General features: G+C 47.8%; 1 protein-coding gene across 12 annotated transcripts; it reads right to left on the minus strand.

Moving 5' to 3' along the window:
• Window positions 1-4,389: 4,389 nt before the first annotated feature.
• Window positions 4,390-55,697, minus strand: C8H10orf71 (chromosome 8 C10orf71 homolog). 12 transcript variants are annotated; one of them, XM_043476339.1, is made up of 5 exons: window positions 32,435-32,540; window positions 31,762-31,794; window positions 30,166-30,288; window positions 13,804-13,906; window positions 4,390-9,501 (listed from the first exon to the last, which is right to left on the minus strand). In XM_043476339.1, exon 5 carries the CDS (start codon window positions 9,354-9,356, stop codon window positions 5,052-5,054), a length of 4,305 nt encoding a protein of 1,434 aa, XP_043332274.1. In that variant the 5' UTR covers window positions 9,357-9,501; window positions 13,804-13,906; window positions 30,166-30,288; window positions 31,762-31,794; window positions 32,435-32,540; the 3' UTR covers window positions 4,390-5,051. The 12 variants fall into 12 exon arrangements, with proteins under 12 accessions (XP_043332274.1, XP_043332283.1, XP_043332282.1 ...); XM_043476348.1 differs by lacking the exon at window positions 30,166-30,288 and having other exon boundaries at window positions 32,435-32,564; XM_043476347.1 differs by lacking the exons at window positions 30,166-30,288; window positions 31,762-31,794 and adding an exon at window positions 17,942-18,042.
• Between the last annotated feature and the right edge of the window lie 15,781 nt (window positions 55,698-71,478).

The following is a 71,478-nucleotide window of genomic DNA, read 5'->3' on the forward strand; positions in this document are numbered from 1 at the left end:
TTACTTTACCAACAAAGATCCATCTAGTCAAGGCTATGGTTTTTCCAGTAGTCATGTATGGATGTGAGAGTTGGACTATAAAGAAAGCTGAGTGCAGAAGAATTGATGCTTTTGAACTGTGGTGTTGGAGAAGACTCTTGAGAGTCCCTTGGACTGCAAGGAGATCCAACCAGTCCATCCTAAAGGAGATCAGTCCTGGGTGTTCATTGGAAGGACTGATGTTGAAGCTGAAACTCCAATACTTTGGCCACCTGATGCGAAGAGCTGACTCATTTGAAAATACCCTGATGCTGGGAAAGATTGAAGGCGGGAGGAGAAGGGGACAACAGAGGATGAGATGGTTGGATGGCATCACTGTCACAATGGACATGATTCTAGGTGGACTCCGGGAGTTGGTGATGGACAGGGAGGTCTGGCGTGCTGTGGTTCATGGGGTCGCAAAGAGTCGGACACGACTGAGTGACTGAACTGAACTGAATGATTAGTGATATCAAACATTGGTCAAAAGGTTTTCAACCAAAAGGATCCATCCTCTGGGAAGTTAGCAACGTTGGCAGTGGAAGTGTGGTTAACATGTGTGGATCAGGACAGATGAGGAGACCTTTTGAAATCACACTTCCTTGTGCAGTGGGTCACCTTGCTGAATGGGGGGCTCTCAGATATATTCCTAACATAGATACATGACAGGATATCAGTGCAAGGAAAACCAGAGACGGGGCTTGACTGATGCCAGTGATATGGAAGGACCACATAAGACAATAGTGTCCAGTGAGAGGGTGTTTGTTATCTGGGTCAAAAGGCTTTCCAGGTGCATAGAGTTCAGATTTTTCCCTGAGCTCCCCTCATTTATATGCAATTATTTCACTCATTTGAAAGAATTCATATGAGTGAAAGAATCCTTTCATGTGGCCAACCTCTGCGTAGACTTTGGATTCATGACACTGGCATGCTGCAGCCCCACATATAATTTGGGGCCTCAGAAGCTGGCATTAGGTCCCTTTTGACTTCCGCATCCATCCCAGTCTTGGGAGAGGGGTCATCAGCTTCTACTGCACATCTCTAGTGGCAGAGAGCTTAGTTCTCCCCAAGCCACTCGAGCCAAATGTGGAGACAGCTGTCGTCATTAGAGACATCTTTCTCACAGTCACTGTGAATCAGCACCCCCACAACTCCCACCCAGACATGTAACTTTCTCTTCCTTCACCCATAGTTGTATTGAAAGACAAGAAGATATCAACTTGTTTCCCCTAAATCTTCTCCTTTCCAGGCCAAACAGGGGCTGCTAGCACTTGTCAACGTCTGACATGCAAACAAATCACTAGGGAAACTTTTGAAGATGCAGATGGAGATTCTGGATTTCTAACAAGTTCCCTGGTCATGTGGAGGCTCCTGGTCCAGGGACCACACTTAGAGACACATGACTGAGGGTTTGAGTGCCCAGCCCGAAGTGAGAGACCTGACCTTGTGAGTGGGCTCCTCACTCGGTGACTGCTGACTGTGGGAAGTTACTCCTCATCTCAGTGCTCTGCTTCCTTTTCACTCACATGAAGCTAGTGAAGGTGCTTCCGTAGGTTTGTGGTGAGGTCTGAGGCCAGGCTCCAGTCTCCTCTGTCGGGGGCTGGCATAGCCTGTGTGACAGACATTGTGAGCTCTTGGTCATTCTCCACTGAAGAGCCCTAGGACCTTCGATCATTCCCTCAAGCTGCTCTGCACTCTTATTCCTCCCCTGGAGAGACCTGGAAGAGCTGTCAGTCATAGTAAAGGGGCAGCGCACTAAACAGAAGATGCAGGCCTGGCCTTTACCTGCAGCTTCCATAAACACTATGCTCACCATTCTCTCCACTATTCTATTAAACATGATGGTAGAAATAGTGGGTTTTCTGGGTAACTCAGGTGAGTGAAACATCAACTCAGAAGCTGATGAACATATCAGTTCAGTTCAGTTGCTCAGTCGTGTCCTACTCTTTGTGACCCCATGGACTGCACCACAGCAGGCTTCCCTGTCCATCACCAACTCCTGGAGTTTACTCAAACTCATGTCCATCCAGTCAGCGATGCCACCCAACTATCTCAGGAAATGCTGGACATATTAGCATCCAACCATCTCATGATATGATGGACATATCAGCAAAGGTCTATTCTACCAGGCTACACTTGGTTTGATGCTCATGCTGATTAGAAATGCTAGTGAACAAATAGCTAAGCCAGTACATTTTGATGTGGCAAGACAGAAGTGTTAGTATTTAATACATGTCATCTTTGATAGATCAAAGATGGGGAACTTCTTGCTTCCTCATAAGCTGATGCACCACTTTGTACTTCCTGGCTCAGATCAGGTGTCATTCCCACAGAAGTCCCCTTTTCCCTCCAGGCTGAGCCAGATGCCCTCCAGACCACCATAGTAAATCCCTTATCATGTGGGCTTGCCTTTCTTCTCTGTCAGATTTGAATTCCCTGGGCACAGAGATCAGATCTCATTATCACGGTATCTTTGGTGCCCAGTGAATCACCTGGCACAGAGCAGGAACTCTGGAAATGTAAAGAGAGGGAGGAAAGAAAAGAAAAAAAAAAGGGTAGGAGGGAGGAATGGGGGGAGGAAGGAAGGAGGCATTAATAACTGCCCCCAACCCCAAACAGAAACAGAAAGAAATCTATTTGCAAATGAGTTGGTCTTCAGTGACTTCCGTCTCTGGAGGCATTATCTGCTTCTAAGGAACTTAGGTACTTTGCTGTGAGTGATGGAGGCCTTCCATCCAGCTGACTTGGCTGGGGGGCTAGATGTCCAAGGAAGGAATCCTCACTCTAGACTTGTGAATGGATGCTGCCTTCTGCCAGACACCCTTTCCTCTTTTACATCCACAGGGGCAGAGGACTGGGGAGCTGATCTTGATCTCCAAGTGTCTATCTTTATGTTTTTGGCTCCATCGGTAGCCCTGCTCACGTTGCTCCTCAGACAGAAGGTGGCTGGTGTCCAAACACGTGCTTGTGTTCAGTTGCTTCAGCTGTGTCCAACCCTTTTGACCCTACAGACTGTAGCCCACCAGCCTCCGCTGTGCATGGGATTCTTCAGGCAAGTATACTGGAGCAGGTTGCCATGCCCTCCTCTAGAGGATCTTCTCAACCCAGGGATCAAACCGGCATCTCCTACATCTCCTGCATGGCAGGTGGATTCTTAACCACTGAGCCACTGGGGAAGCCTGGTGCCCAAACTTGAACTCTCCTTATATAAAGTATATTTTTCCTTGTGGGGACATGGTTACTGTAACTATGGTTATTTTTTAACTGGGGGACTCTTGTTAGGTAATTCTTTTCCTGGGTCCTAAGAATTTTGAAATGAGATACTATCTTTCCTATTTAAGTAAGATGAAAACAGGTGAGAGGATGCTTGGTGATTTGTTGGCAGAGCCAAGATTACAACTTTGTTCTCTTCATTGGCATCCCAGTGAGTGACTTGTGGGAACCGGATTTCTCAGACAATGGCCTGCCTGAGTTCCTGGCTAACCAACCCGCTGACTCACCAGGTGTAGACAAGGCTCCTGGCATTGGGCTGGGGCCAGGGGCCTTGTGGAGCATTTTCACAGTGAAATTCAGGTGCAGTTGCACTTTTGTGGAAAACAAGCAGGTATATAAAACTCTGAATCCAAATCACAACCCAGAATATGTTTAAAGCCCCAGTTTCTGTGTGAGTCTGGGACACGGTGAGCTGGGGGCCTCCCCGTCTTCCCAGCCTAGAAATGGCATGTTTGCTAAAAGGTCCAGGGCAATGCAGTCTGTGTGGTCCCCTGGGATGTGAGCAGCGCAGTCCTGACAGCTGTCTCGACAGCTGCCCCTTCTAAACGAGGACGAAGGCACTCTAGCCCCCGTCTTTCCCACAGTGCAAAAATTAAGAAGCTTCCACGGAAGCCCCGGGTAGAGGCCCAAGAAGCTGGCCTGCTTCTTTCCCAACACGTTGTCCACAGTGGGCATCAGCTCACAGACCCTCACTGCTCTCAGCGGTGCAGAGGTGGTCACTGCACCCTGTTACCCTGAATTGATTCAGATTCTTTTCTCCACATCCCAGAGGGACTTGGGAGAAGTGTGATTTCCTTTTGAGCACACGGCACAGGTACCAGTGATTACATCGGGACTGTTAGGGCCTGACTTGGGTCCCAGTCATCCTTGATGACGGCTAGGGTCTCTCTCATCTTTGCTGCCCCAGTGCTAGTAGAGAGCCTGGCCCGAGAAGGCAGGGACACTGGGATTGTGGTGGATGAGTGCCAAGGCCACTCTGCTCCGAGTGGAGACCGTGGGTAGCCGCCCAATCGTGATGGCAGACCTGGAGGGTACGACTCTTTACTCACCAGCACAGACCCGTCACTGCCCACAGAAGATAAGAGTCCAGGGACGACACCTCGTCTGCAAACTTGTTTCACTTTTTACAAGGTGATCAGAAAATAGCCTTCAGAGGAAACTTTCATCAGTAAAGAAAACCCATTCTATTCAAATAAATATTTCTGCAAGGTTGCCTTGGGTTGCTCCTCAGCCGTTTACCCGCTAAGGTGAACCGGAAGGGCTGCTGGGTCTGAGCGAGGGTGGGGTGGCCCCTGTGTGACCTGACCTAGAAGGGGATGTGCTGGGCGGTATGCTTGCCAGCCAGGGCTCAGCGGGGCACAGCGTTTCTGGGGGCCTTAGTTGTGCTCAGGGTGTGAGCCGGCCCTTGAGGAGGAGTGGGTGGGATGCTGAGGGGAAGGCTTGTTAGGAATCAGGCTGGACACACATGGGTTCCAGGGTCAGGGGAGAAGGACAGGGAGGCAGGGAGGGAAGGAGTAAGGAAGAGGAGTGGGTCCGGGATCCAGGAGCTCTGAAGGGATTCTGCTTATGTGAGCAGAGCACTGCCCTCCCAGGGAGGCGAGCCCCTCAGGATCCTGGCTTCCTCACAAATTTTAGGGATCTCAAACGGCTGAATATGAGTTGATGTGTGTATGTGTGTGTGTGTGATTGTTCAGGGGGAGAGGGAAGTAGCTTTTCTGGGTTTGTTGTGGGGTCAGGGGCGGGTTTGCCCACTATGATTCTCAAGAAATGCCTTCTGTGGCAAAGTCCTCTAGGTCGTTGGTGGAGATGATGCCCAGGCTTGGAGCATCACCCCCCTCCTGCCCTGCACTCTGGGAAGGCCCCTCGGGGCGCTGGCCTGCAGAGGGCGGGGTGGGGTTGCCAGGAGCCTCAGAGGGCAGCTGCAGGACCACATCGTGGACGCTCTGGGGCCTGAGGCCGGCCGCCTCGGCGGTGTGAGGGCGCTGCCTTAGGAAGGTGGGGGCAGAGAGCTGAGAGGAGCAGCGCAGGGGCATCAGAGCCGTCACGGGCAGGGGCCGGAAGCCGGGGTACAGCACGTAGGGAGCAGCAAGGGCGTCCGGCGGGGTTGGCTCAGGGGAACCCCCCTCAGAGGATGGGATGGAGACCTTGACGTATTTGCCTGTCTCTGGGTCATAGAAGGTCTTGATTTTCACCTGGAGTGGCAGATCGAAGACAAAGTACTCTCCAGACTGGGGGTCTTGGAGGACCTTCTGGGTGGCAGGGTAAGGGGGCTGGGGTGTAAGGGACTGGGACCCCCCAGGCCTTCTCTGGACTGGCTCTGAAAAGGCGGACACCGAGTGGCGATGCAGGGGAGGGGGCAAGGAGCGGACCACAGGGAACCTGGGACGGGGCCTCTCTCTGGGGGACAGTGGCCTATGCTCTGAGTCCTCGGGGTTCAGCTTTTCTTCCCGGCGTTCTCCATGCTTTTCCTGTGGCTGGTCGATCTTTCTCCTCTTGCTTGCCAGCTTCTTCGCCCGCCGTAGGGCCTTCTCTGTTTTGGGTGGGACAGCAGGTGGCTTGCCAGCCGCCCTCTCCAGCTGAGCAGGAGGCTCTGGCTTCTCCAGGAGGCCAGCTGAGCTGGTGGCCACGTCCAGCAGAGAGCCTCTCGGAGAAAGCGTCCTGAGGTCTTCGGCTGACGGCTCCAGCTGGGGGTCAGAGCCAGGTTCCCATGCGAGGGCGTGTGTCAGGTCCTCCCTCCGGGCCACCCTGCCAGGGCTGGGGCTGACCCAGGGGCTGCTGCGGGGAGGCTCCCCTGGCAGCAGGCCAGGCTCACTAGGGACCTGGGAAGCATCATCCCAAATGCTGCTGGCAGCCGGGGAACATGCACTACTTTCCTCCAGCGAGCTGGCATTGGGGGAACCTGCCAGCTCACCGGTGACCCATCTTCTCCCTGGGGGCCCTGCTCTGGGGGCAGACAAAAAGTGACTGTTGAAGCCTTGCACCTGCTCTTCCCAAAAGGTTCCCAGCTGCTGTGGGGGTAGCTGGTCTTCTGGGTCATCTTCCGGCAAAGTGATGGTAGGGATGCACCTTGGAGCATCCAGCTTCACCGGGTCTGTTGAACCGCTCTTGCCATTGTTCACCATAACTTTCTGTGTGGCCTCTTGGGGTGGCTTCAGCCCCTGGCCCTCTCCTGTGAGCGGAGAAGATGGAACACACCACTTTGGGGCTGCCTGGGAGGTCTCCGACCTGGCAGCGCTGGGCTCCCACTCATGGCCCTCCAGCCCCTCACAGGCCATGCCCTTCACGTGTGTGTCCCGTGCACTGGTGGGTGTCAGCGTGCTGGGCATTTCCTGGCTCTCAGGAGCACAGGGACCAGCATCCCCGCCCCAGCCTGGCCTTGGCAGTTCTTCCTCTTTGTAGCCACTGCCCAGTGGGGACTCCGAGGACATGGACCTCAGGAGGGGCAGCATGATGGGTTTGATCACGGGGGTGGCCCTCAGGGTGTTGTCTTTAATTGCGAAGAGTATGTGCTTGTTTGAAGTGGAGGCTGGTGAAGGTGCAAGGCCTTTGGCATGTGAAAGAGCTTTATCTGACTTACTTCCCCCGGTCCCAGTGCCTCTGAAATTAGCTTCCTCCCTTGGCGCCTTCCTGGGGCTACCTCCCGGCAAACTTTCTTCTTCTGGCAAGGATTCCCGCTTGCTGTGCTCCTCCACGCATACGTTCCCGTTACTCATGACACCGTACTCTAGCTCATCTTCCTCCATCACTTTCTCCTGCTCATCCTTCCGACCATCACCTGCACTCATGTCGTTCCTGCTGTCTTCCTGCTGGGTCTCCGTGAACCACGTCTTCTGCTGATCCTCGAACGAGGCAAAGGACTGATCTGAAGAGCTGGTGCTGAATTTGGCCTTACTTTTAAGGCCTGGCATAAAATCAGACTGGCTGTCGCTATAAAACACATCTTCTTCCTCGGGAGAAAGGGGCCCTGGGGAGAATTTCGGGTTGAAGTTTGGATTCTGAAGTCCTGCCTCTCTCTCGGGTTCTGTCTCTTGAGAGATGGATCTCAAGAATCCATTCTCTAGGCCGGGGGTCTTTGGGGTCTCCATAGCCTTCCCTGCCTCGGGGTCTTCACTGCAAAGCTTCAGGGACAGATGTTTCCTGCGGCGGCGTTGCCTGGAGTCCGGACGCCAGCCAGGCCTGGCTTCACCCATCTCTGATTCTCCATTGGTATTGTCCTTCTCATAGTTGTTCCTGTTGGCAGCCTCGCCGTTTACACAGAAGGGGGCTTTGGTGATAGTTGATGGTGAGGTGGGAGTTAGGTAGTTGTCTGCAGAGGCTGTATCAGGGTCAGCTTTGGGGTCCTTCTGGGTACTGATGAGTGGCACAGAAGGGCCGTCATCTGGGGTCTCCTTAGAGAGCTCATCCGGAGGGCTTTCCTCGAGCCCGTTGGGAAGGAGTCCACCGTTGCTCAGGGATTCTTGCTTGTCTCTGATTTTCTCATCCAGGCCTTTCACGAGAGGCGAGGGACTGTACGTGCTTTTTACACGCTTCCGCACATCTTTGAGGTTAAACAGCAGGCTGGGGGCTTTGGATTTGTAGCTGTCTCGGGACTGACATTCACTGGGCTCCTTCTCTTGGTATCCATTTAGCTGTCCTGGGGGTGAAGGGGTTATCTCCGCTGGCTGGCTCTCAGATGACTCCAGGACCTGTTTGGTGGGTATGACGGGGGTCAGAAGCTTACTGATGTTGAAAGGAGGATCATAATGCTCGTGGGGCTCCACAGGCACGTCAAGACCATCCTGTTCTGGAAACTGCGCCTGGGGATTGTGCTTTGTATACAAGGCTGGGCCTCTCCAGTTGGTCTGTTTCTTCTCTTCTGAAGCATCTTGTAGACTGTCTTTCCCTCCCCTGCCAGACTTTGGTTTCCTCCAGGGGGCATGGGTCGGTTTCAATGGAGGAGGGTCAGGCTGTGAGCTGGAAGTTTTTTCTTCGATAGCAAATACCTGGGCTCCCAAATCCCTCGACACCCAGGTTCCAGATGTGGACAGTGTCCCGGCAGCCATCTTGTTCTCTTCCTGACCGCAGTTGGCCCGGACATGGCAGGGCGAGGTTTTGTGCTCAGGGGCCGGGGGCTCTCTTAACAAGGGCGTGTCCTCATAATGCTTGAGAGCCTTGCTTTCTGGGACAGCGTCAGCAGCATCCTTCCTCTCGGGTAGCCTTGGCTGGTGGGCATTCCATGACTCAAAAGCACTGTTCTCACTATGGAGAAAGGTCCCTTTGCGAGCCCACTCCTGGCCCCTTCCAGGCTCACCAGTGGCTGCCTTGTGGGCAGGAGAGGGGAACTTTGGCTCGAATGAATTGGCTGCATGTTCAGGTGTTGGGAGGAAGCTGCTGGGGCCGTGACTGGCCATTTCGGGGTTCTTGGGGGCTTCCTGCTCTCCGTGCTTCCGGCCAGGCTGGTGGCTGGTCTGATGGGTGTTGGAGACTTCGGCAGGCACCCTCCTGACGGTCAAAAAGGCAGAATCAAAACAGAAGTTGACGCCACTTTCTGGAAGAGGAGCAAATTTGGGGGGATTTTTGAGAGCTGGAGGCTTGCTGGCAGGAGGCCTGCTGTCGCAGCGTTGGCTCTCGGTCCTGTCGAAAGATTTGATCAGAGACGACACTTTGGAAATAGGCTTGTTGCTGCTCCTCAGGCCAGAAACTGGCACTTCCAGTCTCCTCTGGGCTGGTGTCAGCGGGGGGCTGCTTTTGGGGTACTTCTCCTCCCCTTGAACGTACTTGGGCAGCTGTTGGAATGTGGCTGCCCAGCCTGCATGCTCAGTACCTTGGGATGGCAACTGACTCCAGATGCCGCTTTTCCTGTGTGTGTGGCTCACCGTTCCCTGGTGAAAATTCCCGAACACCTGGCGGGTGATATCTGGGGACAGGGCCAGGTCGGAGTCATGGAAGGATGCGTCCTCTGAGATGCACAAGCTCCGGAACGCGCGGTCCGTGAGGCTGCTCACCTCCTTGTCTGCATCATCCAGCACACTGCCAATGCTTGAGGAGTCGCTGAAGCCATCCGTGCACTTCTTACTCCCCTGCATCGTCTGCCAGCCAGGAAGCCTGTCCCTGTCAGCCAGTGGGTGCCTCTGGGTAATGATTCCAGAAGGGTTGGATGCAACTCTCTTCCCACAAAACTAGAGCTTCCTGATGATCAGATGCAATTGCAAAGTGGGAATTTCTTTTTCTCTGTAAAGGGAAGAAGTGCAGGGTATGAATATGATACCCAACTTAGCGGCATCATATAAGATGACATGCTGCTGTGGATGGGCAAGGGTGCCTGTGATGGTTGATTTTACGTGTCAGCATGGCTGGACCACGGTGCCCAGGTTTTGGTCAAATGCCAGTAAAGCAGTTTATACTCCATAGTGTGAGTGGGCCTTGTCCACAAGGCTGAGAAACCCTGAGCAATAGGCAATCCTACTTCTAGTCTTTGGACTGGACTTGCAACATTATCTCCCACTTGGGTGTCCAGCATGTTGGCCTGCCTGAAGATATTAGACTTGCCAGCCCCATTGTGACATGAGCCAGTTCCTTACAATAATCTCCTTCTCCCTCCATGTACATATACATATATATATATAAACATGGGTGTGTGTATATATATATATACACACACACACTCACACACGGGTGTATATATATATAACAATAGGATATATCTCTGTGTGTGTGTATATGTGTGTGTATATTGATTCTGTTCCCCTGGAGAACCCTGACTAATACAGTGCCTCAAGTCCAGATGTGTCATTTTTCCAGAGAGAACTTCTCCGGCATTCCATGGGGGTGTTTTGTCCTCACTGTCTGTCACAATGCTTGGTTCATTTCCTTTGTGGTCCTGAGCACGATCTAAAATAAAATGTACTTCTTTCTTGACTAGCCTCTCCTTAGCCTATAAGAACCAGGTGCTCAGGAGCCACTAGACTGTCTGCTTGCTGACTGCCCTGGCCCCAGAGCCACCCCAAGAGGACACAGACCCTACAGCCTGCCTTGCCTGGGATCTTTCACTCTCTGACTTGCCCTTGGGTGTGGCCAGCGGGAGGTGCTGGTAGGAGCCTGGACTGAGGGGGACCCCGCATGCCAGGCGTTTCTGTCCCTCTGCTTGCTTCCTGCTCTGACTGTGGGTGGGGTCCGGGCAAGACTGCGGTCTTCTCTAACTACCGCCCCTGCCCTGGGCTCTGATTCTCCCTGCTGCCCTTACCCCGGCTGTCACTTCCTGAGTGACTCCACCTCCTGCGGTCTCCCCATTTCTGCCTACACTTCTGTTATAGCCCCTTCATTACATTCTTTTCTTCTTCCTTTTAAAATTGTGGTGACATACACAGGACACAAAATTTACTCTCTTCACCATTTTAAGTGTACGTCTCAATAGCATTAAGTGCATTCATACTGTTGTGCAGTCATCACCGCCATCCATCTCCAGAACTTTTTCATCTTGCAAAACTGAACTCTGTACCCACTGAATAATAACCCCCATTCTGTCCTCCCCAAGCCCCTAGAAACTACCATTCTTCTTTCTATATCTATGAATTTGACTACTCTAAGGTACCTCATTTGTGTGGAATCAGACAGTATTTATCTTTTCGTGACCAATTTATTCACTTAGCATCATGTCCTCAAGGTTCACCCATGCTGCAACACGTGTCATAATTTCCTTCCTTTTCAAGATAACGTTGCATTGTATGTATATGTCACATTTTTGTTTATCCATTCATCTGTCAGTCGACACTGAGGTCGCTCCCACTTTTTGGCTATTGTGAATAATGCTGCTATGAACATGGGTGTCTGAATATCTGTTCAAGATCCTGCTTTCAATTTTGGGGGGCACATACTCAGAGATGGAATTGATGGGTTGCATGGTCGTTCTAGTTTTAATTTTTTGAGGAGTCAGTATACTATTTTCCACATCAGCTGTGTCATTTTATACACCTGCCAACAGTGCACAAGAGTTCCAATTTCTGTTTTTGGTTTTTTTCCGATAGTTGTGGTTGTTGTTCAGCCACTCAGTTATGTCCCACTCTTTCCAACTCCATGGATACAGCACGTCAGGCTTCCCTGTCCTTCACTCTCTCCTGGAGTTTGCTCAAACTCATGTCCACTGAATCGATAATGTCGTTGATTTTTTTTACAGTAGCCATCATAACATGTGTGAGGTGGTTCATTGCATTCCCTTCTGAATTCTTTCTGAGGATGCTGTTTCCTGACTGGGAGCCTGATCACTACTAGTGGGTACATACCTCTGATGCCTAGAGCAGGCCTGGCCAGGGCTGGGGACGAGCATGTGAAAAGTTAGATAAAATAGAAGGTATAGACCCTAGACTGGGCTCAAGTGGGGGGCATTTGGGACAGTGAACTTCTAGCAGGGTGCTGTGAGCCTCAGCTGCCAGATGAAACACTCACACAGCCTTCCCATTCATGTTAGCAGAGGAAGCTGGAGAGGCGGCACACCCCTGCTAGCCTGGCTGGCCTGCACAGTAAGCACAGGGGCCTAAACTGGCCTGCTAGGGATGGAGAATGAAGATGCTCCACCAGGGTGGTAGGGCCACATGTCGGGAGTCCCAAATCCCATCCTGGCTCCTCCTAGAAGGTCACCTAAAGGTGTCCCACAATGGCCCGATGCCGCCATGCTAGCAGCACTGATCTAATCCCAGAGGCTGCCCTTCCTCAGAGTTTTCTGCTTCCTGTCTCTTGACCACAGCACTCTGGTAGGCTTCTGCTGATTTGTTGGCAGGTTGACTTCTTTTTATGAATGAAAGGGCTGAGTTGGGGCTGCCAAAGAAAGCAAAGGACCTCAAGTTCTAGTAAACTGGATGAGCTGATGAGGCACCACTGACTGGCCCTGGAAAAGACTGTCTTTATGTGCCTTGAAAATTGGTCCTCTTGCTCCCCAGAAAGAATAGTAAGTGCCATTTAGAAGGCACGTGAAAGGGGAGAGCAGCCACCTAGCCCCCGCACCTGGCCCACCTCACCCCATCCCCACCCCCTCTTCCCTCTTCTGCTTTGGCTCAAAAACCTGCAGAGGCTAATGCTCTTGATCTCAGACCCCCACACAACTAGTTCTGACCACAGGGGTGGAAGCACTCAGATGTCTGGGGAAATGATTGCCTTTCTGATCAAAGGAACAATCCCCATTGTCTCCACTCTCTTAGTGCCCCTTCTTCTTGCTTTATTGCACTCAAGAAGCCTGAAACTGTCTGTATTTGTTTGATCCCCTGGAGTAGGAAAGAGCAGCCCACTCCAGTATTCTTGACTGGAGGATTTCATGGACAGACGAGCCTGATAGGCTACAGTCCATGGGATTGCAGAGTGTTGGACAGCACTGAGCGACTGAGTGCACACACATACACACACGCACGCACACACACACACAATTCAACTTGTAACACTGAGGTGTTCACTTTGCAGCCCTGAGGGAGAAACAACGCTGACTCAAAGTCATTTGCTGAGGACCGCCTGGCGGACAGAAGAACATTCCTGAGTCTTGATGACCCTGCAGGGCTGTGAGCCTGGGCCAGAACCACCCCCTCTTCTGGAATCTGTGTTATTGGGGTAAGTTGGGGGGCCCTTCATGGCTTCAGCCACTGTAAGTCAAGTTTTCTGTATCTCGAGGTCTTAACGATAGAATCAGGGAGTCTTCTGGTATCCTGAATGCTGGGGTTTTGACCTCAACAATGACTGAACTCAGTAACACTGGGGTTTCTCTACTTCCACAATAACATGGAAATAGGATACTTGGGGATCTAAATTAGAATCTTAGAGTTAAGTATATACCCCCAGTCAATTAAATACCACCTACTACTAGCAGATATTTATTATTTTTTAAACACTCATCTTCCATCCCCTCCTTTGAGTAAGAACACTTGATACCTTTTGGGAAGTTTCCTCCCCTCTTGGCCTTCAGTCTTCATGGGGCTGAAAGTCAAGGAGCCTGCAGAGACCCCTCAGGGCCAAGGGCACATATGAGACCCAGAGAAACCTGTGGCATTGTTTCTCCTGGAGCGATGTGAGGATGAAGCCTCCCTGCCCATCTTTGTCAGTGGCAGCACCTTCTTTTTGTCCTTTCTCGGCTTGGAAGTTCAGCCTTCACCTTGAGTCTACAAGAGTTCCCATTTCCTTTTAATACATATCTGTTTCTGATTTATTTGTCTAGTTTCTGTTTCTGTTGCATGGACCAAAAAACCCAAACTGATCTAGGGTTTATGTCAGAATTCCAAACAGTTAACAAAAGCTGATCACTGGTATTTAGATTATTCAGAAAATAACCACATTCCTTCTGCCTCAGGAAGAAGAGAGACCTCCCTCTTGCTGGCTTCATTCAGATACATTCTTCCACTCTTACTTGACTGACTTGGATTCAATGGGATGATCATAAAGTTGGCTTCAGCTTCCCCACTCCCACCCCCTAATCTCCCAGATACTCGGTGGAACCTTCAGCAGAGTAACTCAAACTGAAGGGGTTTCCAGGGCCTGGCTCTTGAATTAGTTCCATACCTGTTACAGGAGTGGGGGCTGCAGGTGCCTGCCTTGTTGGGTTTTAGGATCTGTAGTTTTAAAACTTCTTTTCACGCTGACATTTGCTGACATTGCTGCCCATCTAGAGAGAAGAAGAAAAGTAATCATGTTAGAACCCCTCAGGCCAAAAAACCAAGCAGGCATTCAGTGCAAAAGATACCTTTAAATGTCAGCAATACAATTGGCTTTCAATTTTGTTTTAATTTCACATTTGAACTCAACAAAATTCCAAATATGGGCAAGGTAGTTTTATATCCCTTCCAATGTTCATGAATTTGTGTCTGGCCCAAGAAACCTTAAGAAACCTATTTCAAGCCTTTGGGATTTTTACTATGATTGGCTTAGTTGTGAAATCACTTTTTGCTAGTGATTTGCTTTGGGCCTTTGGCCCAAAGGCCCTTTTCCCGTGTGAAATAATAACTCAGGTTTTGCAGTAAAGAGAATTAGAGTGGTTGAACTTGAATCCACTCACAAGGAAGAAGTGTTCAATTTATTGTTGGCAGAAGCCTTGGGTATCTGTTTGGACAGCTAAAAGAACCCAAAAGCTGCCCAGGAGAATTTTAAGAGTATTCAGAATGAAGTGTGAACTAGTTAAAATAAATTCACTGTGCACACTATAAATGCAGACCACTGGGGCTTCCAGAAGACTGTCTTCATCTTGTAGCTCCTGGATATTAATCCAGTCCACAGTAGCTTATTAATAATATCAATAATCACAATAGCTCAAATTTGTAGACTGCATTTCTTTGGAGATGCCCAGAGGCACCTTGTGCTGCTCACTATTTGGCTAGCTGCCTCCCTGACACCCGAGGCTATCCTTTGCGTCCTGACCACGAGCTGGGTTCACCTTTTCCATGGCTCATGCCATATTGTCACACATCATAATCCAGGTGTAATAGGAACTGATGGTTGCTTCATTCACTCCTCAATTAGAAAATTCCACGAGTCCAGGAAGGGAGTCTTATTTGCCCTCATATACCAAACATACCATCACAGAAGCCGGATAAATGTTTGTGGCAACGCTCTGAATTGGGTGTCTTCAATTTGAATTTTAATGGAAGGCTAACAGACACAGAAAAGAAGCAAGAGAGAGAAGTTCTATTGAGCAGGACCCCTGGCCCTGGGTCTTAAGGTGACTTAGAAAGCTCAGATTTGTTTCATTAACGAGAGAGCACACTCCTCTGTCTGCAGTTTCCCCTGGGTACAACTTCGGGATGAGGGTGAAATCAGTGCCCGTCACATATGGACAAGACAGAGGTGCAGAAGGCCATGCTGCCATTTATGCTGTGGACATTTAGGGAGTCATCACTCTGTGCTGGGGGTCACAGACTCACTGTCATTGCTGCTGAAGCACGTTTTTCATAGGCCAGCACAAAACCATCCTGCTCCCTGCTTTCGATTGTTTGAAGGAAGCCAACCTCAATGGCTGAAGAGTCTGGCTCATAAGAGCATTTTTCAGGTGAAAGAGTGCAGTTTCCCTCAGGCAACACGAATGAGGCAAAATAGCATACTGTCAAGTCATGCTGTAAGCAAGGCCTTGGAATCTGCCTTGATGAATATATAGAAACAAGAATGAATATTTATTCATGGTGTGGTAAGTTCCTATTTATGTCTATGCCTTCAAAATCAATTCGTTCTTTTAAATGCTTCCTGACTCCTCACCCCCTATTATTCCCTTGACTCATTTACTCTGCCTTTAGTCTCCCCTCCCCCAGGGGATTGCTCAAGGGGGAACTTGTCTCCTCATCTGACTTAACTTCTAAGGTGCAATCAAGACTGTTGGCCACTGTCTTCCCAGAAAGCTCTCCCATCTTGATTTGGGAGATGTACACACTTTACACCTCAGCCTAATGGGTCATCCCTTATCTTCCTCTCTTGGACGGTTGGATTTCCTCTGCACCTGGTCCTGGGACCTCTTCTCCTCTCCCTTGATGGGCTCCCCAGGAGATTTTACCCACACTCGAGCTTCCATGCACTGATGGCATGTCCAGGCCAGGTCACCTGTTTTGTCCCAGCCTCTGTCTCCATCTGTCCCCTGAATAGCTCCACAAACTCACACATTTAATATGGAACCCATTACCTTTCCATAGGCCAGTTTTTCCTTTGAGGGTCCCAGAAATCTGACTCACTGTGACTGCTCCCTCTCCCTCTTCCATGCCTTCCCTAAACCAAGCCATTTCCAGGTCCCACAAGTCTCATCTTTGAAAGGTCTCTTACCCCCTGCACACTATTTCCATCTCCACGGTCACTGTGTGGCCCCAGCTGCTGTCATGTCTCTCTTGGGTGATGGCAGGAGCCCATTGTCATTCTCTGCACCATACCCAGAAGCAGCTTTTAAAGAACAAATCTGTTCATGTCAACCTCTTGTTTAGAATTGCCTAATAACTTCCCAGTTTGAAAGACTGAAAATCAATCTCCTTAAACAAGTCTCCCTCTCCATCCTTATCTTGGACTATTTTTCTCTTCATGCTTGGCTTTCCAGCCACCCTGGACTTTTACCAGCTTCTTCGATATGCCATGCTACCTCCTGCCTCAGGGTCTTTGCACAGGTTGTTCCCTCTGCTTAGAGTTCTTTGACTCTACCTTTCTCCTATTAACTGCTTAACTCCTATGTATACTTCAGAACCCAGTTCACAAGCCCCTTCAATAAGGCAGATTCCTCAGGCTAAGTTTCTCTGTTGTCTGCTTTCACACCACGCTATACCCCTTTCCTTTGAAGTACTTACTTTAATTGTAATTAAGTGTTTAACTGGATTACTGTGGAATGCTTGTCTTTCCTGCCAGGCTGGATGCCCCCCTGTGGCAGGGGCTCATGTCTCTCTGGCTCTCCAGGCCGTCTCCCCTTGTGGCATGGTGCATAGCACAAGAAATATCTGTTTACAAATTAGCAAATCCCTCGACTTCTGTCATGATATTATTCACACTATTGACTGGCTTAGTGGGACTTTATTGAAAGTGACGTATAATCCAGTAGTTCTAGAATTATCACAAATTTCAAATTAGTGAATTTGAACCCAGGTGACTTTAATTTTTCCTTTTGATTCCAAGCCCTAAAAGATATAAAATCTGCCTGTGGTGGGAGCTGGAAGCAGGCTGAGCAGATCATCCTCATGCTGGCCCACAGGCTGGCTGGCAGAAGGTGTTCACTCACACCATGGCATATACCAGTTAAGTTAGGGTTGAGTTTTAGGCTGAATATATGCTAGCATTTATATCAGGGAGAAATAAGTGACTTCACGACTTTGTCATTTTCCTGTTTGTCTCTCTAACGGCACTCAGGGCTCCATGTTGGGGAATGGTTTTGAATCTCTCTGGAGGGCTAGTGTCCAGAAAATAATTGCTGCATATGTTAACTGTGGTGTTGATTACAGACACATTGCAAATGGTCATTAGCTGAGGTGATACCTAAATTATGGGTGTCAGCAGGTGAAGTGTTGGCATCTGCTCTTATACAGACAACCCTGGAGCCTAGACAGACTTCTGAGAACTGCTCTCCCAACACTCCATCTGCAGATGCTGGACGCTGGGCAAGGGTCCTGCAAAGCACCAGAGTGCACAAGGGGAAATAGGGTCCCCAGCAGGAATGCATAGACAGGGTTTTCCAATTCAGCCTTCAGGGAAGGGCCAAAGGCTCTGGTGATACAACCATAGAGAAGACATGCATGGGGCAAACTGGGGCATGCATGCACTGCTGCTGTAGCCAGAGGCAGGGAGAATTATACTTGAAGAAGTGTTTTGTCTTCCTTTCATTATCAGGATCATCTTTTTGAATTAAAATATGTCAAGCAAGCCAGATCTGTGGGAGCATCCTCATGAATCAGCTTTTTCTCACCGTGAGCAATGACATAGCCTTTGCATGGTTGTTACTAAATTCTGACTCTTCCAAAACGTTTTCTCACATGATGCTTTTCCCCATATCATCCTGAACGATGAAGTTGAACTACTGTGGACTGGAATAAGTTATTTTGTGCAGGTATTTTTTTTTTCTCTTTTGTTCTTTCTTGAATGTCTCACATTCAAAGCTCTCTAGTTGGGGGAGCCAGCAGTTCCCTCACACCCGTTCCTGCTTGGCCTGCGGGGCCCTGGACTTACTTCCTTGGGGTGGGTCCTGGCTTACTTCCTTGGGGTGGTAGTCCCTCTGCCTGGAATGTGTCTCTCTGTCCCCAGTCACCAGTTCCTGACCACTTCCTCCTCTCTTCACTTATTCCTTATAGAATTCTAAAAAAAAAAAAAATTCCACTTTAGCTGCTATGAATCCATCTTCCCAACAAAGCTTTGAGCTCCTTGGGGGTGAGGTCTCCAGCTGGTTCATCTCTGACTGACAGGATGCCTATGGCACGGTGGCCATTCGTCAAGGCTTTCAGCTGCCGTTGCTGAGTACGCTTTTGGGCCACAAGGATGTGATGACAGAGGTTTGCGGCGAGTGTGCGGCCTGGGAAGGCAGAGACGAAAGCTTTGGTGCCTCATGTTCTCCTGGTCTCTCACGGGACTCCTGGCCAGCTGCCAGCCCAGGCCTGACAGGTCAGGCAGCCCCACCCTACACCCCACCAGGCTCTGAGGACAGGAAGTGCCCAGAGAAGGGGACCTGCTGGCGCCCCCTACAGACCCTGATCCAGTGTGGCGGGTCCATAGAACCCGAGCAGACTTGTGCCCCTGGGAGACCCCAGCTCCTTACTCCATGTGGCTGCACACTGTCAGTTCTGAGAGGAGATAACAGAACCTCGGGATACTCCGTGTTGCATCGTTGCTGAGTGACAGAGGTGGGCTTGGGACCCCAGCCTGGCTGGTCTTGGAGTCGAGACGCAGCAAGGTAGGTTGCAGTCAGTGGTCTGGCGTGGCTGGGTTGCCAGATTGAGCAAATTAAAAATACAGGACACTCAGAGAAATCTGAATTTCAGATCGAACAACGAACATATTTTAGTATAAGTATGTCCTATATTTGGGCCATTCTTTATATTAGTCAAATTTCTCTATAAAATTAATCATCCCATGTTTATCTTAAAAATAGGTACCCAGTGTTTATCTGAAATTCAGATTGCACTGGACGTCTTGTTTTTTCATCTGGCAACCTGAGGTCCTCACCAGCTTTTAGGACCCAAAGTGGATCACAGTCAGAGGAAGCCAGTCCTGTGAGTCAACCCTGGGATGACTCATAGCTGCGTGTTACTCCGCAGTTCAGGACACACTCTGGGATCCATTATCACGTTTGATTCTTGTGACCCTGATGGAGTGGGTTCAGCAGGTCTTTATTAGCACCATTTTCCAGGTAGAGAAAGAAAGGCGTGGAGAGGCACAGAGTGTTGCTCAGTGCCACCCAGCATGTAAAAAAGAGAACTGGGGTTGGGATTCAGCTCGGGTTCACCAGTTGACCACCCCACATTTTCTCCAGCATGAAGCCCTGACCCCTCTGATCACTGCGCTCAGGCACAGAAGGGTGTGTCCTGGCTCCTGGACTGGAGCTCAAGGGAGATTTGAGGCTCCATGGAGAAAAGGATGGTTTATCATTCTGTTCACCTCCTAAGAACTTCACAGCTCCATTTCTCATGACAACAACAGAAGCAGAAGTGACGATTCGGCCGGTTGGCACAGGGTCCCTCCTGTCTGGGGAGGCTCTGGTGGTTGCTCCTTGAGAGCTGGGAGGGATGCTCTCCGGCTGCTAGGCAGGCCCTTCCCTTCTCCTTGTGTTCCTCCCGTGTTTGCACAGGAAGCCGCAGGGGTTTGCTTGGCTGCTGGGTTTGACCACTTGCCTGTAGTGTGGTTTTTGAGCTTGAGCTCTTTGGGTGGATTTAATTACCTTAATTGAATGGTGTTTTCACTTTTCAGTAAAGGAGGAAGCAGGAAGCCAGTGGAAATGACAGGGGTTGGCTTTATCACACCCAGAAGGCCCTAACAGATAGGAATTGATTCTTCTCGATCTTCTTTCTGGGTGGTTTTTTGAGACACTGACTTGGGGTTGCCTTGAGGAGCAGTTTGGTATAGTGAACCATGACAGTTGACTTTTTCCAGCTTGTGAATGCACAGATGTTGTACACACAGCCTCCACCACTTCACACTGGGCAGGTGCCCTGCTGGTCATTCTTGGGGCAAGCTCTTGACCTCTCTGTGTATTTTCCAGCAGTCTTCCTGTTTCAGAGGAATGTCCTTGCCTATGTCCTAGGTTTTACATGGCAAAATCAACTTCCTCAGCTGGAAAGGAGTGTAGATATGTGTCAAGTGTCTACAGGGTGGCAGGCCCACTGCTCCCATCTTCCTGCCTTCTTTTATTCCTTATGGCCGGGAAACTGAGGCTCCCTGGGTAGCTTGTCCCATACAGATTGCTGGAGCTGGATCACACCTGCCTTTGGCTCCAGGGCCCTGCAGTCTGGCCTTTGGTGATTCCTCCCTAGCTAGTTCCCAATGCAATGATCGCTCTCTCCTTATAACTCCTTTCTACTTTTGGAAATCAGAAACTTCAAGATCATTTATATTCTAATAGAGAATTTATATTCTAATATAAATTATAGAAGAATTTATATTCTATAAAGAGTCTATTATATTCTAATAGACTCTCAGAAGCCACATTTGAAGCTTATTCCCACTTCCATTCACTCAGTACATGTTCACTCCTCTGGGTTCTAGTGCTGAAGATCCAGCCGAGGCAGGGCTGACCTGTGCCATCTCCTTGCAGAGCTGGGGTGAACCGAGGGATGGCGCTAGGTTGCACTTAGACGGCTTTAGACTGGTTTCCATTGGGCAGTGCCTCTTAACCATATAAAATGCACCTTTGATTTGCACACAGGTCATCGCACACCTGGTTTGACCATTTGGCTCCACTGGTGTGGCTCTTGGCACTCCAGGGTAGGGGGTTCTGCTTGCATCCTGGCCCAGCCTGGCTTAAATAAAACCCCAAACTAGGGGCTAGACTGGGAAAACCAAGGGTTCTCACATGAACCCTGAGGCTTCTGTGTGTTGGGAGAGGACAGGGCCAGCTTCATCCAACCCCAGGAACATGGTTGGTTGGCACTGGGGGCCCCAGCAGCAGTGCCTATTTGGCATGCATCTAAGTCCTTCCTGAATCCATCATGTGTACAGGGGGCCTCAAAGTCCTGCAGCATGTAGAAGTCCAGGGAATCCTATGGATGTAACTAAAGAAACCAGCTCGCCTGGGCTTGCCAGGTGCAAGGAGCTGGCTGTGACCACAGGTCACAGGCCACTGTGGGTGTTCTCCTGCCCTTGGGAGAGAGCTGGGGAGCAGAGATGCTTTCTTTCTGGGACTCAGCACAGCCTGACTCCCACTTCCGGCCACTGGTCCACTGTGTCTGGATGGGATGCTTCCTCAGGAGCCTCTGAGCATTGCCCAGACCTCGGGCCATGTCTGGAGTTGGAGGCACAAGGAAGATTGAGTCTGACCCAACCAGCGCTCCCCATGACAGGAGGGTGCCGGCACCTGGCATCACACACCCGGGGGCATTCAGTTGCAGGAGATAAGCAGAGAAGCAAGACACAGAGGCAGGGAGAGGAGGAGAAAGACGAAGAGATGGGCTGGGTTCCAGCAACCTGCTTTTCAGTTCTGTTTCTGTTTCCTGATTGCGTGACCAGGGCGGGCAGAGCAATGTTTTGCTCTCTGGGGCAAAAGCCCCAGTAACGCTGGCTGTTTCTGTAATCAGTAACGCTGGCTGATTTTCCATGGCTGATTTCTGCTATGACCTGGCGTCTGAGGCAGAGTTGGGGCGAGGCATGAACATGGGCTTGTGGAGCCTCTGAATCCTGCAGGCTCCCATCGGATTTTCAGTTGCTCTTATATCCTTGGGCAGGGCTCTCACTCCACAAAGGCTAACAGGAGCACTGTTTCTGATCATTACTAATGGCTGGCATTGCTGAGGATCACTCCTTAAAGCTCTTGGTGGCCAGATGGGTTGACTCAGTCAGTGCAGTCTTTGGACCCTCCCCTCCACCGGAAGGAGCTCAAGTCCAGCACTGGCTGGCTTCTTGGCATGGCTCCCCTGACAGCTCTCTGCAGACACTGGGGGACCAGCCTTGGTGGCCAGATGCTCCTTGGATGAGGGGTACTGGGCTCTCTTGTGAGCTCAGAGGTGCCCCAGTTTACCTTTATAGGAGTGACTATGCTGCCATCAAAGGTAAAAGTAGGGGCAGAAGAGACCTGAGCCTAAACAACTGCCCTTGTCTCCTTCGTGCCTTCCCAGAGAGGGGGATCAATGCCAGCCACATGCCACTGCCAGAGGGGGCCGTAGGGGAGTTGATGGTTCTGTGAAAGGCTAAGAAACGAGAAAGGGCCAAACTGGTAGAAATGGTTTTGATGCTGAGCCCAGTGACCCTTTGGCCTCCTTGTTAGATGCAACCCAAAGTCCAGGGGCCACACCACTGCCAGGCCAGGGCAGGGCAGCTGCTAGAAGGGGGCATACAGCTCTTCCAGAAATACAGGGGCCACTGAAATGCTGAGCCCACCTGGCATCTGGGCCAGATCCCAGTGCTACTCTGCATTTGCTGACTACCTTGGCTAACTTACAGGGAGTCTGTGAGCCTCAGGCTTCTTGTCTGTAAAATGGAGCTAATGATCTGTCCTGTGTATTAATAATAGGGCTTCTCAGCGTCTGTACCACTGACTTTGCCAAAGCTCCTGGGGCAAGATCACTGCCAGCTGAGAACTGCTTTACAGAAGAAAGGAGAAGAACATTAGTAAGGCCTTTGGAGCATCCTTTGTTAGTTCATTCATTCATTCCTTCCTTCCTTCCACCTTTCCCAGGAACATCCTGTCCTGTATTCTGGAAATGGTAGGAAGTGACATAAGATAGGAATAGACTAGGCTCTTCTGGGCAGCAGAAGGAGCTGGACACCAGGGCAAGGTCCTATTCCAAAGCAGTGCCATTTTGGGCAAGTCACTTCACCTCTACCTACACTTGTGAAACTAGGACAATAAAAAAACTTCAGTTCTGTGCCCCCCACCCTGGTCAGCGGGGTGCAGCCTCCTATGCCGGAGCAGGCTGAGGAAAGGAATGGTCATGAAAGTAGCCCCCGAGGCAGCCACTGCTTGAGAGTCTCCAGATGCTCAGAGCCACCAGACTCACCAGGTCCTGGTCGCCCCCAGCCCGGGGGCTACCTGCAGAGAAGAAGACCCACTGAGTCCTGTGAGCCCCAGCCGTCCTGTCCGTGAACTTTACCCACATGCAGGCTGCTGGGCAACAGGGAATGTGCGCACAGTCTTTCTCTGCATATGTTCCAGGAGCAGAGGTTTCCCACTCATTTTCCCCTCAACACACAGCAAGAAATACATACACGTTACAGCTTACAATCAGCTCAGAGACAAATAATTATACAAAACAAGGAAAATTCATGAAGCAAAACTTACTTTGCTTACATGGACCACTCTGCTTTTTTCATCCTATTCCATAGTAGTCTTTCATTTAAAAAAAAAAAAATCTACATGCAATGTGGTAAGTGATTTGAGGGCTCAATAATGAGTTATAGTCTGTAGTGTTTTTTTGTTTTTTTTTTCTTTTAAGCTGTCCTAGACCAGAATCTGATCATTCCTAATGAGGCTCTGTTTGGAGTTGCCCAGCTTATAGTGATGCTAGGTTCTCATTTGGATGGAGAAGTAGAGATTCAAGGCCCAAACGCAGTGACTGTTAGGGTCTGACCGGATTCATGCCGTTGGTGAGAGGAGAAGACCATCCGGGTGGTGGGTCCATGAGCCAGGCCTTGCCTTTCTGCTTTACTGCTGCCTCCCCAGTTCTGTACAGTACCTGAGTCTAACAGAGGGTCATTCATTTGTTAAGCAAATGAATGAATGAGTAAAAGAAATCCCCATATACAGAGCACCTGGCATGAGATAGGCACTTTGTATACTATATTATTGCTTACTACTTATTACGTAATTAGGAAGCAGTTCTGTGAGATGGAAATTACTGTTTTTTACAGAGGAAGACCTTGAAACCAGAGATGTTTAATACTTGGTGATGCAGAGCTTGAACCTGGGGCTGCTGGAGAGGGAGAGGATCTCTGCATCCTACATTTAAAGAGGCACCTCCAGGAGCTTCTGATGCAGGCTGATAAACTGTGCTTGGCACCACCCCACCCCACCCCTGGGCGCCCTGTAGTCCCCCACTCCTGGTTCTCACCCTCGGGGTTCCCTGGTGCTCATCTTAAGACCCACAGCCACCCTATCCCCTGTCTTCTATCCTGTGCACCCCTTTCCACCTGGGAGTCCAGCTTTGGCAGGCCACCCAGCAAGGCTTTCAGTACATGGACACCTGACTGTTTACTAAGTGCTGCGGAATCAGTTAGACTTTGGACAAGTCCCTCAATCTGAGCCTCAGCCTTGTTTTTGTAACCTGGGGCTGATGGGAAGGTATAGCCTGGTCCTTGAGGAAGCCTCTATGGACTATGAAGTGGGTGTTACAGGGGTAATTGTAACTCCACTCTGGAGAACCTTGTCCAGAGAGGAGGCTGCTTCAGAGACTTTCAGAGGAAGAGGCATGTGGGTTTGCTGGGATTGGGGTGTCCCTCAGGTAACTATCCTCTCTCCAGCCCCTGGGAAGAGAGCCAGGCCATATGAGAGGACACCCCTAGAAAGTAGCCCTGAGGGGAGTCCCAGGCTTGGGCAGAGGGAAGAAGTTCCAGGAAGAGCTCCTGGAACCACAAAGAGGACAGAGGGGCACAGGGCTCTCCTCACCATCTGCAGACTTCATTTCCCCATCTATAAATTGGTGCCACAGGCTGGGTGGCAATGGCAGAGAAGCAGAGCTGCAAGAGCCACCACAGCTTACCCGGCTCCTGCTAACTGCCATGAAATTCACATCTGTCATCTTTCTCAGGGGTCACAACCACTGGCCGAGTTAGATAGGACCTGTATCAAAGGATTCTGAGGTGAAGAAGCTGAGAATCAGAGAGGTTGAGCAACTTGCCCAAGATCACACAGCCAGGGAGTGGCAGAGCTGAGATTCAGACCCAAATCTCTGTGCCAAGCGGTTTTGCCCTCCTTGAGCAGCCAAGGTAGAGAAGGTTATGGGCTGGGTGTCTACCTCTGCCATGGTGTCCCCTCAGGTTAAGAAAGGGTGGAGGTCTTTCTTGTAGCACCTTCTCTTCCCATGCCCTCCTCTTCCCACCAGAGAGCATTTGCTTTACTAAAGCTAGAGAAGGCACCTGCTGGACATGGCCATCCCGTAGGAGCAGCCAGCAGGGTGCCCTCTTCCTGGTCCCTGAATTGTCAGGAAGATATGAGTATTGGGGCTGGGGGAGGGGTGTCCCATGGAGCCCTTGGGAATCTCTAACCCCTCCCCAACCCCATAGACACATCAGAGCCCCACTGTCCCTGGCCTTCTCCTCACTTCCTGCTGGAGGCTAGGACACAGAAGGGAAATGGCTGGTTGGTAAGTGACAGCTGTCTTTTCTCCAACCCATGTGGCAGCTGTGAGACCAGCTCATCCAGGGAAGGAAAGAGAACTTGTCTGCTTTGGGGACACAGTCATGGAACTGACAAGCATCCCTCCTTCTTCACATAATTCCTTTTGAAGTGCTCAGAGTGGTGAGACAAAGCATTTGCCATCCAGGCGATCCTTCTAAAACAATTGAACAGTGCTGTTTAGACCGACAGGATTATTTAAAACAATGACTTGAGTTGAAGTGGAAAACGTCAGTTTCTTGGAGTTCTCCTTGTTGAGATCAACAAGGAATCTTTTCTCTTTCTCATTCATGAGACACTGGTCCTCACTTCTCAGAAAGTCCTGGAGGGCTTGTTAAACAGAGTTCTGGGCCCACCACAGACATGCTTTCTCAGGATGTTGGGGCAGGGCTAGAGCATCCAGGGACACTTGGGATCACACTTGGAACACCGATGCCTAAGCCTTGAGCTATTGGAGGTTGGACCTCTTTCTGGGAGGTTGTACTGATGAGTCATATGCTCTTGGGCCACTTGGGGTGCCTGGGGGTCAATGACTGGTTTGGGTTGTGTCTGCCTGGCTCTAGGCCTGGCTCTGGGCAGGCTGTGCACATGCAGGGTATAGAGATGAATCAGAAATGCTTCCCTCTCCAAGGGACCATTGCCTGTGGGGGGAGAACAGGCAGAGATCAGTGCCAGCTGCAGGGTTCAGGATGTGGGAAGAGGGTGGTCTCTCCAGGCAGTGCTTGCTTGAAGGCAGCTTGGAAGGAGCTTTGCTGCCAGTCTGTGTGCAGGCACCCAGCTGGCTCCAGCCTCAGCACCCAGCAGAGGGGAGTGGAAAAATTAGAGTCAGACTATGTCCCATTTCCTAGCTCTGTGCAACCTGGGCAAGTTCCCTCCACCTCTCTGAGCCTCCCTTCATTCTCTGCAGCTGTCCTCACCTCTGTGGGCAATGGTGAAGGGTAGAGATGAAAAAGCGTCAAGGGCCCAGAAGAGACCTGCACAGAGTAATGATTCAGTAAATGGAAGCTTACACCACTAGAGACCTTGGGTTTTTTGAAACAGACCTCCCTCAGAAGGAATTAATATCTATCATTGTGGTGCAAACACCCGCCAACAGGATTGCAGGGTGAGCCCTGGCATGTAAAGACTCTAGTAGGTGCTCACTAAATGCCGCTTGCCACATTTCTAACCTTCCAGATGGGGGCGCTGGAAGGGCATGGACTGAGGCCAGACCTCCTAGGGGCATGGTTCTTGGCTGTACTGGTTGTGAGTGGCCCTAGGGAAATTACAAAACCTCTTTCTGCTTCAGTTTCTTCATCTGCAAAATGAGACTAAAGTAATACCTGCCTCCCAGTGTCCTTGTGAGGACCCAATGAATTCGTGTCTGTGAGGTGGTTGACACCTGGTAACTGTCAACGTCTCGTTACCATTCTCACCACATAATCTACTCCAATCCAGGGCTAGGGGCTCGAGGTCGCGAGGACAATGTCTTTCCCCAGCATGAAAGTGAGAGAGAAGCAAGCCAGTGACTGCCCAGAGCCCCCAAAGCTTGCCTGTCCTTGGAACCAGCTCACACCTTTGCCTTCTGACTGGTTCCTCTGCCTGAGCAAACTGCTCAATTCTCTCATCTGAATGCTTATCGGCTGACCGTTCAGAGCATCAGTGTTTGTATGGCGGTTGTTTCCCCTGAAAGCCATGCCTGTGTCTCCTAAGCCATCACTGGAACCAATCTGAGGAAACCTTGCATGCTAGATGAGTCAGGGAAAAAAAAAAAAAAACAGGCGATTTATGTAAGTATTTTGCATATAGAGTAACACAGCTAGATTCCTATGGTGAACTTGGTGGGACACTGTGGGCAAGAAGCAGCTATGAGCTCGTGGGTTTAGCAAGTGGGTCTGAGTTCCTACCCTTGATTGCTGGCAGTGCTGCATGTGACCAGGCCACCCCAGGCCAGGGCAAGCCCAGGGGAAGCTCTAACATGACCTTGCCATTGCAGGCAGGGCTCAGAGACATGAAACTGGCCACCAGACTGGTCAGAGAGTGGGGAAAGCACTGGTTGTTCAAGCGAAGCTCGGTTTCCCCTCTGCTCTTCCTTCGTCAAGCTTCAGGTAAAGGCTTTAAGATGGGACGTGGCTAAGATGAAATCCTTCTTTTAACTCAAACTTGAAGTCCTCAGCAGCTCAAGTCCACCTGGGAAGGGGCCACTCAGGGACAAAAGGGACCCACTAAGGCCAGGGGAACAGTGTCCAGGTGCAGAGGCCCAAAGGAACCAAGGATTCCTACCGACGCCAGGCGTAGGCATCTCCATGGGTTCAGAAGCCCTTCACTGTGCAGAGTCTTCTCTGGGCTAGAGCCTCCAGGTGTCGGGCAAGCTGAGAATGGAGGATACGGGGAAGGTTCTCTCCCCGCTTTCATGGGCTGTGGTCCAGAAGGGTTGCTTTCTCCTTCGATGAGAAAGAGAAGTCTGTCAAGTCCCGGGGAGAAAGACATTCGTGATCCATTGGCTCCTCTTGGAGTCACATTTGTGAACACTTTTGACAGCCGCACCTCGGAAGGGAATGCACTTCGCACCAAGCCTTCTTCAGCCCTGGGAACCGAGGGCAGCCAAGAGCCCACTCTGTCTCAGCCTTGACATTGCTGTCACGCATTACTCACTCATGCAGCCCCCTTCAGGAAATGTTCCAGAATGATAGGCATGACCTACATTGGAGGTGACACATCTCAGCAGTGCTCCACACATTTCATTTTGGGGCCTTGATCTGTGCGTTTATGAGCCTTGTCCTCTCCTTCCCCATACCCCCAGCTCATATCCTGCAATCCCTGGGATCAAGTAGAAACTAAGAGGTGTTTTGGGTTTTCCCAACTGACGAAATGAGACATGAGATTGCATTATAGGGCTACAGATTGGCTGGGTCTGGTGAAATGTGATTTAAACACAGACGGAGATAAAACCAAGACCACTGCAGCCTGTTGGGAAATGTCAGCACTTGTGTCTTCATAAGGCGGTCTTCTCTGAAAGCCCTTTTCATCTCTCCAGTAACCCCAGGCGGATGGAGCGAAGGCCTGAAAGCCAAGGAGGAAGATGGCCCAGGCCTGGCTCCGTTGGCTGGCAGGTTTCAATTACTGAGATTTCTGGCATAGGCTGGAGGAATAGGGCTATTTCCAGACGTGGGGCTTCCCCTTTCTGTAAGGGTCTCCTGGGCTTCCTTAGGGTCAGGAGCAAAAAGCAAAAAGTACCAAGTCACTTGTTGGAGTCTCAGGGACAAGACATCGGGGTGGACACACTCTTCATCTCGGACCTTGGGGCCACCTGGCCTTCCCTCGTCTCCTCTGCACACCTTTGTCTCCTGGGTTCCCAGGGGATCCAAGTTCCTATACTTTTAGGACCCAGCATTCCATCAGCCCCTGTCCTCCCAGCAGGCTATGGTTACTCCCATCCCAGTGAGCTTCTGGTCACCAGCGAGCAGGCACAATTGTTCCCCTCTCAAAGACCAAGGGGCAGATGCAGGCTGGACTTGGGTCACCCAGAGATGTCTATTTATAAACCATCCCGATAAGCACAATCTGCCCTGCTCAACCTAGTCCTTATTCCACAGCAAAGCTAATTCTCCCAGGGCAAGCTGAACATTTCCTGTACCAGCTAGACTGGAAGGACGAGCCCAGTGGAGGGGCAAGGAGCTGCAGAGCTAGCCATTGTTTCTGAAGGGTCCAGCTCACAGGCCCTGTTAGAATGTTCACTGCTCTTTGTATGCGAACGAAAACAACCCGTCTTAAGGAGTGGTACAACAGGGGTCAGCAAACACTTTCTGTAAAGGGCTGCATAGTACATGTTTAGTTTTTTCTGGCCACACAGCCTGGGGCAGTTGTGAGAATCAGCCAAAGACATTATGTAAATGAACGAGTATGGCTGCGTGCCAATAAAACTTTATTTATAAAACCAGGTGCCCAGCCCACAGCCTTGGTTCACCAACCACTGTAGTAAAGGGAACACAAATACTGGAAAATTAGACCTCATTTAATACAAATATTTGTTAATCTACTCTCCCAGACTCCTATATTTTGGGTTTTAAAAAATATTACTTTAAATATTTGTTATAATTGGGCTAGATATGTTGAAAGAAATGATTCATAATTCAGTCTTTTAAAAAATAGCCTTTATTTTCTAGAGCAGTTTTAGGTTCTCAGCAAAACTGAGCAACTAAGTGAAAAGTACAGAGATTTCTCAAATAGTCCCTCCCTCACCCCCCATGCATAGCCCTCTGCATTATCAATATATCCATGGGGGGTGTTAAAAATCCTTCTTAATAACTTCTTAAGGTCTATTTAACTTTACAGTATTGCTCTTCTTAAGGATCAATTCTCCCTGAGGGAAAAAAAGATACCATGATAGATTCAGGCAGGCCCACCTGTGTGAGTCTGGCTGGAGACCCCTGGGTGTGGAAGAACACACAGTCTGGGGGCCTTTCCCTGTTGAAGCCACACATGCTCTCAGGGTCCATGGGCCAAGATGTCCTGATGACCAATTGTCCTCTTTGTTACAACTGGTAGGATCCTGCCTGACCCAGCAGTGGGGGACACAAGAGAGCCAGTCTCCCACCCTAGAACCTTTAAGGTTGCACCCATTTGACAACATAGCGCCCTGGACACACCCAAGACTTGTGCCCACTCAGCCATGTGGGAGCAACGTGTCCTGACAGATGCACGGAAGGACAAAGTCACACCCGTCTATACCACATCCTCTGTTTCCTCATGGTCCACACGGCACTTCCTTCCCACGGCACACCCAGCACACGGAGGAACTCAGCCCCGACATGCCCCTGGCCACTCACAGCGCCCTGCACAGCGCCCTGAGACAGGGCGGGCAACCTCCCAGCCCCGCCGGCCCAGAGCGCACATCCTTGCGGCCCGTGGGAGCTTGTGCCTCCCAGCCTCTGCGAGGGAACCAGACCGGCATCTGACCCTACCTTCCGCTCTCCGCAAGTCCCAGCTGCTTGTTCTCCAGGCCTCCCAGGAACCGGACAGGACCCTGACTCTTCCAGCAGCCTGGCTTTGCCCAGCAGCCAAAATTTCTTCCCTTGTCAGCCAAACTGCCCAGAGATAGAGGGGAATGGATGCAAGACCCAGACCTCTTAATGTTCACAAACCTGCCCACCTGAGGAAAATCAGTGACCAGAAGCTGGCCAGACACTGGAAGTTGGGGAAGCGTACCTAAATAGAGACCCAGCCGGGGGAAACCAAATGGTGTTCTTGGTGGGGAAGAGGCAAACAGTCCCCACTGCAACACCCGCGTGGTGTCAAGTAACAGTCAGATTAAACAAACAGCCTCAGCAGCTATTTTTACATCCAGATCGGCCACGGGTAATAGATAACTTGGGGAGTGAGAAATTGCTTGCCTCTTAGCCGGATCCTAACCCAGGATTCCAACTTCTATTCAGATTGATTTTTAATACTATTCTACTGCTGAGATTCGAATAAAAACCTCCCAAGATGCAAAGGAAAACATTTGTTTAGGGAAACACTATAAACACCATAGTGTGTGCCTTGGAACCAGCGCCCAGAGGCCTGCTGATGCCCCAGGGCAGAAATAGCCTGTTTCATCATCGGCTCGGAGGACCGCAGCCTGCATTCCTCGAGTAAGGAACCGTCCTGGGCTGTGCTTTTGGAGCAAAATAACATGCCTGGCTGCAGGCTGGGGGAAGGCTAGCCTGGGGTTTCAGGGTGAGAGTTGCTGAAGGATATGAAATAATAAAAGAAGAGGTAAGGTAAGTGCCCACTGGCTGAGCTTGGCCATGGCAGATGTGGTTGTTGGCAAGGCCCAGGTGCCAGGTTAGAACTCCCCTCCCCATCTCTGGAGGGCAGGCCCCTCCACAGCCCTGAGGTGGGCTTATGTCTGACTTCCCATGGCCACTTCCTATCTTGACTTGGGGTCACCTACTCTCCAAACTGCCCACAGACCCCCCAGATCTTTTCCAACCCCCCTGCCTTTGTTCACACCATGCCAGTTCCTGGGTGTTCTATTTACCTTCCTCCAAGCTGACCCTCGGAGGGAACAAGAGTTTTAATGCAGGAATTTCTTTCCTTTTTTTCAAGATCCCTTCTCACACCCCCCTGCCCTGGGGCCTGGGAAGGCAGAAGTGCCCGGTTCCAGACAGGTGTCCTGCTCTTTGGAAGGCTGTGTTGCACTGTACCTCTGAATCTATTTGTGGACTGCCCTGCCTGCCCCCGTGGATTACTCACAGCCAGCGACCTCAGTCTCAGCCCTAACTCAAGGCCTGGCACCACCTCCAGACTCGAACCCACCAGTAGCAGGATCCCAGGGAGACAGGTCTATGCACTTCAGTTCAAATGAGTCATAAATAACAGCTCCTTGGGGTCCTGCAGATGGAGTGGTCAAGACCTCCAACCAACAGGATGATCCAGCCCTTCCTTCCTCCTCCTGGGAGCCTCTAAACTTATCTTTTGAGGATGTGTCTGTGGGGACACCTGTTCACTGATCAGCACTCAGAGATGGTTTGAGGGACACCCAAAGTGAACCCCTTGATTCTACCCACCCCACTTACCTCCCCTGAGTGTCAAAATCAATGCTAGCCAACCTGGCAGATAAAAAGAATCGATTTGAGAGATCAACCAGCATTAAACAAAACAAACAAAACAATAAATAGGATTTAGAGCCCTAGCCCCTTGTATTCCCCCACATCACTTAGCCTCTCTGTGCCTCAATTTACTCATCTCTAAGATGGACAGATTGCCTGTGCTCTGTGGGGTTGAAGATCAAATAAGCTCACGTACAGATATGCTTCTATATTACAAAGCTTCTCAAATGGTAGGCATTCACTTGTTATTTTTTTCCCTGATTTTTGCCACTTCTTCAACCATCTGTACCATGGTTTACTTATCTTTCGGTAAAGAGCATTCAAATTGACTTATTTTTTAAAAAAACAGAGCTTTTAAAAGCTTTTAAAAAACAATAATACCTGAGAAATCCTGGATTTGATGCTCTAGTTTTTTAAAAATTTCCCCCCCCAATTAGACATTGGAACAAATATACAGCCAGTTTGTATGCTATCTGCTTTTGCCCCAAATCATTTTGTTCTGGATTTTAGGAAAAGTTGTATTTCTAAATCCCATTTTAAGGAGGAGTTTGTTTTGAGGAACTAGTAACCTGAGCTGAAACCATTCAACAGGGCCCCTTACTTTCCTCCCGCTCCTCAGAACGTTTCTTCCCCAGCTTACTTTTAATTCTTCACAGGTGGAGAACATGACCTCATGTCTGGTTTAGGATCCTAGAAGTGGTGAGCTTTGCTGTGTGGCAGGTGCTGGTGGTGTTTGCTTGAAGTGGCTGATTGGGAAAAGAGAACCGTAAGGATGGTTCAGGGAACATTTGGGGGCAGGGCAGTGGCTGGCAGCTCTGTCAATGACGTCAGCAGGAGGGGTCGAGACAGAACAATAAAACGCAGTTGACCCGGCAAAAGCCTGTCCTGGGAGCAGGAGCTCTCAGAGTTTGGCCTGGGACCCCATCCAGCTAGGCTGACCACAGCTGACCACTATAGAATCTGATTTCCCCCCGAATGTGCCTCCAGCTGCCCTGTCCCAGAGACCCCATATCTGGCTCACTCTTGGTGCGGCAGCGGCGTGGACCACCCCAGGCACAAAACGCAGCCAGAGGCCTCAGCCCAAGCTCCACCAACAAGAGCCCAGGGTCTGCATAAGCCGGAGCTGGCATCTTTCCGGGGGACGGGCCCAGGCAGAGTGACCACTCTCTCCCAGTCCAGGAGCTGTGAGCTGCGTGGAAAGAATGTGAATGAAGACACAATTCTAAATGTAGAATCACGAACGCTATGTGAGCCGGCTCCCTCATCATGCAGAAAAACAAGACCTGCTTGGACATTCTGCAAGAGCAAAAATAAAGCTGTCCTCAGGCGGCGTGCAGTGGCGTCCACTCCTTGCGGTGACTTCACTGGCTCCGACTCTCCACAGGACCTCTGCAGCATCGTGGGAGCTGCCTGGCTGCCTGACAGCATGGGTGAAAATGGCCTCGCTCCTGTCTGGATGTGCGTGATGCTGCTAACTTAATTTGGGGACAGATCTGCTCTGTTCTTCATCTGTTCTAATTAGAAACATTGAGAAGCTGGTAAGGAGGGCAGTGTGGAATGGGTCCTTCAGGCCAGTTTCCACTTTTGGGTGTTTGAAGTTCACATCTCCGCACATAACGTGAGGCAGCTCCCCTGATCCTTCCGCTTTTGAGATGTGGTTGTGCTGAGCAGCTTGTCCAAGCTCTCTTCACCCGTGCTCAGCCTTCTTTATGAGTTGTTTCCATAAATGTCTTCAGGAAGTTGGTGCTTTCCCAAGGCTTAATAATAATATGTATAACAACAAAATAGTAATGTTGGTGTGCACATGGAAAACCTTTACTCTGTGGCCTGCACCGTTCTGAGTCCTTATGTAAATGAAACTACCCACTGTACTCTGTCTTAGGGCCCAGCACCATTTTGTTCTTTCACCATGAATTGCTCCCTGCTGGAGAGTTAGGGAAAGATAAGACAGGGGGACCCACTACTTGCTGAGCACCCATTATGTGGCAGGCACTGTCTGATTTCTTTTCTCCCTATATGTGATGACTGTTCATGCACCCTCTTTACGGGTGAGAAAACTGAGGCTTGCAGAGGTCCTGGATTCCACATGACTAAGGTTGGTTCTGAGGATGCAGAAGAGGGTTTGTCCTCTGACCTGTCTAGACAATAGGTCTCTTGCAGCTGCCCTAGCTGCTCTAGCGAATCACTCTTTAAGCCTAAGTGCAGGGAACACACAGGCTTCCTTCCATCCACCTGTTCTGCTTGCCTCCCTCTGGGGGAGAGAGTAAAGTCTGGCCAGGGCATCTCCTTGGCTACTGATTTGTTTTGTTAACTGTGGGATTCTGTACCTGAGTGTCAGCACAGTGAAAGGGTGTCCTCAGAGCTGATGGCAGAATGGGGTATTACTGCAGCAGGACACTTCTCACCTTCAGACCCTTTCATCAGATGGATCTCCTTACCAGGAACTCAGAGTTAGTGGCTTTGTGAACGGATGGTGCATGATAATGGTGCCCAGCTCAGAAGGGCTGGATTTATTTGGGAGGGCCTGTTTTCAACTCGTGGCTGGGAAACAGGCCACTGGCCCAGGTCACTGAGGACCCTTCCTTAGAGATGCTCCCTCTGTCTGACAAACCGGGTGCCAGATTGGTGGCTATCAAAGTCAGTTGAGGGCTATGTGGTCTGGAAGCTCTCTTTGAGGCCTATCCTTCAGGACTTTTGGCTTAGGACTTTGCAATGAAAGATTTAAATGAAAAAAAAAAAAAAAAAAAACCAGAACCTGTCCTGTGAAATGAAGTAAATCCACTTTATTAAAATACTACCATGATTTTAAAATAAAATCATGGTGACCAGCTGAGAAGTTAGCCACTAGGAGGGACCTGGAAATGAGTTAGGAGGAGTGTGAGGGGTCAGGAGCTGTGCTTCTGGTGCACATGCTGGCAAACTTTTTCTGTAAAAGGCTAGAGAGGGTATGTTTTTAGTTTTGTGGATCAGACTGCCTTTGTCAGGGCTGTTCTACTCAGCCATGAAAAGCAGTTAGAGATGCTTTGTAGATGAAGAGGTGGGGTTGCATTCCAATCAAACATTCTTTATGGACATGGAGATTTGAATTTCATGTCATTTTCACATATCACAAAATATTCTGGTTTTGATTCTCTCTCCTCTTTAGATATATAAAATCCACTCTTAGTTCACTACCACTACTAGACCCTATGAACTGTAGCCCACCAGGCTCCTTTGTCCATGGTGGGTTCTTTACCACTAGCACCACCTGGGAAGCCCACCGTTAGCTCACAGGGCCGTGCAAAAACAGGGGCAGATGGATTTGGTCTTGATGTGCCAAACCTGAGCCACTCCATCTGCTTTAGTCACCACCAACCACATGTGGCTAATGAGCGCTTGAAACCTAGCTGGTCTAAACTGAGAAATGCTGTAAGTGTAAAATATACACTGGATTTCAATGACTTGGTACAAAAAAACCCCACAAAATATCTTCTTAGTAGTATTCTGTATTGACTATTGTATTGAACCAGTGCTGAAATGGTGATACTTTGAATATTTTGGCTTTAATAGAATATACTGTTAAGATTGTTAGCTGTCTTGTATACTGTGTGTATTTTGATCCTCACAACCACCCTGGGAGGAAGTCATGCCTATCTCTATTTCCAGATGGAGAACAAGGTCAAAGAGGAGAAATCCCTTGCCCCAAGTTATGTAATTGATTGTAGAGCCAGTCTCAGAATCAGGTGTCCCTGTCTTCCCAGACTGCATTGTTTTCCCCTGGTGCCTTAATTATTAAGATGCTGTGGAAGCAGGGCCTTCCTGGAAGAACTGCTGCTCCCTATAATACAGAGCGGTGATGGCTGGGTTTCACAGAGCAGCTTGACTGTGGGGAAGGAGGATCTGAAGGCAGGGTTGGAGTGCAAAGCTCCAGGGAGCCCTCTTGCTGTCCTGCACCCCCAGGCATTGCCTACTCCCCTCTCTCTGAGCAGCAGCTGGAGAAGAAGGCTCTTCTCCTACATCTGCTTCTGGCACAGGGGGAGCACAATTGTTTGACCTCAGAGCAGGAGTGAGGTAAGGATCACTACTTACTCTGGCTCCAGCCACACCTGCTTCTTTGCTCGGCTTTATATTTCCCATTCTATCCTGCCCCGGGGCCTTTGCAGCTGCTGACCCTGTTTGAAGCACTTCCCCTCTGTCTTTACATGGTTCCTTCTTTCTCCCCATTCAAATGTGTGCTACCAGCACTGTTTACAATAGCCAGGACATGGAAGCCATCTAGATGTCCACTGGCAGACGAATGGATAAGAAAGCTCTGGTACATATACACAATGGAATATTACTCAGCCATTAAGAAGAATGTATTTGAATCAGTTCTAATGAGGTGGATGAAATTGGTGCCTATTATACAGAGTGAAGTAAGTCAGAAAGTAAAACACCAATACAGTATACTAACACATATATATGGAATTTAGAAAGATGGTAACGATAACCCTATATGCAAGACAGCAAAAGAGACACAGATGTATAGAACAGTCTTTTGGACTCTGTGGGAGAAGACGAGGGTGAGATGATTAGAGAAAATAGCATTGAAACATGCATATTATCATATGTGAAACAAATTGCCAGTCCAGTTTCAATGCATGAGACAGGGTGCTCGGGGCTGGTGCACTGGGATGACCCTGAGGGATGGGATGGGGAGGGAGGTGGGAGGGGGGTTCAGGATGGGAAACACATGTACACCCATGGCTGATTCATGTCAATATATGGCAAAAATCACTACAATATTGTAATTAGCCTCCAATTAAAATAAATAATTTAAAAGAAAGTCGCTACCATTTATCCAAACAGGAGAGAATATGTGTGTGCATTCATATGTATTTTCTTATATTAAAGGAAAGCAACTTAAGAATAAACCCTAAACTGAAATGGTTACCTCTGGGAACAGGAGGGCACAGGTGTGCAAATGAGAAGAGGAGCTAGATGTCTCAGAGTCTGCTTTGTTTGGTAGATTCAGTGTGCAGCCATGTGCATACCTTACCTAATGACCAAACAAAACTAAACCAAAAAGTTAAAAAAGGCTGTCTTGAAAAATTAAGAGCAAAATGAAAGAAATGAATCTAATGTGTAGGGGGCATAATTTCACTAAGGGGAATTATTTCAAATGGTTTTATACATTAGTTTGTTTTAACATTCATAAGGAGCGTGTACCTGAACATAAAATTAAATGTAAAGTAAAATCTTAAATCATTCTCAGAAATATAAATAGATATAGATAAAGCAAATTAGGAAGTATGTTAGTGTCATGAGAAAACAAGGTCATTTTTTAGTGTTAGAGAAAAGAGCTGCAAATATAAAAGCAAAATGGTAAGTAAAACTTGGTAACATTTATTTGATATCAATATAAATTATATGAAATCAAATATGCAAAAGTGTGAAATCAAGATACAGTTTCCCTTAAAAAAAGAAAAACATTTCTTAAAAGGCCTAAAAGTAATAACCAACTTCATACCAGTGACTCTCGTCTTTACCAACATTTCTGTCTCTGAAGATAGCTCATTAAAAAGGACACACATTCTCTTACAGAAAATGTGTAAGAAGAGTTTGAAACCTCTGGTCACACCAAAGGCAGGCAGGCTGAGAAAGATGGCTGGGATGATATCAAAATAAGTAAGGAGTCAACTGAAGAGGTTCCCACAGCAACAGATGGAACAGGTTACACTAGTACAAATAAAAGCTTGGGTAGATTGAAACGCTGAGTATGGTTGAACTCATGAACTCATGATGATACTTAAAAAAATCCCAAATCAAAACCCGAATAACTCAAACAACCCTCCACGGTCCTCTTGGAGGATGGAGGGAGCAGGTTCATCCTTCTGAAAAGTTGAACAGGGTCAAGTGCCTCACCCAACTTTCCTGTGTGAACTATACCCAACAGTCCAAAGAGCCAAGTGATGAGTGAAGAAGAGTGGGTTGCCATTTCCTACTCTAGGGGATCTTCCCAGCCCAGAGATTGAACCCTTGCCTCTTGCATCTCCTGCACTGGCAGGCAGATTCTTTACCACTAGTGCCACCTGGGAAGCCCCAATAAAGAAGGAAGGGTAGAACTAGAAGATGTTATTTTTCAAACTCCTGACAAATAATGATCAAGACAATGATCCCTGAGGGATTCCTATATAAACACACAACACCCATGATGTGCTCTTGCCAAACAAAAACAAACCTAAATCAGAACAAGTCTCTACCTCTGGATTTAACTACCTGATTATAGGAATAACAGGGACAGAGGAAACTGTTAAATGACACCATGAAGAAGTAATCAGCAAAATCCAGGGTATGGAAAACTCTATAGGACATGTGACCAATTTCTTTAACAAATAAGCCATTGAAATCAAAGTAGGTGGAAGCCATTGATTATAAGACACCTGAGAGACACAGGGATTAAGTGCCATACTCAGACGCTCTTTGGATCTTGGTTCTAATACACCCTCCATAATAAACATTTATAAGACACTTGGGTAATCTGAATGCTTCCTGGGTATTTGATGTTATTCAGGAATTACTGCTAATGTTTTAGACATGAAAATGGTATTTGATAAAAGCAGCTTTATTATTTAGCAAGATCTACATTAATACTTCCCTGGTAGCACTAGTGGTAAAGTACTTGCCTGCCAATGCAGGAGACATAAGAGATGCCGGTTTGATCCCTGGATCATGAAGATCCCCTGGAGGAGGGTGTGGCAACCCATTCCAGTATTCTTGCCTGGAGAATCCCATGGACCGAGGAGCCTGGCAGGCTACAGTCCAAAGGGCTGCAAAGAGTTGGATATGACTGAAGTGACTTAGCACGCATGCACGCTAATATTTAAGAATGAAATGATATGACATCTGGGACTTATTTCTGAGTAATGCAGTGTATGGAGAAATGAGTTGGAGTATATGAAACAAGATTTTTGAAGTTGGATATTTGTTACACTGTCTTCTGAACTTGTGTATACATTTGAAATATTCCATAATTTTAAGAAAATATAAGATTCCCTGGGGCAGGAAGGAACAAATGAGAGGGTCACAGTGAGCCGAGGGGGAGGTGGGAGCTCCTGGGAAGAGGAGAGACGCAGCAGGGAGCCGGAGGACACTGGCAGGCTCTGCGGGAGCCAGGGCGAGACCTGAGACTGTCCCTAGAACCACGTGGCCGAGGAGGTGGCACCTGGGCCTGCCTGGCCCGTCCCTCAGACTCCAGTCTGTCTGGTAACCTCACTTAGGGTTATCTGATATAAAGTGGCTTTAGTGAGGCCAGCAGCTCTACAAATATTGGCAGGTACACAAAGCATCAGAAACAGCTAAACGCCCAATTTTAGAGTTTGATTGGCTAAGGCTAGACTTTAAAATTAACACATTAAAATAGAAGAAAATATTTATGGAAGAGTATTAAGTAATCAGTGGCTTCCCTGGTGGCTCAGATGGTAAAGCGTCTGCCTGCAATTCCGGAGACATGGGTTCGATCCCTGGTTGGGAAGATCCCCTGGAGAAGGAAATAGCAACCCACTCCAGTACTCTTGCCTGTAAAATCTCATGGACAGAGGATCCTGGTAGGTTACAGTCCATGGAGTCGCAAAGAGTTGGACACAACTGAGCAACTTCACTTGATTCCATGTTTCCATTAAGTAATCAAGTAAAGATGGCGTTTATATAATTAATGTAAAAATGTGTATATATTCATGGGAAAAAACTTTAAAACTGTAAAAATGTAGTTACAGGGGAAAAAGTTCTCAAATAATATATAGCCAAACGATAGGTAAAATGATACCTAAAACCAACAAATATTGCTTTGTCAGCAGAATATGTGCATGTGTTGATTTTTCCTTTTATTTTCTTTTAAATGATGGTGTAATTTTCATTGAGATGATTTGCCACAAGGTGAAGAAAACCTGTTACTACTTTTGACAAGAGATTATGGTTGGACCAACTTGCAGGGAAATCTGAGTCCGGAGTTTTAGTGAGACACTTTCCGTTCCCCCGCCCCACACCCCCGGCTGGAGCCACCTTCGATTGGCCAAGGTGGGTGGTTAATTTCACTGGTGATGTTAACACCCCTGGAATGGATGTATGGGATGGTGGAACTAAAAATATCCCAGTGCAGGGGTAGTTTCTCTAGAAAGCCCAGAGCTGTCTACTTTCTCCCAAGGGCGGGGGAGGTCATTCTCCAGTGGCCAGTGCTATGACTTGATAACATGTCTGGGATAAAATCTGCTTCTGGACCCTTGCACGTGTTAAGAACCCCTTCTAGGCATTGCTTTTGCTGCAGAGGGTCACCTCGGGCCCTCAGAGTGAGGAGGGCATGCTCACAACCATGGGGGCTGCCCAGCTTTTGTACCTGTAATCCCATCCGAGCTCTGGCTTCCTTTTGGGGAATGCAAGGTGTTAAGACCCCTCCCCGCCCTTGGCTCCTCCACAGGTGGTTCTCTCACATCCTCCTGTCCAGTTTTAGAGAGAAGTCGGGGAAGCAGATACCCATGGTGGGACTAGAGCTGGCTCAGGTGCCTTGGGAGGCTGGGACTGAGCCAGACTGTACGCTCTGAGATGAGCAGTTCTGCAAGTCACCATGTCTGCTCCAGGTTCACTATCTGACATTTGGGTCTCAACCCTCCAAGACTATTACTGCTTCCAGAAGCTTCCAGCAGCCCAAATTCAGAGAGCTGTGAGGATTTTGCACAACTTCATGGGTATTCTTGCCTGGAGAATCTCCATGGACAGAGGTGCCTGGCAGCCCATGAGGTTGCAAAGAGTTGGACATGACTGGGCGACTAAGCGCACACACACACACACACCCGGAAATCTACTAGTTGGAGTTCTGTTGACACGAGTGGCATGCAGAGGGCTATCCCACTGTTTTACGGGGTGTTGGCTCTCTGTGCAGCTCTTAGAGGAGGGCTCCGGGTGCAGCCTCATCATCTCCCGCTTTCCTGCAGAGGTAGCAGGGTCTTGGGGACTTGTGGAAGGCACATGGTGAGTCCAGCAGATAACAGAGCTGGGGTCAGATCTAGGGCACCCAACAAGTCTGCCAGGGGCTTTCTGGTTCTCTCCTGGCCTTGGAGGAACCAGCACACACCCTTCCTTGCACACCCATTACTCTCAGCTCCAGACCTCAGGGTCACCTAGTGCAATCTATGGCCAGAGGGGACCCAAAAGGCTGCAGGAGGCTTTTGTTCTAAAGTAATTTGGATTGGTTAGCAGCCTTTAAAGACTGGGAGATTTGGGGTGCCGGGTGTGATGGTGGCATTTCTGACTCTTTTTAAAATGGAAGGTCAGGCACCACTGGACGGCAGGATTTGCAGGGCTGCCCCTTCAGACGAGGCATGTGCCATTTTGCTGTCCGCTAGCTAACTTCATCATTGTCATACCTGCCAGGACTGTTTGCAATTCCCTTATGAGCAGGGGATGGCTTAGGGTGTGCTGGAGAGGGATGGCTAACACATCTCAATGTTTCCCCAAAAGCCAGCTGGGGGGCCGGACCCTGAACACCCTGCCCATCCACCTCCTTGCCTCTGGACACCCTCAAACACTCAGAGAACTGAGTGTCACATTGAGCTGAATTAAACCTTGAAGAACACGTAAACTCGGAAGTGTTCTGCCAGCATTAATACTAAATAAGGCTTATCTTCAGAAACATTTACCTGCTGTGAGCAGATATGTCTTCATGAAATATGAAATCCACCCAAATTTATTAAAACCGCCTGCGTCTAAGTGGGAACTCAAACCGAGCAGCCCTCCTTTAGAGCCTCATTATTATTATGGCATTATTTATTTATATCCTACCCTAAGACAGACATGATGTAATCCAGTAATTAAGATTGTTATGATTGAATATTTATTAAGCACCTACAATAAGCCAGTCACTGATCCACATAAAATGAGTCTCTCTCCTCCAGAGCTGCCATCGTGCTGCCACAGGGAGCTCAGCGCTTCTCATAGGGGAGCAGGCGGGAGTTTAATGGATTTTGTCTTCCCTGAGCAAGCCTGAGAGAAATGATGCTGATCAGAAATTGGGCCCAGTTTAGTCTCGCAGTTCAATTGGAATGAAATGAAAACAATCCATCGCTGGCTTAGAAAAGAGATGGGTGTGTGTGCAGAGGAGCTGTCCACCCCAAACGAGGCATCTCAGAACCCAGCAGTAAGCAGGGCTGTGGCCTCCTCTGGGTGCCCCTGGGGCAATAGGTGTGGGCAACTTCCTCTGCATTTGTAACTCACCCCCAGGCCCAGACTGTTGTTCTTTTGTACTTCTTGTAAAATTAGCCCCTGGTCTGACAGGTCAGGGCTTCCCAGGTGGCTCACTGGGTAAAGAATCTGACTGCAATGCAGGAGACACTGGTTCAATCCCTGGGTCAGGAAGATCCCCTGGAGGAGAACATGGCAACCCACTCCAGTATTCTTGACTGGAGAATTTCATGGACAGAGGAGCCTGGCAGGCTATAGTCCATGGGGTCGCAAAGGGTTGGACACAGCTGAAGCGACTGAGCGCTCACACACACACACTGACAGCTCACAAGCCACCTGAGGCTGGGTCTCTGTGCCAGCATGGGGGCCGCCCAGGGAAGCAAACACAGCCTCAGGCCTCCTGGAAGTCAGTCCCCAGACAAGGTCCCACAGGGAGCTTCCTCCATCTGTGCAGTCCCACTGCTCCAGAACAGCCTATGAAAAGTCCGGGCTTCTCGTCTCCCTGGTTCCCCCTTTCCATCTTCTTCTGTCTTTCCCCACACGGGGCCGCTTCTCCCTGAAAGGACCTGCTAGGTTGTGAGCTGGCCAAGATAGAGCTTATAGGCTGGGATCTCTGGCTTCTACCTGGACTCTGTGCCTGAGCATTATTTGCAGAGTGAAAGAGTAAATAAATGAATAAAAGCACTAAGGGGTCAATGAATGAAACACCACTGTAAATGTATGCCTGGCATTGATACATGAACTTCTATGACCAAGGGCTTCCCTGGTGGCTCAGATGGTGAAGAATCTGCCTGCAATACAGGAGACCCGGGTTTGATCCCTGGGTCAGGAAGATCCTCTGGAGAAGGGAATGGATGCCCACACCATTGTTCTTGCCTGGAAAATTCCATGGACAGAGAAGCTTGGTGGGTTACAGTTCAAGGGGTTGCAAAGAGTTGAACACAACTGAGTGACTAACAAACTCCACCATCACTGCCTGGAAAAATCTAGTCTCAATTTAAAGTTCAAAGAGTGCCCAGAAAATGGGCTTACAGAGGCATCCGCTCACTCTTCAATGCCTGTGCCTCTATAGTTCTGGGTACTGGAGACGCTGAGATGCACACTTGGGCCTGACCACCACCCAGGCTCAGCATTTTGCCCCTTGCTGGCAGGAAGTGGGAATTGCAAGTTGTATTTTCCCCATTACCAGGGAGGAGTGTGTGTATGTGTATATGGGAGTGTATGTGGTAAAGCCAGAGAATCTTTGCCCAGGCTCCCAGGCTGCTGGTCATGGGGTGCTCAGCTTCTACAGGAAAAGTTGCCTAAGGTGCAAGGAGGCAGAGAATGAGCTGAGGAGGCATCCATCAGAGGCTGGCTTGAATTTAGTGTTTGAGGAATGTTTTTGGGGATGAGAAAGCATTAAAATGGTCTGTGAGCAGTATGTGGAAAGGGGAAATGTTGTCACAAACTTAAAATGGTGAGGAATTCCAACAGCCGGTGCAATTAAAAGGTGTATTGGAAATTAAAAGGGCTAAGAAGCCGTCAGCATTCTCCCTTTGGGATGAGGGCTCCTCCTTCTTGCCTTTCCTCCTGCCCTCACTTCCTCTTGTATTTCCTTCCTTCCTAATAGAATTTATTTTTCTCATTAGAGACAATCTGACAATTTAGGAGTCGGGGAAAGAAAGTAGGAAAAAAACCCACCCAGAGAGGTTGACTTGGGGGAGCTGTGCCTGTGTTGGGTAGGGGTATATGGGAGATTCCTAGACCTTTTACTCAATCTTGGTATGAACTGAAAGAAAACTGCTCTTAAAAATAAAGTCTGTTAACAACAAAAGCCAAAACCACCTTCTACCCATAAGTCCCATGTACTATTTATTCATTCACTTTTTTTTTTTTACATAGTTGTGATCACAGCATCTGGACAATTTCTTAACTTTTTTTTGCCATTAAACTTTGTAACAAAAGCATTTATTTCCATGTCATGAATTCTTCTGAAACATTTTTTATTGAAGCATCATTGATTCACAATATTGTGTTAGATTCTGGTGTACAGCAAAGTGATTATGTGATACATATGAGTTCTTTCTCAGATTATATTTGATTTAGGTTATTGCAAGATTCTGAATATAGTTAACTGTGTTATATGGTAGGACATTGTTGCTTGTATATTATATTTTATAAATAGTAGTTTGTATCAGCTAATCCCAAACTCCTAATTTATCCTTCCTCCCCTTCTCCCTTTGGTAACCACAGTTTGTTTTCTATGTCTGTGAGTCTGTTTCTGTTTTGAAAATAAGACCATTTGTATCATATTTTAGATTCCAACTACAAGTGGTATCATTTGATACTTGTCTCTGTTCGACTTACTTCACTTAACATGATAATCTCTAGGTCTGTCCATGTTGCTGAAATGGCATTATTTCATTGTTTTTTTTATGGCTGAGTAGGATTCCACTGAATATATGTACCACATCTTCTTTATCCATTTATCTGTTGATGGACATTTAGGTTGCTTCCATTTCTTGGCTATTGTAAATAGTGTTGCCCATATAATTGGGGTGCACGTATCTTTTCAAATTAGAGTTTTTCCCCAGATGTACGCCCAGAAGGGGGATTGCTGGATCATATGCTAACTTTAATTTTTTAAGGAACATCCATACTGTTTTCTATAGTGGCTGCACCAATTTACATTCCCACCAATAGTGTCGCAGGGTTCCCTTTTCACCACATCCTCTCCAGCATTTATTGCTTGTGGACTTTTTAATGAGGGCCATTCTGACTGGTGTGTAAGGTGATACCTCACTGTAGTTTTAATTTGCATTTCTCTAATAATTAGTGATGCTGAGCATCTTTTCATGTGTTTGCCATCTGTATGTCTTCTTTGGAAAAATGTCTATTTAAGTCTTCTGCTCTTTTTTTCAATTTGATTTTTTATTTGTTGGTTTATTTGTATTTGAGTTGTACGAGCTGTTTGTATATTTGTTCAGTCACATCATTTGTGAATATCTTCTCTCAGCCCATAGATTGTTTTTTCATCTTATTTATGGTTTCCTTTACTGTACAAACATTTATGTTTGATTAGGTCCCACTTGTTTATTTTTGCTTTTTATTTCTATTGCTTTGGGAGACCGACCTAAGAAAGCATTGCTATTATTTATGTCAGAGAATGTTGACCTAAGTTCTCTTCTAGGAGTTTATAGTGTCCTGTCTTATATTTGAGTCTTTAAGCCATTTTGAGTTTATTTTTGTGTGTGTTGTGTATGGTGTTCTGACTTCATTGATGTATATGTAGCTATCCAGCCTTCCCAAGCCACTTGGCGAAAATATTGTCTTTTCTCCATTTTTTATTTTTGCCTCCTCTGTTGAAGATTAATTGACCGTAGGTATGTGGGTTTATTTTTGGGCTTTCTATTCTGTTCCATTGATCCATATGCCTGTTTTTGTGTCAATAGCACATTGTTTTGATTACTATAGATTTGCAGTATTTTCTGAAGTCTGGGAAGATTATGTCTCTGGCTTTGTTCATTTTCCTCAGGATTGCTTTGGCAATTCGGGATCTTTTGTGACTCCATATAGTTTTTAGAGTTATTTATTCCAGTTCTGTGAAAGATGTCATGGGTAGTTTGATAGGGACTACATAAAACCTATAGATTGCTTTGGGTTGTATGGCCATTTTGACAATGTAGTCCTTGCAATCCAAGATGAAATATTATTTTAAATGGCTTAATATTCCAAATTATGGAATTTCAATGTATTTGGCTCCTTAGGAAATGCTACAATGAAGATGTTTATAGGTAAGATTTTTTTATTTGGATTTATTGTCTCAAGATGTATTTGCAAATATGTGATTATTGGATTGAAGAGATTCACATTATCAAGCCCTGGACACATACATCTTGCCAAACTGCTTTCCACTGCTACCAGTGATGAGTAAGCCTGCCTGTTTGACCACATCTTTGGCAGCATTGGGTATTTCCTTTTTATGGCTCCTTCCTACTATGGGCTGTAAGAGACGACCTTGGTTATAACAGACCAAGTGTACAGTGCCCTTGGGATGACACAATTACAGGACAAATGGGGCAGGAGTTTTCAGCACGCACAGGGTGAGGCACAACCTTCCCATTACCCGCACTGGGACCAGAGAGAGAAAGCCTAGGTGAGCACAGGGTCTAAGCTACTCTTTAAGGCAGCCCCACGATGCTACGAGACAGCACGGTATAATGCAGGGGGCTGTTTAGAGCTCTGCATGGGTTTGAATCCATTTTTTCTCTAAACTATTGGCTGTGTGCTTTTGGGCATGAAGTTACCTCCCACGTCTCTGCTTTCTTTAATATATATGTCGAGACTAGAAGGCTCCCAGGAACAGCTGTTTGGAGATATAAAAGGGATAACCTCCCCACAGGAGAACTTCAAGAAAGGCTAGTTCCTTTCTTCCTGCTGCTTCATTCCCAGATCCCCCAGGAGTCAGGTCACAGCCGGATGCAGGCCAGTGCAGTGATTCCACGGGAGCTGGCAAGGACAGCGCCCACCCCTGTGGCGAGCTCTGGTTGCCTCCCTGCAGCTCTGGCCTATGCTGCCCACGCTGGGCCTGGCATACCCCACACATGGGCGAGGCCAGGCCATTTAGTGTTCTGTGGGGTGCGTGTCTTGAGGCCAGCCTTCCATCATTTTTCTTCCTTGTCTTTGGGATGAGATCATGAGAGTCGAGCCTGGTAATGGCTCAGGAAAGTAAGGCTCCTTTTTAATCAGGTGCTAAAAGTGCTTTCAGCAGCCTCGTGCAGTGCTGCTGACGGGAGCAGCTTCCAGCCAATTTTGTGACACTTCAAAGAGCAGAGGTAAGACTGCTTCTGGGAAATTAGCACCGTCACACCTGCCCCCAACCTTGATTTCCTTGGACCATTGAACACACAGGTCAAAGTCAGAGATGGGAAGTAGCAATGTGTCTGAAACACACTACTGCTGAATCCCCCATTGAGCATTTAGGCAAATCACCTTCTCTGACTGTTGCATTCAGTTTCTTCATCTGTAGAATGGGGTTACATCAGCTGAGTCTTACCTTGTTGGGTTGTGAGGATCAAGGGAAGAGGGGAGAGAGGCATAGTGCTTATTGTGCTGTATACTTTTCATGTTTTGCTTCATTTGCTCTTTTCAAAAGCTCCATGAGGTGGGAAGCATCATTATCTGGGATGAAGATTCACCTGCCGACGGTTCAGTTCCCCTTCCCAGTGCCCATGCACTGTTTGCATGGACTTCTTCCTATCGTTGCAGGCAGCCAGGGATGCAGGAGGAAAGCTTGGCTTTGTAACCCACAACCAACATGCTTCTTAACTACCTTGTGCAGAAATTACTCCTGCTACCAACAGAGCTGATTGCTTTCGGCCTCTACCTCCAGGCCCAAAGCACTGGGCAAGCCACAAATCTCCCCAACATTGGGGAGAACATGTGTTCAGAAAGAGGAAACTCTGCTGAGCAGGTCATTAAGGCTGCACGGCTGGGGTGGTACGGGGTGGAGGCTCTCTCTGCTACCTCCCTCCCCAACCTTTTGGTTCTGCTCCCGATAACACGGCAGGTCAAGCATGTGGCTAAATATAGCCGCCCTCCCAGCTGGGCTGTCATCGGGACTGTCAGCAGTGTGTCCAAAGTTTTCAGACTGGAACTTCTCAGTTAAACTTAGTTATAGGGGGCAGGGATTTTGTTTTCAGCAGTCCTATCCTCCTCCCCTTAAATTGTAGACCCAGGGACAGACCACATAGGGCCGACTAGAAGGCAGGGGAAGTAGGATGGGGGTAGAGAGAGCCTGGACCTGCAGACCTGAGCATGACAGCAAGCTGAGTCCTCAAGATCAGAGTCTTGGGCTCCTATGCCCAGTGGCCTTGGGAACACGGCTGCCTCACAGGAGCTTTTGGGCCCGTCCTTAGGGCCAGGGTAAGTCACTGTTTCATCACCAGCAGTGGGGGCACTTGGGCAACCACTGAACCTCTGAGCCACAGTGGTCTCATGTGTAGGAAAGAGTCACGGTAAACTTATGCTCGCTGTTATAGCAAATAAAGGAAAACAAGAAAGTGCTCTCTGTTGAAGCTCCTCACACTGGTGGAACTAGACTCTGCCACACGATACAGGCTTTGCCATCTCTCCATTAGCCCTGCCATGCAGGTATCTGGTTCGGCCCAGACAAATTGTTCTGAGCATCTCTGTGTGCCAGGAGCTTGAAGCTCCAAAAAATGATGAGTTCAAGGACACACAGACAGGATGCAGCAGAGACAGGAAGATACACATCTGATATTCCATCCTCCCTTTTCACCCAGGGACATCATTTGTATTGTTCTCTGGTTTATTGGTCTGCGAATTCTTAAGGAGGAAGCCAACTGAGGACAGAGGGGCAGGGCTGAGGGAAGGAACTCAAAGGACGCTCAATCCTGATGGAGCAGGTTAGGGGGTCCAGGACTGCTGCACTGATCCATCTGAAAACCCTAGGAGCATCATTCTATATCAGTGTCATCCCTGGATCTGTGCCATCCTTAGCCTGTGCAGCTGAATACAGTGGTCCCTGTAGGGTCACTTTCTTCCAAGGCTGTCTTGGCCCCTTGAAGATACAGGCTGGGTGTGTTCGAACTTTTTCTCCAGCCTTCTGAGCTCCACAGGCTCCCAGTTTAGGAGGAGGGATTGAAATCTGCTTAACTGAAGGGGTTTATTTTTATTAGTGTCTATTTCCCCCTGTCCACTGGTACAATGCACTATAGTTAGTTTGTCTGACTTTTAATCCTTCATTTATTCTAGAAGCATTTGTTTTGTAGATACCATGGGCCAGGCAATGGGATACAGCTGTGAACAGATAGGATCTCTGCTTTTATGGAACTTACACTTGGGACTTGTGGGTGGGGATTTCTAGATGAGAGTAGAGAACAGACAGGACCAGGCCATGTGGAGCCTTGATGGCCGGGGACATGGAGTTTGCATTTTATTCAGTGTTATAGAAAGCCAATTGTGGGTTTAGTCACAGGGCCAATAGGATCTGATAAACATTTGATGAAGCTTTCATAGCAGCATTATTTACAGTTGCTAAGATATGGAAGCAAGGTAAGTGTCCATCAACAGATGAATGGATAAAGAAGAAGTGGCATATATATATATATATATATACACACACACACACACATACATACATATAATGGAATACTACTCAGCAATAAAAAATGAAATTTTACCATTTGCAGCAACATGAATGGACTTGGAGGGTACTATGCTAAGTGAGACAAGTCAGACAGAAAAAGACAAACACTGTATGGTACCACTTATATGTAGGATCTAAAAAATGTATTTTTTTAAATAAATAAATAAATAAATTTTTTAAAATAAATAAACTGGTGAATATAACAAAAAAAGGAGACTCACAGGCATAGAGAATAGACTAGTGGTTACAGTGGTGAGAGGGAAGGGAGGCGGGGCAACGTAAGGGTAGAGGATTAAGAGGTGCAAACTGAGGTGTAAAATAAGCTATAAGGATGTATTGTATAACATGGGGAATGCAGCCAGTATTTTATAGTAACTATAAATAGAGTATAACCTTTAAAAATTGTGAATTATTTTATTGTACACCTTTAACTTATGTAATATTATACATCAACTATACTTCAATGAAAAAATAAATACATTTAAAAAAGATTTCTCTGACTGCAGCATGGAAAATGGAATGTTGTAGGATGTGATGGGGGCAGGGCCCGTCGAAGGACATTGTAGGTGTTCAGAGGGGAGTAGGTGGCCTAGAAGGTCAGAGAAGAGAGGAGAGCGGGGAGATTATTTGGGGTAGAATTTGGCTCTGGGCACTTGGATACGAGTGATGAGGAAGAGGAGACCCCGGCAGGACTCCCGGCATCAAGTGCTCACTCACACTGTCTGCCACAAATGGAGCAGCTTAAGTTTTAGGTAGCCAATATGTGGTGGGCTGGTTTCCACAGCTAACAGGTAGTGAGCGTGTCTGTGTGACTGATCGCTATTATTGGTTCATTTTAACAATCACAGCAATCTTACAAGACAGAGGTCCTGTGCTATGTTGTTCTTACTCGTTCAACTGTGTCCAACTCTGCGACCCCATGGACTGTAGCCTGTCAGGCTCCTCTGTCCATGGGGATTCTCCAGGCAAGAATACTGGAGTGGGTTGCCATGGCCTCCTCCAGGGGATCTTCCCAACTCAGGGATTGAACCCAGGTCTCCTGCATTGCAGGTGGATTCTTTACTGTCTGAGGCACCAGGGAAGCCCAAGAGAGGTGCTACTGTTGTCTAAATAATTTGCTCAACTCACTTGTCTGATTGCCCCAGCATCCTGATTCCTCCAGAAAATTAGTCTCAGCTATAGCTGCCATCTCTCCCTCAGGCCTCCAGCTCTGGGTATCAGAGGGAGCTTGGTTTTTGCCCACTGCTGAGGGATCTGGTCCACACTGGAGAATTTCATGTATATTTTCCCCTCTAGACATAGGGTTGCAATTATTCCCCTTATGAGTTTGCTAAAAGCTGAATAAACTGTCCCAACTCTCTGTCTCTGAAACAGATGGGATTTACCCTGGAGAGGATGTGGGGCTGCACTGAACCTCCCAGGGGACCCGGCGCTCCTGCTGAGAGGCCCACTGAAAGACCTGAAGCCCCTGACCCCAGAGACCCCAGCAGCAAGCGTCTTTGAGCCCATCTGGGAGTTTCTGCAGAACAAGAGAGCTCTCATTCAAGTGGCCCCATCTAGACGCGCGTGTGCAGCGGCTGTTCCATGTGCCAGCGGGGAGGGCTCGTGAGCGCAGCTGACATTAGCCCATGGTCTCCCTGTCAGCGTCACATGCTCACAGGAGAGGAGAGAGGTATACAAGGTGAAGAGCATGGGCCTCGAAGCCCCCAGGCCCCTGTCCTTTATCTTACATTGAAACTTCACCTCAGTATATCTTTGCATGGATCATTGGGCAGTTCCCTGGTCATAAAGGCCTGCTCTTCTAAGCACAATGGGAGGTGTCTGCTCAGTCTTGGGATGAATTGCCCCACGTGTGAACTTGTGCACACATGCTAAGCATTGGTATGCGTGTGGAAGCATCACAGCTCTCCTGTGGACCACGAGAGAATCAGAATAAAGAGAGAGGCATTGGGGGCATTGGGTGCAGCTGGGGACCCAGGTACGGATCTGTACCTGGCATCTTACACCTGTGAATGATGCACCATAATCTCCACCTTCCAGAGGAAGAGAATGGGGCTCTGGCTCACAGCAGCCCTCTATGGCAGGGTCAGCTGTGCACCCCACCCGCATGGCCTACCTCTTGATATGACCCCTTTGGCTCCCGCCTGGCCATCCATTGTGTTAATTGAGCGCTTGAACAGCATTTGAAGGCCAGGTTTGGTGCTTGAATATATTGCCACATTAATAACTTCAGAACATTTCAGGCAGCATTGAAATAGTAAATTAGGACACGACGGGCCATATATTCAAGGCAGAGAGCTGAAGTATCATTTTATTACATGTGCCATGGAATTAAAGGCTTAATTTTCTTTTAAAAGATGGTGATGCATCATTTCCTGCAGCCAGGTAAAAACAGTTAGCAGAAATGATTTATCTCTCCTTCCATTTAAAAATACGAAACCAGAATCCCAGGATCTAGCTCTCTGTTATTTATCTCTGCCTGGAGGGCACTTGAGACTTTGATCAGTCATTCTGACTTGAAGGACAGGCCAGATCCTGGTTGTGGTCACGAGAGGAAGGTGAGGGCAGAGCAGTGGCTGTCTCTATGGGTTAGGGAAGTGTGGCTTCTCACACAAGGCTCAGAAGACAGGTAGACTGTGTTCCTTTCCCAACTCTGGCCATAGGCTGGCTCTGCAGTCACTATTTACCTCTTGAAGGATAGTTTTCTCACCTACAAAACAGAATCACAGGTGAGTTTATGGTGGGGCTGTTGTAAGGTTTTCATGAGATTATAGGTGGAAAGAAAGTGGGCCTTTGGGGGCTCTTGCACAACTAAGTAACATTTGCAGAAGAAAATTTTAGAATGGCTCTTTATTTTCTGACAGTAAAAGTTATATTCATTGAGGGGCTTTCCGGGTGGCACTAATGGTAAAGAAGCTGCTTTTCAAGGCAGGAGACTTAAGGGATGTGGGTTCCAACCCTGGGCTGGGAAGATCCCCTGAAGGAAATGGCAACCCACTCCAATATTCTTGCCTGGAGAATCCCATGGACAGAGGAGCCTGGTGGGCTACAGGTCACAGTGTGACAAAGAGTCAGATACGACTGAAGTGACTCAGCACAGCACCCTGCATGTACTCATTGAGAGGAAATTTGGAAAATACAGAAAATAGCAAAGAAGAAAAGAAAGGAAATGGTATAATATGGCCTGGAGATGATCAGCGTTATTTTCCCTTTTTTGGCATACTTTAAAAACAAAACTCGATTCCTAAACATTTACAAATTAATATTCTGGTATTCTGCTTCTCTGGCTTGATATTCCCAACACCAGCTTCACCCTTAATGACTGTCCACAACTTCTTTGCGTGACTGCATATAATTCTTATTGTATGTAAAACTGCACATGATCTATATTGATCCTCTGTTAGATCTTTACATTCTTTCTTTGAAGAATAATTCCTGTGGTCACTGTAACAAGCTAGCGGTGACAGAGGGTTAATAGATATTTATTCTCTCACAGTTCTGGAGGGCAGAAATCTGAGCTCAAGGTGCTGGCAGGGCTGAGCTGCTTCAAGTGCCTGTCCAGCCTCTGGCGGCTCCATGTGTTTCTGGGCTTGTGGCCGCATCCCTCCAATCTCTGCTTCTGTTTTCACATGGCCTTCTCTTTTCTGTATGTCTGTCTGTCTCCTCTGAGTGCTTCTCAAAGGAGACTTGTCAGAGACTTTGTCACTGGATTTAGGGCTCCCCTGGATAATTAAGATGATCTCCTCATCTCTAGATTCTTAACTTCATTATATCTGCAGAGATTCTTCCCAACTAAAGTAACATTCACAAGTTCTGGGGTTAGGATATTGACATATCTTTTGGGGGTCACCATTCAGTCCACAGCAGCCAGGGAACCAGGGCTTAAAGAAGTCCAGCTCTTGGCCCAGGGTCACAGGGCCCCCAGGTAGTGGAGCTGGGATTCTGTCCCAGGCGTTTGGCCTAAATACATTTAATTCATCCGAACATCTTTTTATATACATGGGAGTCATATTTTAAACTTTTGGTTTTAATGACCTCTTTGTCTGATGACAATGGCTTTCTCCTGTCTGTATTTTCCAGGCCCAGTCACTGCTGAAGACAGGCCCCGCAGACCCCATCCTCCGACCCGTCCCTACCAGTCGGGTGGGAGAGAAGGGAGCCGACACCGCAGTATGGCAGGTGTCGGCCCTCTGCCCTCAGGGTCTCCTGCTGTCTGAACCCAGCATCCACTCCATCAGATGCTACAGGTTTCAGCAGCACTGATGGATCCAGGCAACCACCCTCAGCTTCTCGCCTTTCCTGAGAAGACCCTCAAGCAGGTCTGCCCTGCCCCCTCACTGGAGTCTGGGGGACACAACCTCCCACAGCAACCTTGACCTCCCCTTGTGGCCAGAGCAGCTAAGAGGCTCAAGTGAGTTTCCTAAGGGTGATGTTGCCTTGTTGTCCTCGGCTTTGCAAATCTGATTAACAGAAAAGAACGGTTTGTGGGTTTCCTGGGAATGGATATGAAATCAGAGAAGGCTCCTCGCAGGGGTCCTGAGTTGCCTCATCCCCATTTCCTGCTGTGGGCCTGAGTATTCGCCCTAGTAATCCCCCTCTTGGGGGCAAGGTCCCTCTGGTGAGCCTCTGCGAGGACTCTCAGCATCCAGGAAGGGGAGGTCACGCCCCTTATTATTCCTTGGGTCTCCTGAGTCTTGGGCCCTCCCTGAGCCAGCCTGCTTCTGTATCTGGGGACTGAGCCTACTCATGCAAATTGGGGCTCATGGCAAGAGGAGGGGGAGCACCTCATACGTGACAGGGGCCAAGGCCAGGTGGTTGACGATCAACCTACAGTCATTCTGAGACTTAGATAAAATTATACCCATTTCAGGGCTTCTCTGGTGGCTCAGATGGTAAAGAATTCGCCTGCAGTGCGGGAGACCTGGGTTCGATCCCTGGGTTAGGAAGATCCCCTGGAGGAGGGCACGGTAACCCACTCCAGTATTCTTGCCTGGAGAATCCCCATGGATAGAGGAGCCTGACAGGCTACAGTCCATGGGCTTGCAAAGAGTCGGACACAACTGAGTGACTAAGCACAGCACAGACCCATTTTAAAGATGAGGAAACTGAAAGTCAAAAATGACTTGTCCAAGGTCACATCAGCAGCAGGGACCAGCACCCCTTGCTTCCGCAGTGGAGGCAGTGAGTCCTTTTCCACAGACAATCCCTACCACATGCTGGTTCTGTTTCTACTTTAGTATAAGCTTAACCCTGAGAAGGTCATAAGCAGGCTTCTGCAGGAAAGACAGGGCTTGACAAGTGAATGACAAGGATACAGGTTTGGTTTCAGGCTTGGAATCTGAATGTTCTGACCATGAGCAGCTGGGCCAGAGCCCAGAGTCAGGGGAGGAGGGTAGAGGAGGAGTCTGTGGGCTGCAGGTACCTGAGCCCTATAAGTCCCTCATGGGTTGCATGAATGTCCCCATGACAGCATGGGGCTGTGCTGATTATTCCATGTGCCCGGGTGCCCAGCTGGAGTGGATGGGGACTCTGAAGCTCTAACAGACTTTCTCAAGGGGAAAGGTTAAACAAAAGATGTCCAAAGTCCTGGGAAATGAGCCCAGGCTCTGTGGATGGAGATGGGAGCATCACACATACTGTCTCATCTAACCTCGCCAGCAGTTCAGCAAAGTAGGCTGGGCTATCCCCACATTACAGACTAGGAGATGAGGCTCAGAGAGGTTAAGTGACTTGTCCAGGATAACACAGCAAGAAGAAGATGCAGCTGAGATTCAATGCTTCCTGAAGCTTGTGGCTCAGAACATAAGCAGGTGAAAAATCTGGCCCCATTCGCCTTCCTACGATAGCTACTCAGAAATTTACTGTTACAGGGAGAAGTGCTTAAAGACATACAAGACTCAAGAGACATGATATGGTCACAGATGTGACTGAGGTAGGCATCCTAGCTAGATCAGAAGCTGTTCCTGCTGTAGAGGAAAGCCTTCTGCTAGCTTTTAAAACTCCTGGTGCCATGGAGCTGAGCATCTCTCAGGCCCAGGCCTGTGGGAGGGGCCAGGTAAGGCAGCCTGTGTGCTATGACTTCCTCTGGACAACTCTGCCCAGCACCAATCACGCTGGGAATAGACCCTGGTCCCACTCAGCCACTAATCAGCAGAGTCCCTATCCACCCACATCCTTGGCACTTCTGCCCAACTTCCTGCCCTCCATGAGACAGCCTGGGGCTGAAATATCACCCGGTTAAGTCACTCCAACCTGGCCCTGCTGAGAGAGTGCTCTTTACAGCGAGAAGCAAGGGGAGCACGGAGGCTTACTCACCATGGCAGCATCCTCCTTGAGCGGCAGGAGCGTGGAGGACACAACCGCCCACAGACAGTCATGGGCTGCGTGCAGGGCGCCTGCCCCGGGCACTCACACTTCCTTTCTCGGAGCGGCAATGAGGCAGTGGGAAAGAATCCACTCCCACCCAGCTGGGCCTGCCCTTCGCCCGAGACACCAGATCTGACTTGGAAGCCAGCTGGACATTCCTGTTAGGCTGTTCAGAAATGGACCACGGCCCCACCGCTCAGAGAGGCCCGAGCGCTCCCGCCCCCTGCTTCCTCTGGAGCCTGGCCCTTCTCTGCAATGCCCCCATCCCGAGGGACTGGGTCTGTGACCTTGGTGAAGCCCTCGGCTGACCCGGCTCCTGCCCTCTGGCTCTGTTCATTTATAAATAGGCCCATTTCTCATCCTGCTCCAGCCCAGAGCTCCACACCCAAGAGGCAGATGCAACCTCGGGATTCCCTTTCCAGCCAAGGGCAGAGCAGGACCCGGCGGGCTCATGGGCCTGAAGGATGAGATCACAGATTTTCCTGCAAATAGCAACACACAGTAGACAGTCAGAGGCTACTTTCCTGTGGCTGCCCAAACAAATGACCACATACAAGGTGGCTTAAACAACAGACATTCATTGTCTCACAGTTCTGGAGGCCAGAAGTCTGAAATCAAGGGGTCGGCAGGGTAGCTCTATCTGAAGGCTCTAGGGGAGGGTTCTTCCCTGTCTCTTCTAGCTTCTAGTGCCCCTTTCATTCCTTGGTTTGTGGACACATCTCTTCAACACATGTGGTTGCATTGCCCACTTCTCTCTGTCTCAAATGTCTCTTTCTCTTATAAAGGACATTTGTCATTGGATTTAGGGGCTACCAAACTTTCTACTTAGCACTAAATCCTTAATTCCACCTGTAGGAACCATTTTTCTAAATAAGGCCACATTCATAGGTTTCAGGATTAAGACACAGACATATCTTTTAGGAGCCAGCATTCAGCCACTACAGCTCATTGTCACGAATGAAATTTACTGAGATGGTTATCGACAGGTGGGTCAAACGAGTAAGCCTGAGAAAAGGGACTTGTTACAGAGAGATGCAGACTTTTGGGGTGTCTTTGGCTCTGCTGTCCAGGGCTCCCCTGTGGCCAGACCAGGTAAATCCTGCTGCTTCGGAAGGAGACTTTAATGATGGACTCTCCCCGGCAAAGCCGAGGGCTCAGGAACAGATTCGTGTTGTCTCCGGCTCGGCTGAGTGTGTGGGTCAGCACCCAGCTATTGGCTGGATTAGTGAATCGTCAATAGATCCGGTCGAGCTAAGACAGCTGGAGTAAGCAGACCACACATAGGCGCTGGTTATTTTGGCTTTTGTGGTGACGTGGCGTGATTTGTAGCTTGGCTCTCGGCCACTATGACACTCACAGAGCCTGGTCAGCTGTCACAGTTTCATGCTCTTTGCTGAGTGAAATGACCTGAGTGTAATTTCATGGTGCATGAAAAGAACACGGACTCTGGAGTCCCACAGACTCCTTGGGTCTGGCCCTGCCATTGCTTACCACCCACGGGAACTTCTCAAGGCTTCCTCCTGGGTAAAATGAGGAGGGACAAACCCATCTGGAAACACAGTTGTAATTACAAACCTAGATTCTATCTCAAGGGCCTGGCACGTAGTAGGCATCCATTAAATGTTTCTTTGGATTTGGGGTTGGGAAGCCCACCACCCACTGTGTGCAGAAGCTGGGACCTTCCACTACCTCCTGCCTCCTCTCTCCCTGGCTCCTAGTCCTACGCTGTCTTGACCTTGTGTGCCCAGGCTTGGGCCATACCTTTGCTCCCCTGGGTGCCTGCAGCAGTTTCCCGAGCACCCTCGCTGCCCCAGGCTGCCTGCTCTAGGCCCACTTCACACAGCTGCTGACGCCAGGGAAGCTCTGTTTTTGTCACATTCCCAGCCACAACGTGTTGATGATTTCTCACCCTTGCTGGAGCCTGGATCGGAGCCCCTCTGCATCAGCCCTGCCCACATGGCAGCCTCAGGGATCACCGCTCCTCTTTCACGCCCTGTTCTAGCGCCCATGAGCCCTGCTCAAGCTGCAGGCCCCTCCCTGCCTCCTGTCCCTCAGAATCTCTCCTTTCTCTGCATCACTCTTTACTCTCCCTCTTCTCGTTATCTCTTCCCTCCTCCCCTCCCTTCCCTTAACCTCCCCATGACCCCCATTGTCCTTCTCTGTGTTCCTCTGGCACCTTGAACTTCCCACAACCACACCACACGGCACTGAGCCTCTTCTGGAACCTTGCAGTGGACATCGCATCCTCAGACTGCACTCCCATGGGAAGAGAAAGGTCATGGTCCAGAGCGCAAGCTCTGGAGCCAGTGTTTGGGACTGAACTGCCTGTGTGATCTTGGGTAGATCACTGCACTTCTCTGGGCCTTGCTTTCTTAGCTGTGAAGCTTTTGTGAGTGACTCCATGCAGAGCACAGAGGATGACTATGTGGTCTAGTCTAAGTGGGAGCTCTTTCTGTCACAGAGTTAACAGCCTGGGGGATGTCAGATAAGATGAGCAATCATGCTGCCGTGAGATAAGGGAAGTGTGGGTGCGTCAAGAGGACAGGAGGGTGCTTCACTAGCCAGAGACACAGGTCTGCCGCTGGCTGCCCTCCAGAGGCCTTGGGCTGTGCAAGGACGAGGGCTTGGCTGTCGACAACTTCCAGGCCATACTCCTCCACCTTCCACACTGCTGGACACCTTTTGAGCACCTCACCAATCTGTTTGTCCACAATTCTCATTCTAGTTACTGCCACCTCCACAGGTGACAAACACGCTCTACAAGAACCACCCTTATCCCTTCTCCTGGACTCCACACACATGCCTCTTACTTCTTGTCTCAGACTTCCTGAGACCAGCACATGTGGCAACATCCATGGGGATCCACCGAGCACTCACACAGGTGTGGTCCCAAAGTGTAGGAGTCTGTGTAGCCAGGACCATCCTTGACCTGTGGAGGGAGATGAGCTATTCTCCACCTGAGTCCCAGGAGGACAATTCTGAAAGGCATTTCAAAATGTTCTTCAGAAGTTTCTGGTTAGGTGGAGAACCAGTCCTCCTTAGCAGGGGGTAACCCATAGTGCATCCTTGAGTTACCTCTCATGTTTTCCCTGCTGTCTTCTCTGATTCTACACTTCACATCCCTGGGATCCCTCCCCAATACAACTACCTACATCAGCCCTTTAACTTGGTCTCTACTGGGACCACTTAACCTAAAACCCCTAGCAAAGGTTTCCCTTGGGCTGACTGAATGCCTTGGGCAGGGAAGCCTGCCACATCCTCCAGTGCTTCTTAGTAGATGGGTCCCCTTTATGACATTGGTACAAAAGTAAAGAAATAAGGATCAGGCATGGAGAGTGGAGAAAGGCATGGCAACCCACTCCAGTATTCTTGCCTGGAGAATCCCATGGACAGAGGAGCCTGGCGGGCTACAGTCCTTTGGGTTGCAAAGAGTCAGACATGACTGAGCGACTTAGCACACATGCACGCGGGGAGAGAGAGACCAGGCACTGGGTCCAAACAAGATGGATCTAGCTGAGGCTAGAATCCAGGTTGCTGTGTTGAGGCTTCCAACCCCTAAGCATAATATGTTACTCTTATTTAGATCTTTGATTTCTTTCCTCAGCATTTTATAATTTTGGCATACCGATCCTATACATGTTCTGTAAAATTTATACCTAAATGTTTCATTTTTTTTGGAGTAATAACCAATGGTATTGTGTTTTAAATTTTGGTTTCAAGGAGTTCATTTGTATATGTAGAAATGCAAATGTTCATCTTATATTTTGCAATCTTGCTGAACCCATTTATTCTTTCTAATTTTTTTGTGTATGTGAATTTCTTGGGATTTTCTATGCAAACAACCAAGCCATCTGCAAATAAGGACAGTTCTATTTCTTCATTTTCAATCTGTAAGCCGCTTCTTTTTCTTACCTTATTGTAGTGGCTAGAACTTCAACTATGTTGAAGAGGAGTGGTCAGAGCAGATAGCCTTTCTTTGTTTGATTTTTCACTATTAAGTATGCAGTCGTAGGCTTTTGTAAATGTTCTTTATTGTGTGAAGTGGTCCCTTTCTAGTCCTAGCTTGTGTGCATGCATGTTCAATAGCTCAGTCTGTCTGACTGCGATTCCATGGACTGTAAGCCGCCAGGCTCCTCGGTCCATGGGATTCCCCAGGCAAGAGTACTGGAGTGGGTTGCCATTTCCTTAGGGGATCTTTCTGACCCAGGGATCAAACACACGACTCTTGTGTCTCCTGCACTGGCAGGCAAATTCTTTACCACTGAGCCACCTGGGAAATCCCCTATGCCTAGCTTACTGGGAGATTTTTCCTTTTCTAATTGTCATACATAGGTGTTATATCTTGTCAAATTTTTTCCTGTGTCAATTAGTATGATCATATGATTTTTCTTCTTTAGCCTATTGATATGGTGAATTATATTGATTAATTTTTGAATGTTAAATAAACCTTTGTATACTTGGAATAAATTCCACTTACTTATGCTCCATATTTCTGGCCAGTTTACCTGCCTGTTCTTTATTCCCTCCCTGGAGTCCACTGGGACCAAGTCACACTGACTACATCTCTGAACTTGGACCCTCACCACAAGATCAGCAATGCTGCCCCACGTAGCAAAGCCACTGGGTGGTTGATGCTGGCTGAGCTGAACTTGAGTTCATTGTGTGTCCTTGAACTTAAAGCACAGGCTGCTAGCCTTTCTTTGGAGAGGCCCACTAGGAGTCTTCATTCAGTTTCTATCAGTCATCAACCAGCAGGTCCACCCAAATCCAAATCTCTGGCTAGAAGAACACTGTAGCAAAAATCCAGTGCATTCTCATATAAATCCAGATCAAATTCCGTTAAGGCTGGGCTGGAGAATTTCTGGGAGCAGGCAGAAAACAGTTCTATCACGTGTTGATTTACTGTTGCTTCTCTCTTCTTTGGAAAGGCAGAGAAAATAAAGAACCATTGGAATCCAGTAGCAAATGCCTAGTTGTTCAGCCATGCAGCAAGCCTACTTTGAACACAAACCAATATGAACTGGTAGCAATGTTTAATCATTTTTCATAGTCACTAATGAAAACAGTGCTGCTTCTGGCTGAGTAGTTCAAAGTGCCCAACAAATGAATTCTGAGTCCCAGGCGAGAACTCTAGATCTGGAAGGTCTTGGATCAACTAATGACATACCTTGTGCAAATTTTAAACCTCCCAATAATGTCCATGCATGTGGCCTAATGGTACTATAGAGATTTTAAGATTGGTACATATATTCGTCACTGTAATTAAAATCCTGGAGTTATATTATACGTTATTTGTATGGCAGTTTGTGATGTGTTTAATGCTCCCAGTTTCAAAATTATTAAAGCTACTGTCCCTGGGTTGGCCGAAGTGATAAGGAAAGTAAGAATGTGATCTTATTCCCTTTTGATGGGGCCGGCCGGGAGGAGGATGCGTGAGGGATTTTCTTATAAAGAGACCAAATGCCAAATAAAAGAATTCCAGCTGTGCAACAGGAAAGTTGAAATGGTTTGTTAGGATCATTAATATTGCAATGAAAACTAATTAAACCTGGAGCTAGAAGGAGCTCATTAGTGGTTTGGAGCCAAAGATTCTGCTTCTGCAGAGTCGGTTGTAGCACTGGGGAACTTGGAAAGTTGTCAGCTGGGCGCAGGGTCAAGCAGTCCTCTCTTTTGTAGCTTCTGAAATTGGGCTTCACTAATGATAGGCACTTGGCAGACATGAGCCAAGAAACTTCCTTGGAGTACCGGAAGTGCCCCCCTGGGTGATGTCACACCTGTCTGGGGCAGGTCATCCCTTGCAGGCTACTGAGAATGAGCCTTTGAGGACAGAGAAGTGAGCCTTTGAAGATGGCGAAGTGGAGGGGAATTGGGAGGCTTTCTTTCTAAGAAATGAGGAAGGTTTTCACATCGCAACTCAACTCATTTCAAGCCTTAAAAAAAAAGAAAGAAACCCATGTCTTCAATGGTAGTTTTGGACTACTAAAGTGCTTTCACACACCTCTCACTTGCTTTTCTCAATAGTCCTCATAAAATCACTTTATCATTTCTTTCTCCAAGTTGGTTTCCTAAGAGAGGGGAGGTTGTTTCTGTCGCAGGTTGGGTTTGTCAGGCAGCAGACTCTGAGATGGGGTTTAGCTGGCAGGATGTCTGTTAAGGAGGGCTCTTGGGACCAACCTTGTAGAATAGAAGGGTTAGCAGAAGGTATGGGTGGAGGGAGAATCAAACTTTGATCTTGTCTGACACTTCTGGGAGCTTTGGGGCTGGAGTGGCCCTCTAGAGCTGTCCTGATTTGCGTAGAGATGGCCAGGTCTTCATCCTTTGGCTTTGATGAGTCATTGCATGGTGGCCACCCTGGGAAAGGTGGGACCTAGTGCCTGGTAGCTCTGTGCTGACATGACTTGTGAAGGGACCCCTGCTCACAGCACGCGCAGCAGCTGGGGCAGCAAGTCCTTCCTCCCTGGGGCTTCTTGGCAGTGTGTAGCAACATCCTCTGCTATTTTGTTTATCATAATTTCTTTTCACTCCAGAATAGTACCTGGCATACCTGGCATATCATAGGATTTTTTTTAAAAAATTTGTTTATTTTTAATTGGAGAATAATTGCTTTACAATATTGTGTTGGTTTCTGCCATACATCAGCATGAATAAGTCTTAGGTGTACAGATGTCCCCTCCCTTGACCTTCTGTCCCATCTCCCACCCTATCTCACCCCTCTAGGTTGTCAGAGACACAGCGTTGAGCTCCCTGCATCATACAGCAAATTCCCACTGGCTATCTATTTTACATATGGTAATGCATATGTCAACAGACTGGTTCCAAATAGGAAAATGAGTACGTCAAGGCTGTCTATTGTCACCCTGCTTATTTAAGTTACATGCAGAGTACATCATGAGAAATGCTGGGCTTGAAGAAGCACAAGCTGGAATCAAGATTGCCGAGAGAAATATCAATAACCTCAGATACGCAGATGACACCACCCTTATGGCAGAAAGTGAAGAAGAACTAAACAGCCTCTTGATGAAAGTGGAAGAGGAGAGTGAAAATGTTGGCTTAAAGTTTAACATTCATAAAACTAAGATCATGGCATCCAGTCCCATCACTTCATGGCAAATAGATGGGGAAAAAGTGGAAACAGTGGCTGACTTTATTTTTCTGGGCTCCAAAATCACTGCAGATGGTGACTGCAGCCATGAAATCGAAAGACGCTTGCTCCTTGGAAGGAAAGTTATGACCAACCTATGCTATGACCAACAGCATGTTAAAAAGCAGAGACATTACTTTGTCAACAAAGGTCCATCTACTCAAGGCTATGGTTTTTCCAGTGGTCATGTATGGATGTGAGAGTTGGATTATAAAGAAAGCTGAGCAGAGAAGAATTGATGCTTTTGAACCTTGGTGTTGGAGAAGACTCTTGAGAGTCCCTTGGACTGCAAAGAGGTCCAACCAGTCCATCCTAAAGGAGATCAGTCCTGGGTGTTCATTGGAAGGACTGATGCTGAAGCTGAAACTCCAGTACTTTGGCCACCTGATGTGAAGAACTGACTCATTAGAAAAGACCCTGATGCTGGGAAAGATTGAGGGCAGGAGGAGAAGGGGACAACAGAGGATGAGATGGCTGGATGGCATCACCGACTCAATGGACATGGGTTTGGGTGGACTCCAGGAGCTGGTGATGGACAGGGAGGCCTGGCGTGCTGCAGTTCATGGGGTCACAAAGAGTCAGACACGACTGAGTGACTGAACTGAACTGAACTGAACTGAATGCATATGTTTCCATGCTACTCTCTCAATTCATCCCACTCTCTTCTTCCCCAACTGTGTACACAAGTCTGTCCTCTATGTCTGTGTCTCCATTGCTCACCTGCAAACAGGTCCATCAGTACCACCTTTCTAGATTCCATATATATGCATTAGTATATGATATTTGTCTTTCTGTTTCTGACTTATTTCACTCTGAACAATAGGTTCTAGGTTCATCCACCTCTTTAGGACTGACCCAAATGTGTTCTTTTTTATGGGCAAGTAATATCCCATGGTATATGTACCACAACTTTTTTATCCATTCATTTGTCAATGGACATTTAGGTTGCTTCTATGTCCTGGCTATTGCAAATAGTGCTGCAATGAACATTGGGGTACATGCATCTTTTTCAATTATGGTTTTCTCAGGATATACACATCATAGGTTTTTAATAAATATTTATTAATGTAGATGGAATATTTCCCTTTCACACAGAAAAAACCAAGACTTGGAAAGTGAAGTAAATGGAGGAACAAGAGTTAGAACAAAGGTCCCTCTAACTCCAGAATCCCAGCCCTGGCCATTCTCTCTTATCTCTACTCATGAACAATGAAGTCCACGAAGGAGGTCATTGGGTGATGAGCATCTGGCCCCTGGTGAAAACAAAATCAGGTTCATATTTCAACATCCAAAGAAGATAACTAGGTTTTCTCTCTTTCAAGCCTTTTCCTAGCCCTGCCTTTGAGTGGAAGATTGTCACTAGGGAATCTTGTCACTGGGTCTCAAGAGGAAGGACAGAGGCTTTTCCAGCAGATCAAATTGACCTGGCCTTGAGTTTGAGGACTCCCAGAATGAAAGCTGGACCCTGCTGTCCACTCTATGGCTTGACAACTTTGGCCAGCCCAAGGGGCTACTTGGTTCTTGGGTACAAGCAAAGAGGACGGAACACATGGATACAAAGGCCAAGAGTTTCAGGCAGCTTGCCTTGAGCTGCTTTTGGATAGACTGTTACAAGGTCTCAGCCTCTGTGCTTGCACTGTAGGCAAAACCAGAGCAAAGAGTAAATTTGATAACTAAATATACTAAAAATGTTTACGTTTCTTGATTTTCCAGTCCTTGGATTCAGCACTTCTGGTGTGCCAGGAGTAGGTTACAAAAGTGACAGCATCTTGTTTCCCTTGGTCCTGGGGGCAGCAGGCAGGCATGGGGGAGAGGCAAATGATCACCTCCAACCACAAGCAGTCTCTTTTGTTTACTTCCATGTAACACATGTGTGCCGTAATCTAGAAAAGGGTGAGATGTGACATTTAAACCACATTGAATATTGAAAGCAAAAAGTGCTATGCATTGTAGTAAGGATCTTCCCCAGTTTTCTAAGTCAAATCCCATGGCCCAAAGGAAGTGACTTGCTCTTTCCCAGGGCTCAGAACAGCCACCCTTCAGTTGTCAGATCCTTGAGCCTCTCATTCAAACCTCTCGTCTTACAGATGAGGATACTGGGGTCCAGGAAGCTAAACGCCTGGGCAATGGGCATGGAAACAAGGTAAGTTTAATTTGACATTATTAACTCTGCTCATTATCCTGGAATGATCCATAAGAGATCATGAAAAATGATAATTATTTAATTATATACTTTAACTACATAGTATATTTTATGCATTGTATAATTATCACCATCATAATTAATGGTGGCGAATTCTTCTGTAGCTGAAAACAGTCTGCTGAAGGGAGCATTTAAACATCTTTTTCTTTCATGACAAGGCTAAGCCTAGGCAGATTTTTTTTTTTTTTTTTTTTAGGCAGATTTTTCTTTTTGTAAATCTTATCTGCTAGTTTAAAAAAAAATTATTTATTTATTTGCCTGCATTGAGTTTTAGTTGTGGCACACAGGACCTTTGTTGCATCTTGCAGGACCTTTCGTTGCAGCTCATGGACTCTATTTGTGGTGTGCAGGCTTCAGTAGTTGCGGAAGGTGGGCTCTCTAGTTGTGGCACATGAGCTCTGGAGCACACCAGCTCAGCAGTTGCAGTGCTTGGGCTTAGTTGCTCTGCGGCATGTGGGATCATCCCACACTAGGGATTGCATCCGTGTCCCCTGCATTGCAAAACAAATTCTTAACCACTTGACCACCAGGGAAGTCCTAAGCCAAGGCAGACTTTTGCTTTTTTTAAAATCCCAGGCAACAGAGAGATGTCATGAAGAACACTCTGACCCTAATTCTCAATCTTTAGCCATCATTTCCCACTGTAGGGGCAAGAACACACTCCAGGACACCTGAGTGTGTTCACAGTGCTAGAAAAGTCTACCTGACTTTACTAGAGGCCCCCAAATGCCCTAATTTCAGAGGAGTGAAAATTTTAGCAGTCAACTCTGAACCTTTCTAGTCTGCCTTTCAGAATCATTGAGGTAATTCATAAGGTTTTGGATTAGGTTAAAATGCAATCAAGCAGAGAAATTAAAAATCTTGATGGTTTAAGAAAGTCTAGAGCCAGACTACCTAGCATTAGAATGGCAATCCCATGGTGACATCGTAGGGCAGGATTCCCTCTTTTTTTTTTTTCACACCCTGGCATATAGCTTTCATCCTCAAGGTCACCTCATGGTCCACGTTGGTGGAAAATTCCAGCCATCATGTCAGCATTCCAGGCTGGCAGCCAGAAAGAAGGTAGGGGTTGTGGGGAGACTGAGACTTCTCTTCCCAGTTGAATAAATTTTCTGGCATTCCCATAGAGCAACTCATTTTCATTCCATTGGCCAGAAACAGTCAAACTACCTTTAACTGCAAGGGAGGGAGCTGAATAAAGATTTTAGCTGGTATATCTTCTCCTAACTAAAAAACCAGGGTTCTGTAACTAGGGAGGAAAGGAAGATCATGGTTGGTGTAGATAATCACTATCTCTGCCATGAGATTCCAGGAGATAATGGGTGCCAAGTCTTCAGCCAGTGCCTGGAACATGGTTCAATTCTTATTTATTTAGCAATCATTTATGCAGTGCCTGTACCTCTTAATGCAGAGGTTGCCCCGACCCTCAGGGAATTCTTGATCCAGGGCTCAGCCAGCAACAGAGGCATGGCATTCTGCAAGTAGACATAGCCTCTGTGGTGGATGTGCTTTACATCAGTGGCATCTTTGTGGTTTTCAAAACATGGGACTTCTGATCTGGTCAGCCAAGGTTTGTGGGGGTTGCCTCTGGTCTTCTAGGGTCCTAGTGCATTAAGAATGTTTTGGGGGCTGCTTAAAGGGGATGTTAATGTTAGGCAGCATGGTTTGGTGGGAATAGTACAGGTTGGGAGCCAGAGACATCTGGCCTCAGATCCCACAATAATACTGATGCTGGCTTTCAACATGGTGAGCCTGGTTCCTGGTCTGGGAAATGGGGATAATGCCCCATACCTGGAGGACCATCATGAGAATAGTGTCCAGCCTAGCTCTTGTCAAGATGCTGCTGCTGCTATTCTGTCAGGAACGCTCTGAGAAGCCCTGGTTTAGGGAAAGTATGTAACATTATTGTAAATTTCACTTTGTTGTTTAGTTACTAAATCATGTCTGACTCTTTGCTACCCTCTGGTGAACTGTTAAACAAAACTGTGCTCCATCCATACCATTCTGATTTGTAAAGTTCTCTTAAATGATTAGGATATTAACTCCTTTGTCATATTTGTTGAAACTACTTTCTTTTAGTTTGTCTTATCCTTTATTTTTTAAATGTGGTATTTTTGATATAGACTATATAAGATATATATATATATATATACATATGTACACATAGATTGTGCAGCTTAATCTATCACATTTTCTTCTGTAGTAATTTTTATTGCTGATCTTAGAAGTGCCTCCACCATCCTGATGTTAGTAATTATTGACATATATTTACTTCTATTTTCTAAGGTTTCATTATAAATAAAAATTCTATTTGATGACTAATATATTTCCTTTCCCCTTGGGTGTGATGTTCCCTTTATCATCTTCTCAATTCTTACATATTTTGGAGATTTCTTTCTGTGCTTACTCAGTCTCTTCCACTGATCTGTTTGCAAATTCTTCTGCCAATAAAACACTTAATTGTTGAAACTTTAGTACACATTTTAAAATTTGGCAGAACAGTTCTCTGTTCTTTTAAGAAATACTTCCAACATTTCCCACTTGTTTATTTTTTAGATAATGTTTAGAATTATTTTGTAAATATTTGTTTTGTTAAAAAATTCTACCACTATATTGATAGTAATTGTCTTAACTATCTAATTGGAAAGCAATTAACTTTCATCTTTCTTCCTTTCTTCCTTCCTCCCTCCCTCCCTTCCTCTCTCTCTCTCTTTGTTTCTTTGTTTCGGCCTGTCTATGGGACCCTGTGGTAAAGAACCTGACTACCAGTGCAGGAGAAATAAGAGACATGGGTTCAATCCCTGTTCAGTTCTTACAAAGATAAATGACATGAAAAAGGGGGTGCTTCAGCCTCAGCATCACTCCTTCCAATGAATATTCACGGTTGATTTCCTTTAGGATTGACTGGTATGATCTCCTTGGTGTCCAAGGCACTCTCAAGAGTCTTCTCCAGCACCACAGTTCAAAAGCATCAATTCTTTGGTGCTCAGCCTTCTCTATGGTCCAGCTCTCACATCCATACATGCAGCGTTGGGTACTGACCCCACACAAAGTTGATGCTTTGCTGGTGGCCTTCCAGTCCCATCCTTCAGGGCCCAACCCACCCCTGTCCTGACACGCTGACCTCAGGCACCTGGACTTGAACCCCATGCAGCAGCTCTCAGAACAGTGGGCTCCTGCCCTGTCACTGGGAAGTTAGGCCCCTCCAGTTTCCCCAGGCTCTGTCTCTCTGGCCAAGGTCGGGTTATGACTCCTGCTTGAGGAGGACCTGCCCTTCAAGATCTGAGTTCAGTGCCTCTTCCCTCCAGCCACCCTGCCCTGTCATCTCCCTTCCCCGACAACTTCCCTCTCCAAGGCCCTGGAGAGGTCCACTCTCCTCAAAGGCCAAGTGCCTGGTCAACAAGGAGCCGCTGTGTGTTTTCCACTTCCAGCTATATTTATTCATCTTCCTGTGCTGCTCACCCTTCCAAGCTGTGGCCTGGAGCTCCAGAGCCTGACAGACAAATGCCTGACCAGAGCCCCGGGGTGGGAGTCGGGGGGACGCTCAGCCTGTTCTCACCCGTGAGCAGCTGGGCCCAGCCTGGCCTGACGCAGAGGGCCATGGAGACCCAAACTTGGCTTTGAGAGGACTCCTGGCTGAGCAGCCCCAGCAAATGTTGGATCTCAATTCCTCTAAAGTAAGAGGAATCCTTTCTCGCTTCCCTGGGGTGCCCTGAGAATGAATTATTTACTATTTGTAAAGCACTTTGTAGGGTTCAGTATCATTACACAGGGACCACAGGGCTCAAAAGCAACCCTGGATGCTTGACAGGGTGGTTGTTACTATTAAGCATTTATATAGCACTTTACATTGGCCAAGTGCTTCCCAATCATTTATTAGTTAATTCTCCCAGCACTCTGGAGCTGTCAGTGGACTCTGGTTGCCCTGTTCTCCAATCTGGAAATGAGGATGCTGAGGTCAGGCGAGGCCAGATGCCTTGTGTAGGGTTACCTGGCTCATGTGGCCTGAGTCACTGGCTCTGCCTTTGACCCTTGCACTATCTGCAAGTTTCATGTCTTGCAATCTTGTTGTCAACCCACTCTAATCTCCAGTGAGGTGCCCTGCAAGTGGATGCTCAATTGCTCAGTCATGTCCAACTCTTTCGTGACTTCATGGTCTGTAGACTGCCAGGCTTCTCTGTCCATGGAATTTCCCAGGCAAGAATATTGGAGTGGCTTGCCATTTTCTACTCTGGGGGATCTTCCTGATCCAGGGATCTAACCTGTGTCTCCTGCATCTCCTGAATTGGCAGGTGGATTGGATGGCTGTAATGTCTGACCTCAGTGACACTCCAGAGAATGCTCTCAATTTACAACCTCATGAAGGGATGAACACTGGCTTCAGAGTCAAAATCTGGTTGTATAATTTGTAAGATGGGTGATCATAAACACATTTCTTAATGCTCCTGAGACTTAGGGTCCTTGATTATTAAGTAAGAATAGAAAAAGCAGAGAGGTTGTTACGAAGATTAAAAGTGTTACATAAAAGAGGACACAGCATAAGACAAAGGCTTCATACTGGTTAGGTCAAGCCCCTAAGTACTGTCATGGCACAGACAGACTTGAGCTTCACAGATGACACAGGCTGGCCCATAGAAAATGTTATAAAGGAAAGCTTTGGATCCAAGAATTCCATGGGACTCTATCAAATTCTTGCCTTCAGCTTGGGAACCTAAGAGTAAAAAGGTAAGGAAAAGGGCAAAGCTGGAGCTACTACTGCCTCCATTATACATTAATGCATCATGCTAGTTAGAATCTGTGCTAGTTAAAACTCAATGAGTTTTTTCATTAATTAACAAATATTAAGTAAGCACCTACTATAAGCTAGACACAGTTTGAGGAGTTAAGGATTTGGCAGTGAACATGGGAGACAAATAATGAATGAATGCTGATCGGGGAGTGAGTAGGGGATCATGTAGGGGAGGGAGGGGATGGTACATGCAAATGCCCTGAGGAAGGGAAGCCTTCAGAATGCCCAAGCAACAGAGAGAAGGGCTCTGTGACTACAGTAAGGGAGGAAGTGGTGAGGAGATGAACTGGGTGACGATTCGGAAGCAGCTCCCGAGGAGTCCTGAATCTCAGGGTGAGGGGTGGAATTTTATTCCCTGTGCAATACCTCTGAGGGGTTGTAAGCAGAGGCAATGTGATCCTTCAGGTTGCTTTGTGTATCATTACATCTTCAGCAGACAGAAATCTGAGCACTCATCTCTGCCAGACTGTTAATCTCTCCGCTCCAAGAAGTCCAAAGTGTGTTTACTTAGTGACAGAGATGGAATGTTTGTGTCCCGCCCTCTCCCCCTCCAAACCTCATCCTCAGTGTGATGGTATTTGAAGTTGGGGTCTTTGGGAGATGATTAGGTCATCAGGGTGGAGCCCTCATGAATAGGATTAGTGTCCTTATAAAAGTGACCCTAGGGAGCTCCGTTCCCTCTTCTACCATGTGTGGGCACAGTGAGAATATGACTGTCTATGAACCAGGAGGCAGGCCTTCATCAGAGATCAAATCTGATGATGCCTTAATCTTGGATTTCCCAGCCACCAGAAATGTGAGAAGTACACATTTGTTTTTTATAAACCACACAATCTAAATGGACTGAGCCACTTAGAGCACGTCTGAAACACAGCCCAGTGAGGAAAGCCCCACTACCCTCATATCCATGACAGCTGGTGAATTCTCATTAAAACCCACCAGTCTCGGTGAGATGAAGCAACCATGTGGTTCCTTGGTTCCCACATGCTGGCCCAGGGTTGACTGCCTTCCTTTGTGAGATTGTTCACAGACTGGCTGTGGAAGGCTAGTCCATCTTTCTTCTCTTCTTGGGGATCAGGCAGATGCTGGTGGGTCCCAGATCCCCTTCCTGGGGCACTGGCATAGACTCTTATGTCATGCGGGGCAATCTGTGTGGGAATCATTGAGCTTTCTAGGAAGGATGTCCTGACCAGCAAGAAGCTTGCAGTCTGGGTGGAGAAACAAGACTTCAGTGTCTTAGAAACTGGATTGAGGGAGTTGTAAAGTGTTGTGGCTGGAAAGAACCTGAGTATCTTCTGGTTGTTCAAGATAAAGGCTGCAGTTACCAGGTCATACTTAATTAATTACTGAGTATGTCATCCCAACAATATGTGGCTAGAAATCTATGCCCAGCCTAATGGTGAGTTTCCTTGAAACTTCAGTAGTAGGGGAACCCATTGTTGAGAAGCTTTTGAGAAAAATAGGGCTGAGCCCTGAGATCATAAATGAAGTCATGAAGCACTATACATCTATTTATTTTTTAACCTTCAATACAATAAAACAAAGGCAGTATACTAAATAAAGACAAAAGCATTGGCCTCTTACACATCATAAATTTGTAATAGCAGGAAGTTTATAATTAATTTCCATTTACCATTCCTTCCTTCCTTAAAATCTTTAGTTATCTCTTCCTCACAATTTCAGCAAGATGCTTATAAAGCCACTTGACATGCTTTCAGAGAACATGTTTAAAGGGGATAATATTTTTGAAGTATTTTCCTATCTGGTAACTCTTCATGCCCTGGGCTCCCCACCTGTGTTGGACAGAATTCTTACCAGGAGACAACAAAATCTGTACTAGTTAG

Source organism: Cervus canadensis, chromosome 8 (assembly GCF_019320065.1).
Source record: "Cervus canadensis isolate Bull #8, Minnesota chromosome 8, ASM1932006v1, whole genome shotgun sequence".
Taxonomy (NCBI): Eukaryota; Metazoa; Chordata; class Mammalia; order Artiodactyla; family Cervidae; genus Cervus; species Cervus canadensis.

Excerpts from the sequence above, each read along its gene's own strand:
- C8H10orf71 (XM_043476349.1), bottom strand. The coding sequence starts at position 9,356 with ATGCAGGGGAGTAAGAAGTGCACGGATGGCTTCAGCGACTCCTCAAGC.